Genomic DNA, 70,040 nt, shown 5'->3' on the forward strand with positions numbered 1-70,040 from the left:
AGCTGGGTCCCCGGGTTTCTCTCTCTGGGAAGGGGGTACTGCTGCCTGCAAAGCCACACCCCAGAACACCACCTGCACCACCCTGTGTGTTCTGTTGCAGGAATCGCGTTTAGAAGAATGGCTCAGCCATGTGGTCCGGGTAGTGTATGCACCAAAGCTTAACGGTATGGCAGCTTTTGCTCTCTTGGACACATGGAGTGTCCAAATTTGGGATTGTCTAGTCTGCTGCCTCTCTTTATGCTTCTGATGGGGGCACTGAGGCCAGAGAGAGGTCGATCCTCATTTGCAAGATGCAGATACTGAGGCACCAATTTTTCCATTTAAATAACATTGATTAGCACCTACATCATGCCAGCCTATGGGCTTCAAAGCTGATCTGACCTCAGTCCTGCCTTAAGCTCCCACAGTCTCGTAGGAAATAATCATATAAACAAAAGATTAGAATATAGATGACCCAGAATGTGTAAGGGATTGATGAAGCCTTTAGGAGGCTGGATACAGGGGCACCACTGACACAACACAGAATAGGGACATTTTTGTTTGGGTGTAGGAGGATAAGTAGGAGTTTGCCAATAAGAAGCTGATTCCCTGAGAAGAGAACTGGCTGGCTAGTGAAAGTGATGGAATAGGGTCAGCAGGGTCCAAGAGTCCCTAGAGTCCAAGACCTCCCCACCAACATACCTTTGTTTTCAACGATTCTCTCTTCACAGTGGCCCTGGATGTTGGAATTCCCCTGCCTAAGGTTCTTAACATCAGTTTTTCCAATTCAGTTCTGGAGGTCATAGAGGTGAGTCTTCTCTGCAGATATGGTGCAGATGGGCCTTAAGCTTGTCTCTGGAAAGCCCTACTTGAAACTCATGAGGGGAGTGCTTTGCTTCATCCTCTTGTCTGTCCCTGACGCATTTTCTAAATTTCTCAGTGAGTTACAAATTACCTAACTTAGGAGTGGCAAATATATGACGTGTGTGCTACCACTCCTCCATTACTTGCCCATGGCAGGCATCATCAATCAATCACGGAGTTCTTTCCCATTGGATTCAGACACATGTCTGGCCTCTAGAATGGAACCTAAGATTTACTCACAGAATCACAGTTCCCCTGGTCCAACAGCAACAAATACATATGCTGTCTCTCCCTTATCTTGTGTCTGCAGCAGATATGACCAGTGGATCATGACATTTTTTCTTGTGGAATATTGATATGGCCTCACAATCCTTTTCAAACCAGCACAACTCTGGGTGGTGGAATAGCTCTAGGAGGGGAGCAGAGCAGAGAGTTCTGTACCCATTTCTCAGATGAGGACCAAGGCTGAACTAGGTCAGATTTCTGGCCCAAGATCACACAGTAAATTAATAGCAGAAATGGCACTTAAACTTGAGTCTATTAAGTCCTCAAGTCAGAGCCTGTCCCACACTGGATGTCATTTGTTCATATTAATTTATTCATTTAATGAGTGCTTGCTGTGTTCCAGGTACAGAACCAATCCCAGGGCAGGGGGGTAAAGATGGCTGCAGGGATGGGGCATTGCAGAGACTCAGGGGCGTAACCAAGAGTGGTTCTTCCTTACAGAATGCTGTTGTGCTGACCGTAGCATCCTGAGGCTGAGACATGGCCACCAGCCCTCCCTGTTGACTACTAGAGACCACCTGTCCACTCTGCGTCAATTTCCCTCCCAGTCTCTAGCTGGTGTTGGTGACAGTAAAAATGCCCTCTGGCCCTGCAGCACTACTCCAAGTCTGGGGTAGAAACTGCCTGGGTAATCATAGAACTGCCTCAGAGAGAGCTCTGGGACCTCAGTATCAAGCCCTGAGCTTTCAATAAATGACTCCTCTATCTCGGTATCTCCTGGCTGGTTTATTCCCCAGTCACACAGGACTTGCCTTGGCCTTTGCCTCCAGTGCCCTCCTTAGCTCCAGGTAGGAGCTTCTAGGAGGTGAGGGGACTCAGGGCCTTCACATTGTAGCTTTGAGTCCCTAACTGACCTTGTTGGCCTGGACAGCCCCTGTGTCCTGTTCTGCCCTCCTCTCTGTGCCTTCCCTCCGGCCTCTATCTCTCTCTTTCTAAATGCTTTTACCTTTCTCTCTCTCTCTTTCTGAGTCTGCGTTTTTCTCTGTTTCTGACTTTGGGATGCTTATCAGAAGTGACATCGGAGCTGAATTTTGAAGGGAGAATAGGAGCTTTCCAGGGAGAAGAGGCACTAGCACCCCAGGAAGCAAGGATGAGTGAGACTTGTTCTTGCCCTGTGGTGTGTCGGGGGTGGGGGGGTCCCTACTGGCTGCACATCTGACATGGACACAGCTCAGAAAAGAGCTGTGCCAAACGCTCTTGGTACAGATGGGAAGACTGAAGCTAGAGCAGGGCTTGGCTGGCCCCGACCCACACACAGCAGAGTTGGGATGAGAGAATAAGGGTCCTGCCTCTAGGTCCTAGGCTTCTCCCCATTGCTCAAGATGGGCCCCTTTGGTGAAAAATGCCCCCAAGTTGGCACTTATGGATGGCCTGAGTGAAGAAGTGCCAACCAGGTTTCGATCACTGGCTCAGAGGATTTGAGGCTAGGTGATAGGCAGGGTAGACTTGGAGCTCATCTGAAGGTTTGTCCACCACTCGTTCATTCAGCCGACCAGCTAGCCATCCGTCCGTCCATCCATCCATCCATCCATCCATCCATCCATCCATCCATGCATGCATCCATCCATCTCCCCTCCCATCCAGCCTCCCATCCATCCATTTATCCATCTACCTTCCAATCCAACTGCTCCTCTATCCATCCATCCACTCACCTTCCCATTTAGCCTCCTATTCGTCCATCCATCCACCCTCCCATCTGACTTTTTACCCATCCATTATTCTATCCACCCACCCACCCATCCATCCTTTCATCCATCCGTCCATCCATCCATCCATCATCCATCCATCCATCCATCCATCCACTCATGCATCCATCCATCCATTCTCTCATCCATCCATCCATCCATCCATCCATCCATCCATCCATCTTCCCCCCTTCTTCCTTCCTTCCCTTCCTCCTTCCCTTCCTCTTTCCCTTTTCTCCTCCTTGCTTTTCATTCATCCACCCTACATTTATTGGTGCCTGCTACATGCCAGTGCCAGGTGACATGCTCGGGTTTATCTTCCTGTGTCTGATTTCCAGACACTTCCAGTGCTACTGATTCCCATCATGGTTAAATCAGTGGCTTGAGATAGCTGCCCATGTTCAAATCCCAACCTGGCTTCTGGTTAGCCATGTGGCTTCAGGCAAGTCATTTCATCTCCTTGAGCCTCAGTTTCTTCATCAGTAACTTGAGGATGTTCTATTATGGCTTTGAGGATTAAACCAGCACTCAGGATGGTGACCCATCCATAAGAAGCCCCCAGGTTCAGTTAGCTCTTATTACAGTTGCATTATTCTATCTCCTCTCCATGCACAGATCCAGCTGTCCCTCCTCATCTCTCACAAGGAACACCCTTCCCTGACTCCCACCCTTCTCTCTTCCATCCCATTCCTGTCCTGCCCATCCTTGACCTCCTCTGACCATCTCTCACTGTTACTGACAGCCCTGCAGTGGCTGGATTCTTGATGCCAACAGGAAAGTCTCCAAGCTCCGAGGCTTGGCATTTAAGGCTGCCTGTGACCTGACCTCAGCTGATTCCTCCTGGAGCATGCAGAGGGAACAGAGCTGTCTCTGTGCCTCAGGCTCCTCATCTGCGAAGTGGGACTGTTATAGTATTCACTCACGGGTCATCTGGGGATGAAACCAGACAATCCTTGTAAAGTTCTGAGAAGAGTGCCTGGCACCTGGAAAACAAGTAGCAATGTGCAGCCAGGTCTTTGCACGGCTCTTCCCTCTTCCTGGAACATTCGCTCTCCTCCAAATGTACCTGGCAAACCCGTGCCATCCTTCATACACAGGACAGCGCCTCCGCATGTGGCGGCAGGGCCCGGTACTGCATGGGCCACACTGGGCGCTGCCTCAGTCTCACTCTGCCACTTGCCCAAGAGCTCCTCAGGGTCAGGGACAGTGTCTGCTTCATCATGGTGAGTCCTGCAGCTGCAGAGAGTAGACGTGAGAGCAGTTAACCTCTGATGAGCGCTTACTGTGTGCTGGATGCTAGGTCAGATGCTTAGCATTCCTTAGTGCACTTAACTTCACAGCCCCCGGGATGGGTGGGTATTATCACCCTGTTCTACATATAAGGAAACTGAAGCTCAGAGAAATGGAATCAGCCAACTTCTAAGTGGCAGAAGCAGGATTTGAACCAGACCCCTCTGACTCAAGATGTCACTGCTATGCCAGAAAGTTCTTGCTGTATTTATTGCACGCTTACTAAGTGCCAGACGTTGTTCTAAGTGCTCTAGGTACGTCATGTCATCAGCTTCTTGAATCAGCCCTGCTTTTCAGGAACTGTCTTCACCTTCATTATACAGTTGAGGAAACTGAGGCATAGAGAAGTTAAGTGATATGCGCAAGGCCCCACAGCTAGGTAATGACAAGGTCAAAGTTTGAACCTAGTACCCACCCCTGCCTCTGGACCCCAGTCTCCGAACTCCGCCCTTACGGTGAGGAATCAAGCAAGACTGAAGGAAGCCCCTTGCAGCCCTGGAGGGCTGAGAGTGCATGGCAGGGGGGCAGGGGCGGAGTGGAGGGTTGGTGGTGGGTCTGGATCTGTTTTCTAATCTCAGTAGCCCAGTGTGACTCCCTCGCCCCTGTGTACCTTGGGGGTGAGTCACTTCCCAGGGAATCTGGATGTCCTTCCAGCCGTCCCCCACTATGTCCTTCCAGCTCCAGACAAAGGTGCCTTTTGGAAGCTAAGCCCAGGTGATCTCCCCGGCGCCAGGGCTGCCCTAATCCTCTCAAGGTGGCCAGGAAGGACCCAGGGGACAGGCTGGCCTGAGGACTGAGAATGGGCACAGAGCCTTGGGTGACTGGCACCACATTCATGTGTGCACCGCACTCTACAGTTTATAGTGTGCATTGGTTCTGTCCTCTTGGGAGTGGGGAAAGGCACAGTTGCCCTCTTTGCATTGTATTCCATTTAAAACGGTAATATATTTGTATCACAAACATTTTTATCACACTTACTAAGTGCCAGGCAATGGGGAACCACAAAGACTTTAAACAGGGAAGACCCAGGAGCTGAGTTACTCAGATGAGTAGCATCATTTTGAAATGTCCTTTCTAGTTTCCTCATTTTACAGGGGTGCAGACTGAGGCACAGAGAAGGAAAATCATTGTCACAAGTTTATGCTCCTAGCAGACCAGGCACAACTTACCCCTACTCAGTGCCTGCTTTCATCAAGGGGAAACGAAAGGGGGCTGCTGTTTACGGAAATCCGAGGCTCCAGGGACATTCCACGCATTTCCGATGTAATTCTCAAAACCCTCCTGGGAAAGTGTGATTGTGCCCCTTTTGCAGGTGGCCCAGCAGAGGCCAGGGAGAAGTGATTGCTGAGGCTGAAAGGGCAGGTGGATGTGGGAACGCAGGAGTGTGTGACTTTTGGAGTCCCTATTTCCCATTCCAGGAACCCCTCCAGCCTGCACAGGAGGTAATGAGGTGGTCTGGGCTGAAGCTACTTCCTCATGCCCTCATGGCCCTCCAGACTTGCTGCCATGTGGGACCCAGGATGGTAAGGATGCAAATGCCACTCGCTGAGCCCAGCTGTGTGCAAGACCCTGTTCCCAGAGCTCTGCAGGTCAGGCTGGTTCCAATCACCCTCTTACAACCAAGGAAACAGCGAGAACCGGCAGCAGAAGTCAAGCCCAGCAGCCAGCTCCAGAGCCTGTGCTCTTAATGGTTCCATCAGTGCACACACTGCAGATGGGGAAACTGAGTTCCAAGGCGGGGTTGGCCCAGTGGCACAGAAGAAGTGAGGGGTGACATTGGCCGAGCTTGGCAGGACCTATATCAAAGACGCCTGCTTCAGAGCCCCCACTGCCACCAGGGAGGAAGGAGGAGGCATCTCCTTGGGGAGTCAGGGGCGAAGCACGTTTATTCTCGGTTTGACTTGAAAGCAGGCCTTGGTGGAGAGAGAAATGTTTCCCTGCCTCTCAGAATTAGCAGACAGGCAGGGTTGGCGCAGGGAGGAGGTGGCATTGATTAAACATGGAGGTAGGGCCTGGGTGGGGGCTGTGGGGTGGGAAGCAAGGAGGCCTCAGGGAGCACTCAGTCCATTGGAGAGCAAAAGATGAGTTAATTCATTCATTCACTTGTTCATTTGTTACACTGGCATCTATGCCTATGCTGGCCTAGGAGTGGGGCCCATAGCTGGTTCGCCTGGAGAAAGAACACCTCACTATGGGCCCCAGGGGTCTCTGGATGGGCCAGAGGGAGTGTAGGGGCTGGGGGAAGCTTCCTACAACTGTTGACCTTTTGACCCTTAGAATCTGGAGAGGGTTTTGTAGACAGCAGAGATTGCACGTGCAAAGGCCCAGAGGCAGGGAAGCCAGGGGGTGATGAGGAGGGGATGGAAGGAATGAGCAGCTCTGTGTGAAGATGAGAAGCTGGCTGTGTGCTGGAGAGGCGGCAGGGAAGCCTTGGATGCCAAGTGAAGTGGTCTGGGCTGTGTCCCAGCAGGTTTTGGAGGGTGCAACTGGGAAAAGGCAGGCGGAACATTCTGGGGTAGTGGAAATGTTCTATATTGTGATAGGAGTGTGGGCTGCATAACGGTAAAAAATGGTCAAAACTCAGCAAATGAACATTTAAGTTTTGCGCATTTCACTGTATTTAAAGATATAAAGAAAGAATCCGAATGGCATGCAGGGTGAAGTGTTTAGTGGTAGTATACTGATGTCTGCAACTTTCAAATGCACAGAAAATAAAAGATGGACAAACGGATGCAAATGTGACAAGAATGTAAATGGTGGGTATCGTTGGTGGGAACAACGTGGCAACCATGTGTGTCCACTGTACAATTCCTTCAACTTTGCTGTAGGTGTGAACATTTCATGAGGAAATAGTTGGGAAAAACCTTGTTGTATCTCGTACATAGTAAATACTCAATAAACAGCAGCTATTGTTATTACTTTGGGACTATTATTTCAGACCCCTAAGAAATGAGTGAGGAATGTTTTTCTGATAAAAAAAAATGCGTATTCATGCACCAGTCCCAAGTTTGAGGAGCTGGATTCATATTCGTCTCCCTTAGTCCTAAAATCAGCCCTGTGAGGCTGGTATTAAACTCACTTACCAGATGGAAAGAATGTGATGCTCAGAGGAGGGAAGTGGCTGGCCCAAGGTCCTACAGTGAGTTGGGGGCTGAGCAGGGTTTGGACCTGGGTCATCCTGGTGCTGAGTCCAGCCTGGGCACCTCCTGTCTACCCAGATCATCTGGAATGGCTAGTGCCTGCTTAGAGTTAGAAACTAGATGCATCTGGGGGTGCTTCCAGTTTCCCAAGCTTGGGGCCTAGCTGGGGTCTCCGGGAACGTGTTCAGCCCAAGGGTTGATAAAACCCAGCTCATGTGACACCATCTGGGGCTGAGTGCAGGTCTTGGAACTAGCCACAAACCACAAACCCTTGTGGTTTTGGGGCTCAATGCCCAATTTGCAGAGCAAATCTGAATTCCGGTCTCTTGTAATTACATGGTATTTCCCTCTCTGGGGTCCGGGCTCAGGCTCAGGCTGCTATATAAGTCTGATCTGTGACCAGACTCAGCCAAAAGCAGAGGGGCTGGGGAACGGGACCTCTCAAGACTCAGCGGCAGGGACCTCCTGGGGGTAAGGAGGCGCCCCTTCTCTACTCAGTGTCCGGCAGGGGAGGCAGAGGCCTGGGAAGGTAATAAGGAGAGAGTCCCAGCCTGGAGATCCACCAGGATGGCCCCTCTCCAAGTTCAGGTGTCTTGTCTGTAGCATGGGCCTAGTCAGGAGAGTCTCTTGGGAATCAGCAGAAAGGCCTGGGTCATGCCAATTACATGCGTGAGCAGAGCTGCCTCCACCTTTCCCAGGGATAATGGGTACCGAGGGTCCTTGCTACCTCCTGGAGACTCCTCAGCTGTTTGCTGATGCCAGAAATCCTTCCATTGGTGCCTTCATAAAATATTTAAATTTAACACGTTGACACAGTCTCTAGAAAATGAGGTTGGGATGAGGTGAGGAAGCCAGAAAAAAAAATTCTTGCACATAACCTTTATATTCTAGTGTAAATGAATGCCTCTAATATTCTTCTGGGAGCAGATAGGAGTGGGGAAAGAATCTGGGGACTCTGTGAGGTCCAAGAGAAATGAAGACAGAAAAAAGAGGAGAAGGTACCTAAACAGAGGTGGCTGAAATCAACAATTTTTGGCTCAGATGAGAGGCCATGCCCTGTGCTGATTCTCTGAGGCTTGTGGGTGTGTAGCTGGGGCTGATGGAGTGAAAGAAGTGGGTGAGGGCATGAAAAGAGCAAAAGGAAGCTTCCCAGAGGCTATGCAGCTCATTCCAAAATGCATGTTTCACCTCACCAATCTCATAACATTCCTCACCCACTTCTTAGGTGTCTGAAATAATAGTCCCAAAGTAGTAACAATAGCTGCTTTTTATTGAGTGTCTACTATGTATGAGATACAGCTTGTTTGTGATTTGGGAGCAGAGGTTCAAAAAGGTAAAGTCTCTTTCCTAAGCATTAGGACCCAGATATCTCTGACTCAGAGTCGTTAATATTAACCACATGGTGTAGAACTGACTCCTCCAAAGAGATGGGAAGAGTGTTTGTTGGTGAGCTGGATGGGTGGAAGGGTGGCTAGATGAATGTGTTGATGAGTAGATAAACTGATGGAAAGATGAATGGATGGATGGGTGGATGGATGTTTGGATGGATGGATGGATGGATGGATGGATGGATGGGGGAGGATATATGGCTTGCCAGCTGTTTGGATGACAGATGGATGATAGATATATGGGAAGATGGATGGATGGTTGGATGGGTGGACGGATGAATAAATGGAGGGAGGAGAATGAGTAGATGAGTGAATGGATGGGTGGATGGATGGATGGATGGTTGGATGGGTGGACAGATGAATAAATGGAGGGAGGAGAATGAGTAGATAAGTGAATGGATGGGTGGATGGATGGATGGACGGATGGATGGTTGGATGGGTGGACGGATGAATAAATGGAGGGAGGAGAATGAGTAGACGAGTGAATGGATGGGTGGATGGATGGATGGGTGGTTGGATGGATGGTTGGTTGGATGGATGGATATATGGCTTGCTGGGTGTTTGCATGACAGATGGATAATAGACAGATGGAAAGATAGTAGGTTGAACATATGAATGGATAAAAGAATAACTAAGAAGGGGGAGAATGAATAGAGGAATAGATGAGTGAGCGAATAGATAGGTGGATGCCGGAGAGAGTTCCTCAGAGCCTACCTGCTCCCAGTTTGGTGTTTTGGTTGGAATCCCCATTACCCATCTACCTGATGCTCAATTTGTCAGTCCCATCGTGGGAGTTAATTAGACATCCATTCTCTGAAACAGTATGTTTAATGGGTCTGCTTTATGTCACAAGATTCATTTCCATCTGAAAAACTCAAAAGGTGGTATCTGGAATTCTGGACCATGCCTTACTGTGTGACTTTGGCTGGCTTCCCCCTTCTCTGGGTCCCAGGGTCCTGAGATAACTCTTGGCTAGGGCTGCCTAGTGCCACCTGCCAGCCAGGATGGTGGCGTCTAGCCACATCCGCATCTGCACTTTCTCCTCCTCAGGGAAGCAGTGCCAGCATGTGGACAGCGTGGTGTGTGGCTGCACTGTCTGTGGCGGCTGTGTGTGGCACCCGCCAAGAGACAAACACGGTCCTCAGGGTGACCAAAGATGTGCTGAGCAGTGGTGAGTCCAGCTCCGAAGGGGTGAGGGTTGGCACGGGGCAAGCAGGGCAGCTCTGCCAACTCTGAAATACCCAGGGATCTCCTCCTCCTGGCAGAGTCCACGTCGGGTGGCTGGGTGAATTCTACTCTCTGGGCCTTAGCTTCCCCTTTTTCTTTTGGCTACCATTTCCTGAGCACCTACTATGTGCCAAGCACCATACTGGTGACTTTATGCTTATTCTTTAGAGGCAATAGAGAACAGTGATTAAGGGCCCTGGATCAGCCTTTGTGGGGTTCAAATCCTGACTGTGTGACTTTAAGTTCGTAACTTGAGTTCCCTGAGCCTCAGTTTCTTTATCTGTAAAATAGGTGTAATTATGGTCTCTATCTCAGAGAGCTGATACGAGAATAAAATGAAATGACCTTTGAAAACTTAGCACAGCTCCTGGGACTTAGAAGTCCCTCAAAAGTAGGAGCTATGATTATTCCTGCTTCCAATTCTTAGGAGCTCGCTTTTGTCATCTGGCATGTGAGGACATACTTTCATACTTTCTCCCTCAACACTCATCCCAGGCTATCACGAGCTTTAAAAAATGAGATTATTTCCTATCTAAGTGATCTCTGAGCACCTCACAGGCCTCAGTCTTTCAGTCCACCAGATGGGGACACTTCTGGCCTTGGCTATTTCCCAGGAATCAGTTGCGATAATACATAAGAAAGTTTTTTGTTGTTGTTGTTGTTTTGTTTTTTGAGATGGGGTTTCACTCTTGTTGCCCAGGCTGGAGCGCAGTGGTACGATCTCGGCTCACTGCAACCTCTGCCTCCCTGCTTCAAGTGATTCTCCTACCTCAGCCTCCTGAATAGCTGGGATTACAGGTGCCCTCCACCACACCTGGCTAATTTTTGTATTTTTAGTAGAGATGGGGTTTCACCATCTTGGCCAGGCTGGTCTTGAACTCCTGACCTCATGATCCACCCGCCTCGATCTCTCAAAGTGCTGGGATTACAGGTATGAGCTGCTGCGCCTGGCCTGAAGTTGATTTTTTAAAGTTGTAAAGAGCAGAGCACTTAGAAGGGAGGGCGATGAAGAAAATCCATGAAGGGCTGGCTGGCTGATGTCCAGATCTAGTTAAAGTGAGACCAGACAAAACCCAGCAGAAAATGAGCTGGCCAGGATGCCAGGGCTAGATCAGCCTGGAGAAGTCTTCCTGTTCAGCCTCTGCACTTCGCTGGTGGGAAAAGTGAGGCCCACGGAACTGAGCAACACTGCGAGGTGCTGCCTGGGGGCTGGAAGTGGAAAGAAGGGAGGAACCCTGGACTGATGCCCTTGTCTCTCTGCAGCCATTTCGGGCACCCTGCAGCGAAGCAATACTCTCCACTCAGCCCTGAGAGAGGTGCCCTTGGGTAAAGCCCGTGGTGATGGTGATGGGCCTCTCCTGGGCGGTCTGCTTGGTGGAAGCAGAAGTGGAGGTGGTGGGGGAGGTGGTGTCCTGGGGGGACTGCTTGGTGGTGGGGGTGGAAGGGGTGGCAGTGGCAGCAGTGGTGGAGGGCTGCTGGGTGGTAGTGGTGGGGGGTTGCTGGGTGGCAGTGTTGGGGGGCTGTTGGGTGGCAGTGGTGGTGGTCTTCTGGGTGGTGGCCAACACCATTACAATGACTACAGACGCACTGAATTACCCCGAGGTGTTGGTGGTATTCCCTACAATGACTTCCCTGTCCAAGGACCCCCCCCAGTATATACCAACGGCAAACAGCTTGGTGATTATTACGAGTATGGTCACATTGGGACCAAAGACAACACTGCTCAGCTGGGGGTCCAATACCGATACGGTGAGATCCCTGAGACCGATGAAAGCATCAGGGACCTCCAAAAGAGCGGCTATCGCAGTGCCGAGAATGCATATGGCAGCCACAGGGGCCTCAGGCGATACAGGTCAGCTGAGGGGGCGGCACCTGTGGGCAGGCTTCACCGGCGAGAGCTGCGGCCTGGAGAAATCCCACCTGGAGTTGCCACTGGGGCGCTGGGCCCAGGTGGTTTGCTGGGCACTGGAGGCATGCTGGCAGCCGATGGCATCCTGGTAGGCCAAGGTGGCCTGCTCGGTGGAGGCAGTCTCCTTGGTGACGGAGGACTTCTTGGAGGAGGGGGTGTCCTGGGCGTGCTCGGCGAGGGTGGCATCCTCAGCACCGTGCAAGGCATCACAGGGTAAGGAGGGGACAGGTTCTCTCCAGAAAGCCCCCATGCACCTCCAAACGGGGATGATCACTCCCTGAACCTGGAGTTGTGGGAGGGAAGGTCTTCAGAGCCCCACACACTTCAGGGCTTGGCCTCAGGATTGGACGTCTTAAGAGCCCCAAGTTACATGGTTTGGGTCTTGGCATGAAACAGTCCTAAGTTTGAGACCCAGTTCAACTTTTCATGTTTGTGTGTCACTTTGGGCCATTGATATCATCTCTCTGAGTCTCAGTTTCCTCATCTGTAGAATGGTCATAGTAATACAGTGTAGTGGAAAAGACCCAGAGGATTTTAAAACTACACATATATATCATAAGTTCTGTTATGCTCAGCCTGCTCCTCATAGTCAACATTTAATTTAACAACTATTTAGAGCTCCTACTATGTGCAGGGTACTGTGTTGGCACTGGGGACATGACCCAATGGTAAACCAAGAAAAGATACATTCCCTGTCTCCATGGAGCTTTCAGGCTGATGGGGTACGTGGGCATTGATAAGAAGCCTAAAAATAAACATACAGTGTCGACAGTGGCAAGAAGTTCATGGAGAAATAAGAATCTCTATAACAGGGCAGCTCACCTACCTAGGGAGGTCAAGGGAGGCTTCCTGGAGGAAGAGGACCTTAAGTTGAAATCTGAAAAATGTATAGGAGGGAATTAAGCAAGAGGAACTTACATGTATAGAAGGGAACCAGGCAAGAGGGGCAGGGATGAGCAGAGGGAGGGAATGGCATCTTGACATGCAGAAAAGATTCCAAGGAAATATATGGAATGCACACAGCGGGCCTCTGGGCATTGGGATTACGGGTCGTGGCATTTTTGCCTTAATTTTTCTGTTTTCCACATTCTGTCCTTGAACTGCGGGTGTCTAGTGTCTTTAGAATCAGGAGGAACAGATGGGGAGCAGAGAAAAGGGGTGTAGGGGAGGGTGCTCGGTGAGCGGGTGGTAGTTCTTCTCACAGCTCTGTGTCCCGAGCAGGCTGCGAATCGTGGAGCTGACCCTCCCTAAAGTGTCTGTGCGGCTCCTGCCCGGCGTGGGTGTCTACCTGAGTTTGTACACCTGTGTGGCCATCAACGGGAAGAGGTGTGTGCCCTTAGCCCTAGAGGGGTCCCACCACTCTATGGCCCAGCCTCTGTATCCGTAACACAGAGGCTAGGAAGACCTAAACTTTTGCCGGCGCATGCCCACAGACTTGGACCAGAGGCCATCTGTCAGCTGTGAAAACAGCCTAGCGCAGTGGTTAAGATCTGGGAGGCTGGGCCAGGTGTGGTGGCTTATGCCTGTCATCCCAGCACTTTGGGAAGCTGAGGCAGGTGGATCACCTAAGGTCAGGAATTCGAGACCAGCCTGGCCAACATGGTGAAACCCCGTCTGTACTAAAAATACAAAAATGGGATGCGCATGGTGGCAGGTGCCCTGTAGTTGCAGCTACTTGGGCGGCTGAGGCAGGAGAATTGCTTGAATCCAGGAGGCGGAGGTTGCAGTGAGCCGAGACCTCGCCATTACACTCCAGCCTGGGCAAGAAGAGAGAAACTCCATCTCAAAATAACTAAATAAATAAGTAAATCTGGGAGGCTGGAGTCAGATGATAGCTTGGGTTCAAATCCTGACTCTCTCATAAGCTGTGTGACCTTGGGCCAGTTCCCCAGTGTCACCTCAGTGTCTTCACTGGCAATACGATAATGAGGTCACCCCCTTTTCCAGGTGACCGTGGCTGTAAGTGGGGAAAGGCAAGCAAAATGCCTCCTGGAATATGGCCTTCCATGCACTAGGTGCTGACTAGAGGACCTCAGAGGGTGGGCTTCTGTGTGGACTTATCCCTGTGGGATGAGGTCGTGTTCACCAAGCTAGGCGATTGGGGGTCACCTTGGAAACCAGAGTGTGTGCTGAGCCCCGTGCCCAGGCTTTGAAGCTCATGGGCTGAGGGGCAGATAGACTTGTTCACATGTGACTTGAGGGACCAGGGAAGACTTCTGGTTTGGGTTCCTTACAGATGAACAAGTTTCGTAACAGACGGCAGGAACAGCAAGGACAGGCCTGGGTACGGGAGGGCTCCTGGCGGCTTGGGGGTGACTCAAGGTCTCCCTGGCCCCTTGGCCTTCTCCAGTCTCATTGGCTTCCTGGACATCGCAGTGGAAGTGAACATCACGGCCAAGGTCCGGTTGACCATGGAACGCATGGGTTATCCTCGGCTGGTCATTGAGCGATGTGACACCCTCCTAGGGGGCATCAAAGTCAAGCTGCTGCGAGGGTGAGTGCCAGTCAGCAGTGGAGTGCCTTGGGGGTTGCTGGAGTGGTCTGTCTTTGGCACACAACATGCCATTCACCTACCCACAGGCACTGGGGTGGGCAGGACGATGTTGCTGTGGGGTGGTGAGTACTCACGCTGAGCCAGCTGCACGGTCACCTCTGTCCCTGACCTGGTACATGCCTGATGGGAATTCATGGGCTGCACCTCCAAACCCAGGATGGGGCCTTCGACCAGCCCGGAAAAGATGTCATTGCTGACACACATTCTTTCCAGCTTTGAAAAGGCTTCGATCTGAATGGTCAGGGGCATGCCCGAGACTCACACCTCAGTCCCACGGTTCCTTGCTTTGTGATTTTGGGTAGCTCTGTTGCCCTCTCTGAGCTCCAGTTTCTTCATCTGTGAAATGGGGTAATTCTTTTTCCTTCGGGAATTGAGATAATGAATGGAAAACAGTGCATCAGCTGGGGCCTCTTGAGAGCTGATGTACATACGTCCAACAGGGGTTGTGTGTGCATTGGTGCCCCAGATTGCAGGAGCATTTCCCTCTTGGTTCTGCCGAATTCAACCCTGGTGAGGGGATGAGAGTTTTCCTATGACACGCTCCTTACGAAATGTCCAAGTCTCCACCCTCTGGCAAAGTGGTGTCAAGTGTCCGTGTACTGGCCAGCATGCTGTCCCCCGGTGGTGGTCCTGGATGAGGACACCCTCAGAGCAGAGTCTCTTTCTCTCCACTCCCTGCCCTCTTCTTTGGCTTCTCTCTTGGAGGCCTCCGACCCCGCTTCTTCCTCTCCATTATTATCCATCTTCTGACCCAGTACCCCCAGCCCTTCAAACTCATTGTGCAACTTGAACCCCAAACCTTCTGATTCTTGTGGGCTTCTCGGAGGCTTTACTTCTGCTTCAGAGAGAATGAAGGCAAAGAAAATCAGTTCCCAGGGCCCAGGCAAGGAGAGGAGGGTGAGGGAAACCATGGAAACCTCACAGATTTTTAAATTCACATTTTCACTAGGAAGTATATACGTGGTAATACATGGTTCACAAACATAAAGTGACAAAAAGTACAGAGCACAGGGCTTCCTCCTATCCCGCCTCCTTCTGCCTGCCTCCCACCAAGCTCACCAGTTATTCATCTCTCAACTCTCCTTCCAATTTCTTTGTACACATGAAACAAATATGAACCTAGAGTCTCATCTCTCCCCCTCCTTTTATGCAAAGGGGCACATACTATAAATACTGTTTTATACTTGGCTTTTTTTCATTTACCCTATTGGGAGAATTTTCTGCATCTAAACGTTGAGAGCTTCCTTGTTTAACTTTTTACAACTGCGTAATATTCCATTGCCTGGATGAGCCATCGCTTATTTGGCCGGTCCTCTATTGTTGGATATAATTTGTCTAATCTTGTGCCCTGACAAGTAAGGTCAAAATGATTAACCTTTTACATATGTCATTTCACAGGAGGGTTGATGAACCTGTTGGATAATTTCCCGGAAGAGGAAAAGAGTTTGTGCCCTGAATGTACATAAAGCAAAGTCCAACTATCCCCTCGACACACACACACACACACACACACACAAAAGCACGCATGCATACACACACATATATATTCTTAAGGCCCCTATCATCTAAGGAGAGGTGGAACCAGGATAAGCCCCTCAAGGTGAATCCACTTAAAAGGGAGAAATGCATAATTAGCTTTGGGAGAAACATTCTAATTCGGGCTTTATCTCAAGAAATTCTTTGCTTTGCTGAATTGGCGCAGCACTGAACAATCAGCCACAACCTCAGAAGCGGGGACCCAGGCAGTGTTCGGAGGTGAGAGGCGGAAAGCAGTTCTCAAGAGGTTCAGCTGTCAGGGACACTTTGGTGTAGGATGGTCATGCTTCCTTCATCTCCTTATCACTGCAGGCCCCTGGAAACAAATTCTTAGACCAAAAATCTGTCTGTCCATCTATATGTCTTGTCTATCATTGATTTTCCTCCTTAACTAACAGCTTGGGAGGGTTAGTTAAGAGCTGGGCGCAGTTGTGTGCACCTGTAGTCCCAGATACTCAGGAGGCTGAGGCAGGAGGATTTCTCGAGCCCAGGAGTTCAAGGCTGCAGTGAGCAGAGATTCTACCACTACACTCCAGCCTGGGCAACAAACTGAGACTCTGTCTCAAAAAAAAAGAGAGCTGCGTGGGTTACTTCTGTGGACCTCGGCCTCCTTGTCTGTAAAATGGATCACCTCTCCCAATTTTTTTAGCACCAACTATCCATCCTCTCTTGTGGACCACATGAGTGCATTTTATTGGCCAGTATTTCTCCTTCCCTTCCTTCCATAAACATTTATTGAGCACCTACTATGTACTAGATACTGAGTTAGATGCTTACATAAATAAACACATTCATTTTCGCTTGGCGAGGACAATACAAGGTTGCAGCAAATGGCCCATTTGAAGGTCAGATCAGCAGGTGGGACTGACTTTTGCAGTTGAAAATCAGCAACATTACAGCCTGGGCCTGACCCATTGTAAAGGTCCAGACACTTCGTTTATCGAATGAATAAATGCATGAATTCATGAAAAGTCCAACGATTTGCCTGGGTGGCCTGTCTAGTCAGTCCAAGGTGAATGTACTCTGTCCTCCCAGCTTTCAGAACAATTTGCCAGCACTCCGAGGTTCTCACTGTTCAGAGCCTGGACGAGTGACCCGCAGGGTGGACAGCCTTGGTGAGGCCTGCATGGCTGCAAGCCTTGACCTCCTCCCGCTCCTGTCTCCTTAGGCTTCTCCCCAACCTCGTGGACAATTTAGTGAACCGAGTCCTGGCCGGCGTCCTCCCTGACTTGGTAAGAAGCTGTCCCAGGATGGGAGCAAGGGGCACAGGCTTTCCCCAGACCAAGGGGCCATAGTCCAGCCTCCATTCCTGGGGGCCTGCAGGTAACCCAGAGGGACAGAGAGAGCCAGGGCCTGGGGCATATTTTTGGAGGGTCTGGGAAAGACCCTGAGGAATACGAAGGGGCAGATTAGTGAAGGGCTAAGGAGAGGGAGCTTGAGAATTGCATCGTTCCAGGTTTGAATCCTGGCTTGGGCACTTCCTAACTGGGTGACACGTTGCATCACCTTTCTGAACCTCAATTTTCCCATCTGTAAGTGGGAATTAGAGACAGCCTTCCCCACAGGGCTGTGGCGAGGACAGTGCCTGGCACAGAGCAAGCAGTCGGTAAATTTTAGCTATCGTTACTCTTGCATCCCCAGCTCCCTTGCTCTGACTCCCTGCAATGTCACCAAGGCTTTGTGCTGTTTCTTCCCTGCAGCTCTGCCCCATCGTGGATGTGGTACTGGGTCTTGTCAACGACCAGCTGGGCCTCGTGGATTGTAAGTCATTCCTGCTTTGCTTCACTGGCCAACATCTACAAGTGCAGCCCTGGGGAAGGCACTAAGGACCGGGTCCTTTCTGGGAGGAGGGCTCAACATGGTGGGAGCCACAGACCTGCCCTTAGTTAGGCCCTGGAAGTGACATGTGGCTAATGCCACAAGGGAGGTGCCACCTGGCTTTCACTCTTGCTCCTAAACACCCCCCTGAGTACCAGAAAGAGGAGCTTCCACCGGGGTCTGGGAGGTAATGCTCTGTCCTGGGAGTCAGGAAGCTGGGTTTGAGCCCCAGCTCTGCCCCGGCCGCTGTGTGAACTTGGAGAGACTCTTCCCAGTTTTCTCATCTCTCAAATCTCTCAATTCACAGAGGGGTTGGAGAGTGACTAGTAGGAGACACACTGTGGAGACTGACCAGGGCCTTAGAACCAGGCTCCACCACCATCTCAGACTCTGGATTTCTGAGTCACATTCCTGAAAGCAAGCCCACCCTGTATGGCTGTGCCATTTGTGCAGTGCACCATTCCAGGGACCTCCTTTCACATGGATTACAGTGGAATGGCAGTGCCTTGAGTTGTGCAGTGCACAGCCTCCACAGCCACACAGGGCAGCCCTCTCTGATAGTGCTCCCATTTCTCTGGGACTCTAGGCAGTTTGAGAATGGCTTTCCAAGACAGGAAAATCTCCTTCCCTTTGTGGCCAGAGATGAGGAAGGAAAAGCCCAGAAGCTGGAACTGTTCATTACACAGTCAAGGAAATGACAGATTCAACTAAGCACTGCATTGTGGAACCCCTAAATTCCTTCCCTGGTGCACAGCACTTCAGAGTTTACAAAGCTTATCAACATCCAAGATATCATTGCACCCCCCTCCCCCTGCCAACATAGTCCCAGAGGTTACAGTAAACCCATTTTATAGAGGAGGCAACTGAGGTTCAAAGAAGTGCAATGACTTGCTTGGGTTCACACAGCAAGGAAGAGGCAGAACTGGGATTTAAACCCAGAATTTTTGCTCTTTTCATGGTGTCTGGAGCTGGAGCCTGGGCCTAACTTGTCCACCCCCAGCCCCAGTGTACAAAGAGGGAAGGCATCTGGATGGTGAGGGGACCTCCCAGTGACCCTCTCCTTTGCCCGCAGCTCTGATTCCTCTGGGGATATTGGGAAGCGTCCAATACACCTTCTCCAGCCTCCCGCTTGTGACCGGGGAATTCCTGGAGCTGGACCTCAACGTGAGTGTCTGGGGTTCAGGGCAAAGTGTGGTGGCCCTCCTCCCAAAGGCAGGAGTATCAGCGAGGCCCTCCCAGGGCTTCTGCTGAATGCCTGGGAAGCAACACTTGACAGGACCCTTTCTGATTAAAAGAAGGCCTTCTCAGAGCTGTGTTAGAAAACATAATCATAGCCAGCATTCCAAATGCTTACTGTGTGCCAGGCACGTTCTGCATGCTTTGTGACGATTAACTCAGCCTATCCTCACAGCAACCATATGAGGGAGGCACTTCTTATTGAGGAAACTGAGGCACAGAGAGGTTAAATCCCTTGCCCAAGGTCACACAGCTAATAAATGTGGACCTGGGATCTGAACCCAGGTAATCAAACTACTAGGTGCTAAAAGAGCTGCTGCTATGGGACTGGGTGTGCTGGAGGAATAAATGTGGCCAGAGGTATGCTAGTAAGCATTTAACCATCAGCTCTCCATGGTTTTTTAAAAAAAGTCCTGATTTGTAGCATTGCCCAGTTTCCATGGTATCAAAACTTCCACCATGGACAGCTTCAAGTTACCAACGTGATGTCAGTGAATGCAGAATTGGGAAGAGATGTGTGAAATCTGACCTTGTGAGCTGGTATAAGCTGGCTTCTCCAGCACTGGCCCGCATCCGGCCCCTAATTTTGTATGGGGCACACACACATATGTACTTTCCCTAGGCTTCACGGACACAGACGCCTCCATACTTGCTCCAGCAGATACAGAGATGCAGGTGCACGTCCGTGCCCCCGTGTATACAGGCGCACCTGTGCATGCATATATATTTCCAGCCCCTGTGCATGCACACCTAATATATTCATAAACATACATCTGTTCAAGAGAGATTCATTGGTCACCCACTGTATGCCAGCCTCTGAGCTGAGTGCTGGAGGTACAGTGATGAACAAGACAAAGTATCTGCCCTGATGGAGATTAGAATGTTTCAGAGAGGACAGACCATTAAAAAAAATCACTGAAACAAATATACAGTTCTAAATCATGAGCACAGTGATCAAGGATCCGAGGCTATCAGAGCTTAAAGCAGGGGATATGTGGTCCACCCAGGGAGGTCAAGGAGGGCTTCCTGGAGGAGGTGACATTTCAACTGAGAGCTGCCAGATGAGTGGAACTTAACAAGAGAAGAATGTGGGGAAGAAAATACCCTGTGGGAAGGCCCCATGGTTGGGGTGGTGGTGCTGCGGGGAGACTGACAAGGCCCTGGTGGCTGTACAGAGGGAAGGTGAGAGGTAGAGTGGCTTGGAGGCTGGAGAGGTCTCATGGAGCAGATCACCCAGCACCTTATAGGCTGTGGAGAGGAGTCTGGTCTTTGGAGGGTAGATATACATTGTGCAGATGCATACACATGCTAGTTCATCACTGCAGGGCTGAGTTTGGAGAGGATCTGTCATACCGTGGCTGTAATTGTAAGTGACCATGAAACAGGAACTGCAAAATGTTCCATTGCATCATAAACGGGAGGAGAGTTGGGACCATACATCAAAGAGCCACTCAGACTCAGTGGGTTTAACCAAAAATGGCTGCCTGGAGGCAGATTCAGGGCCTCACTCCAGCCTTCAGTTCCCTTCTTTCCATCTTCTCCCTCCGCATGACCCCTTTCTTCTCTTCTCCCCCAGACGCTGGTTGGGGAAGCTGGAGGAGGGCTCATCGACTACCCACTGGGGCGGCCAGCTGTGTCTCCCAAACCGATGCCAGAGCTGCCTCCCATGGGTGACAACACCAAGTCCCAGCTGGCCATGTCTGCCGACTTCCTGGGCTCAGTGCTGACTCTGCTGCAGAAGCAATGTGCTCTAGACCTGGACGTCACCAATGGCATGGTGAGTCACAGCCCCACCGGGGGGAGGTGGGTGGGGAGCACACAGCTGCCAGTGACCCTTCTCAATCCCCACACTTGGGGAATTTGCTGCGAAGTGAGAACTGTAGATGGTCCACCCCTTGACTCACCTCCAGCTCATGGGTGTGCATTAGTTATGTCAGTGCTGGCCAAAGTGTGGTGCTTGGGAGGATTTCAGGTGGTCCACAGACCAAATCTCACGATGAGAAAGTTGCTCCCTATTCAATTTTATTTAATTTTATTTCAATTGTTTTTTAAAAGCGTAACATATATTCACATATATGTACCTCAATATAAATGTTTAGAATGTTTTCATTTGCTAAACACTAATACATAAGTAACAAAATGATACATAACAAAATATCACCCTTAGGCATGCTCCAGAGTCATTTTCTTTCCAAACTTTCTCTTTCAAAAACTTTCAAGCTTTCAGAAAAGTTGCAAAATGCTACAACTGATGGACATATATCCTTCACTTAGATCCACTAGTTAAAATTTTGCCACAGTTGCTTCATATCTACCTATGTGTCCACTCACCCTCCTACCCACCCACTCCTCCATCCATCAACCCACCTATCCACCCACCCATTCATCCACCCATACTTCTATCTATTTATCCTTCCACCCACCCTTCCATTCATTCATATATCCATCTATGTATCCACCAATCCCTCTATCTATCCATCCATCCACCCACCCACCCATCCACCCATTCACCAATCAAACCACCCACCCATTCATGCACCAATTCATCCATCTATCCATCAATCTGTTTATCCATCCATCCACCTATCCACTCACTCACCCACCCATCCACCATCAATTCATTCATCCATCCACTCATCAACCCACCCATCCATCCATCAACCCATCCATCTATCATCTATCCACCTATCCACTCACACACCCACCCATTTACTCATCAACTCATCCATCCATCTACTCATCAATCCACCCATCCATCCATCAGCCCATCCATCTATCCATCCATCCACCTATCCACTCACACACCCACCCATTTACTCATCAACTCATCCATCCATCTACTCATCAATCCACCCACCTATCCATCAACCCATCCATCTATCCATCCATCCACCTATCCACTCATCCACCCACCCATCCACCATCAACCCATCCATCCATCTACTCTCAACCCACCCATCCATCCATCAACCCATCCATCTATCCATCCATCTACATGTCCACTCACCCACCCACCCATTTACCCATCAACCCACTCATCCATATTCACTAATCTATCCACCTATCTATCTATCCATTTATCTATCCATCCACCCAACCATCCGCCCATCTATCCACCCATTTATTCATTCCTTCATCCATTCATCTATCCATCCATCCATCCACCAATCCATCCATCCATTTATATATCCATCCACCCACTCACCCATTATCAATCTATCTGTCTGTCTTTCTCTCTGTCTGCCTGTCTGTCTGTCTACCCATCTATCCTATCTGTTGTTGAGCAATTTGAGTTTTCGGAGACATCATGACATTTCATTCCATAAACTTCACTGTGTATCTCCTAAGAAGAAGACATTCTCCACAAAACCATCATACAAATGATGCCAACATTTGCTTCCATTAAAAGAAAGTCTCCACTTGGTGTCCGTATATAGTTAGCCCTCTCTTGCACTTGTCATTGTCCCCTTTTTAACTAAGAGAGAACAGAGCTCATGCCCAAAGCTCTCCACAGACAATGATATCCATGCAGAAGGTAATGGTATTGTTTTGTTTTTATTGTATTTGGTTTTACAGTGGCCCTCTCTTTGTGTCAAGTGTACTGGCTTCCCATTTTGAGTATTTGAGGTCTTAAGAAGTAAGCCAATTTAAAGAAGATGCTAAGTAAATAATAGTACAGGTGGTTCAAGGATGTGGCAGAGGTCATGAATTCAGTGGACCCTGCGTTATGCAAATGGACTTGATGCTGCTCTCCTTGTTTTAATAAGGAATAATATATATTTTTTGAGACAGAGGCTTGCTCTGTCACCCAGGCTGTAGTGCAGTGTCGCAATGTCGGCTCACTGCAATCTCCATCTCCTGGGTTCAAGCAATTCTCCTGCCTCAGCCTCCTGAGTAGCTGGGATTCCAGGCATGTGCCATCATGCCCAGCTAACTTTTGTATTTTTAGTAGAGGTGGGGTTTTCACCATGTTGGCCAGGCTGGTCTCGAACTCCTGACCTCAAGTGATCCACCCACCTTGGCCTCCCAAAGTGCTGGGATTATAGGCATGAGCCACTGTTCTCAGCCAAGAATAACATTTTTAGAGGAGAAACATTCAGGTTTTGCCTGCTGTTCTTTGAGACACTCTTTGGTTAGCTTAAGTCAGCCCAGGCCACTTAATCACAAACCAGCTACGATGATCTATGTATGCGATGATGGCTGGATAGGCAGGACCTCCCCAAGGGTCTTTAAGAGAGAGAAGATGCCCTGCTCGGTGTCGTAAAGCAAGTAGGAGGAGTTTAATCACTGTATTAGCAATTTCTGTCTGTACCGATAGCCTCCAGGACTCACATGGCCCTTCTTCTTGTCCTGTAGTTTGAAGAGCTTCCTCCACTTACCACAGCCACACTGGGAGCCCTGATCCCCAAGGTATGTAAGGTGGGCAGTTCCCATTGCCTTCAGCCTCATTCTCTATCTTGTTGTTTGAGAAACTGGATTGGAAGGGAAGATGCTCAGTGCTTGGGAGTGCAGTGACAGTGATAAGGGCTTGCAGGCTAGACTACCATGGGTGGGGAGGGGGACACAGAGGGTTGAGGTGGAAAGACCCTGAATTCTATGGGTGGTGCAGCCTGCATAGGCCTAATCCTAGCCTGGCCACTTCCCTTGCTGTGTGACTTTGGGGAAGAGTATTAACATCTCTGAGCCTTAGCTTCCTCATCTGCCAAAAAAGGCTGCTGATACCTATTCCATAGGTTATCACAGGAAGGTAAATGAGATAATGCATATAAAGGTGTCAACACGGGCCAGGCACACTCAGGTGCACAGTAACTTAGAGGGAAGAGCCAGCCCTTTGGAACAGGCAGACATGAGTCAGCACATCCCAGTCATATGACCTTAGGCACACAATTCCTCTCTCTGAACCTCAGTTTTCTCATCTGGAAAAACAAGGTAAACATGTTCACTTCAGAGGGTGGCTGTGGACCTGGAGTCTGCACCAAGGCAAGGAACAGGCATTTGATCAACATGAACTATTATTACTGTTGTTAATAATTACAAATTATTTCTTCTAAAAAAAGAGCAAGTGTGCTTTTGTCTAATTAGTGACCATATAGAGTTGGAACAAAGGCCTTTCCCACCCCAGTTCTGGTCCCATGTCTGGTTCTGGGCCTATTACCTTGCACCTGGAAGCAAAGTGCTCTGTACCTAATAAGTGTCATGCAGGTGCGAAGGACAGCTGCAATCTATAGCCTTTTTAGACGTTTTTCACCTCTTTTCTGCCTGCCCTGTTTAGTCCTGGGTGGAATTCAAAGGCTCTAGGGGAAGACCAAACTCAACACGTGCTCACTATTGCCCTCATGTGGCTGCAAATTGAACACCAGACACATCATTCTCTAAGGTGGTAACAGTGGCAGCTCCAGCTAGCGGGTGGACCCCTCAATCCACTGGACCTTTTACTCAATGGGTCACTTCCTATGTGCACTGCACTTTACAGCTTATGAAATTGTTTTTTAGAGTATACGTTTTCTTTCTTTTTTTGAGACAGAGTCTTGTTGTGTTGCCCAGGCTGGAATGCAGTGGCACAATCTTGGCTCTCTGCAAACTCCGCCTCCTGGGTTCAAGCAATTCCCCTGCCTCAGCCTCCTGAGTAGCTGGGATTACAGGTGCTCACCATCATGCCTGGCTAATTTTGCATTTTGAGTAGAGACAGGGTTTTGCCATGTTGGCCAGGCTGGTCTCGAACTCCTGACCTCAAGTGATCTGCCCACCTCAGCCTCCCAAAGTGCTGGGAGTACAGGCATGAGCCACAGCGCCCAGTCAGAATATACTTCTTCATTTGGTTCTAATTGTTCCCTCTATCCACAGGACCAGAGAGGAGGAGCACACCATTTACAGATGGGGAAACAGAGGCTCAGAGGGGTCACATGATGAGGCGGTAGCAGAGCTGGGGTAGAAGAGGGACTCAGTCCTCAGTGGTGCTGGGCCTGCAGCAGGGGGAATTCAGGCTGGACAGAGCAATGTGTCCTGGAGACCTGGGCTGCACAGAGTCACCAGGGGAGGGGACTTCTTTCTATTTCTTTTGAAAGCAATATTGTGGTTTTGCCCATTTCTCTATGGTCAGTTAACATATTTAAGAAGTGTATTCCTTGAAGTATGTATTTTTGATAAGTCAACTATTTGGCAAATGTGGCAAACTGCCATTTTGTGAATTGTCCCTTTAGTAAATTAGTTTTCAGGGAATCAAACTGCAGCAAACAAGCTCAAGTCCCTCCAGCAGTCTAGGCCCAGGGGCAGCCAGTCCCTTGCCTGGGACCTCCCTGTGGGATTCCCCAGGCGTGGACTCCTCATTTCAGGAACAGTGTTCAGAGGCAGTGGGAGGGCCTGGGCTCCGAGCCCACAGACGTGCACTGGAATCTTCACTTTCCTCCTGGCCTTGGACAATTTCCTTGGCATTTCCCTCTGAGGCCCCATTTTCTCATCTGTAATGTGGAGGAAAAAAATTACCCCATGGGTTGTTGCAATAACTGAATGAAATTAAGAATGTCCATTCAGCACCTGGCCGGCATCCCTGGGAGACCCCATTTCACTCAGTACCAAGTTTGGAGCATTTCCAGGTGTGAGGCATTGAGCCTGAATTTTGCCGGCATGATCACAGTTATTTCTCATAGTGACCCCATGTGCAAGGCTCAGAGAGGGCAGTTCCTTGTCCAGTTCTCACAGTGGCTTGGCCTGTGGTTTGTTCGCTGAACCCAAGCAACATGAGACCCTGGTGCTCTGTGTTTAGAGGTTGGCTGATAACCCCCTGGGTACCTCCTATGCTAAGGGCCCCGCCCACCTGGCCTGGTGCCTGCCCACAGGTGTTCCAGCAGTACCCCGAGTCCTGCCCACTTATCATCAGGATCCAGGTGCCGAACCCACCATCTGTGACGCTGCAGAAGGACAAGGCGCTGGTGAAGGTGCTGGCCACTGCCGAGGTCATGGTCTCCCTGCCCAGCGACGTGGAGACTACCATCTGCCTCATTGACGTGGTGAGTGTCTGGAGGTACTGGTGGCCCCAAACTGGGCCTCAAGACAGGACCACATGGTCTCCCGGAGCCCAAAGACCCCTTCAAATCCCCTCTATTTCCACCTTTATGACTATGGGCCCAACTTTGGGGCCAGAGGCGCTAACCCAAATCTAGCCTTTACCACTTCCAGCTATGTGACTTTGGGCAAGTCACTCTCTGTCTCTGGACTGGAATCTTAACTCTCTTGCCAGCCTTGCACAATTTCCTTGCCATTTCCCTCTGAGCCCCAGTTTTCTCATTTGTAACATGGAGAAAAAATACCACATGATGATTGAATGAAATTAAGACTGATTTTCTCCTCTGCCACAGAGGGATGGCAGTAAGGCCATCTGAGTAAGATGCTCAGAGCAGTGCCTGACATACCTGAAAGGCTGCCAAAGTGTTAGCTCATATTATTCTCACAGGTTATATATACCCCAGTGTGTGGCCAAGCCAGTCTTGGTCATTCATTCGGCAATATTTATTGAGCACCTACTATGTGTTATGCTTTCTACTTGACGCTGGGGAAAGGGTAAACGAGACATATGGTGCCTTCTCTCTTGTCCCTGGTACCTAGCAGGGGACAGATACAAATACAACAATTTTCACAATTATTTCATAGAAAGGGATCCTCTTAAAATGTGAACCATGGCTGGGCATAGTGGCTCACACTTGTAAACCCAGCTCTTTCAGAGGCTGAGGTGGGTGGATCACTTGAGGCCAGGAGTTTGAGACCAGCCTGTCAACATGGTGAAACTCTGTCTCTACTAAAAATACAAAAATTAGCTGGACCATGGTGGCACACGCCTGTAATCCTGGCTACTCAGGAGGTTGAGGTAGGAAAATCACTTGAACACGGGAGGCGGAGGCTGCAGTGAGCCGAGACTGCACCACTGTGCTCCAGCCTGGACGACAGAGCAAGACTCCATCTCAAAAAAAAAAAAAAAAAAAAGTGAACCATGTTTCTCCTCTGCATTCCTTCAATTCTGAAATAAAAGCCCATCTCCTGACAATGGCCCACAAAGTCCTCACGACCACCCCCTCATCACCTCTGAGCTCCTCAGTGTTCCTTCAGCATGTCAGGCACTGTCTGACCTCAGGACTTTTGCACATGCTGTTTCCTCTGCCTAGGATGCTCTTCCCCCAGGTATCAGGTATCTGCATGGTCACTCCCTTACTTCCTTATTTTGTTTTTTTCTCTTTGAGGCAGAGTCTCACTCTGTGGTGAGACCCTAGGCTGCAGTCTAGCTTAAGGCCTAGCACATAGTAGATGCTCAGTAAACACTGCTCAGAGGAATGTGTTAAGCTGTGTTAAATGCCATTTCCCCCTCCATAGTTAACGCTTCAGGCTTCAGACTCAGACACTTGGGACTTTGGTCCCACCTGCTGTCTTTCTGCTAGTCCCTCCTACTCCCAGAGCTCGAGACCAAATGAGCCACCTCTAGTTGGGAACCAGGTGCTCCAGGCTGGAGCATGCCAAGCCACAGAGTGTGGGGGTTCTTGTCTGGGCCTTATAAGACAGGAGGTTTAAAAGGTCGATTCTAGCCCATGAGTGGGAATGACTGTCCCAATCTATCCTCCATCCATCAGCCTCTACTGTGTGGAGATTTTCCATCAGCAGCCCAGAGGTTTGTATGAGCCAGCCCGGCACCCTGCAGTGACTCCTGCTGTCCCAGGGATGCGGCCCTGACTTCTCCCCAGTCCACAGCTCTGCCTGGTTTGGCCCCATTTCACTGCAGCCTCACGAACCCTTTTACCTCCTTGCTCTCTGGCCTCTTGTCTGCCTCTCTAATGCCAACCTCTTCCCTGCTTCCGGGCCTTTGCCCATGCCCTCCCCACTGCCTGGATTACTCTCCCACCCTCTTTCCATCTGTCCAAGTCCTACATGCCCTTCAGTCCTCAGTTCAAAACACCATTTCCCACACCAGCTTACACCCCTGCCATGTGCACCCAGAGCCCCCAGTTCTTCATCAGGCCAATCATTGTGGTCTTTGTTATCTAATAACATCACCTGAATCTGTTGGAAGCTTACTGTTTTCTCATGAAGCCAACTTTTAAATTCAATTTATTTTGGGTGGGAGACAGGGAAGGAAAAAGGGATTTTCCTACAAAAAGGCCTCTACTTGGAGAGAGAGAGAGAGATGAGCCTGAGCCTTTTATGTCCTCTCCTGGGGGATGAGACAGTTATGATTGGCAGTGGTGATGCCCAATCTCATCATCTAAAGTGAGTTTCATAGGCTACGAGCCACTCCCCACCCACTCTGAGGAGTGAGCCACTCCCCACTCTCTGTTTACCAGAGACACCTGGTAAACACCCCCTATAAATCATGGGGATCCTGTAACATTTGCCTTACTGAGAAGTGTTCACTCAGCCCTTACTGTGACTCACTTGCAAATGATAGTTAATGTTGGCAACTTATTATTCCAAACTCCTTCCCTCCAGAGGGGGTGCAAATCCATTACATGGTGAGTGTTAGCCAGGAGTCTCATGCTTATAAAAGGAGGTCTGACCCAGGCCTCGGGGAACAACCTGCCATCATGCTCAGGATTAACGAAGCCCTAGCTAGCACAGAGCACACAGTGAGCCCTCCGCAAGCACTGGCCAAGACATGATGGCAGTGACGTCTTTCTCCTTTCCTTTCCCTCCAGGACACAGAACTCTTGGCCTCATTTTCCGTAGAAGGAGATAAACTCATGATTCATGCCAAGCTGAACAAGTAAGGGGCTATGCTGCCTTGGGGTCCTGGTGGTGCTGGTGCTGCTCACGGAGGAGCCACCAGGGAGTGGGTAGAGGTCTCCTGTGTGGCCATCAGGGCTGGGTAAACCCAAGGAGCGGCAAAGGTAACAATGGCTCATGCCTGTCAAGACCGTTGTCACAAGCCAGGCAAGATGGGTGAAGCCATGAACTTAGAAAGAAACTACTGCCAAAATCAACAATGTCAGTAATAATAATGATGCTAGGGGGTGGGCACAGTAGCTCATGCCTGTAGTCTCAGTGCTGTGGGAGGCCGAGGCTGGAGGATTGACTGAGGCCAGGAGTTTGAGACTAGACTGAGAAACACAGCAAGACAACATCTCTACAAAAATAGAAAAATTAGCTGGGCATAGGTGCACACCTGTTGCCCTAGAAAAAATTCGCCGGGCGTAGTATCATGTGCCTGTAATCCCAGCTAGTCAGGAGGCTAAGGCAGGAGCTCAGGAGCTCAGGGGCTCAAGGTTGTGGTGAGCTATAATGGTGCCACTGCACTCCAGCCTGGGCAACAGAGCAAGACCCTGTCTCTAAGTAACAATGATGACGAGGAGGAGGAGGACGGGGAGGAGGAGGGTGCTGGTGATGAGGACGTACCAGGCTCTGCTCTATGTACTGGAAGTGTATGTATTATCTTGTTTCTCCCCTCCGATGGTCCCAGTGGAAGTCAGGGCTATTATTCTCCCTTTGTAGGGAAAAAACTAAGGCTGGACACAGTGGATTTACTGACCCAGGGCCACCCAGCAAGTACATAGAGGTGCTGCGAGCCAACACAGTTTCGTGTGACCTGCTGCATTGGCTGGGTACCATCATGTGCTTTGGAGCCAAGCAATATGGGTTCAAATCCTGACGTGACCACTAACGGGCTGTGTGATATTGGCCAACCAACTCCACCTGTGAGCCTCAGCTTTCTCATCTGCAAATGGGGATAATAGTCACTACCTCATAAGAGTCATAAAAAGAATAGTTATTATTCATTGGATGCTTTCTGTGTGCCAGGTATTTGGCTAAGTCCTAGGTGTGTCTTCATTTAATTCTTTCTTTTTCTTTTCTTTTGAGCCGGGGGCTCACTCTGTTGCCCAGGCTAGTGTGCAGTCACAGCTCACTGCAGCCTTGACCTCCCCAGCTCAAGCGATCCTCCTACCTCAGCCTCCCAAGTAGCTGGGCTTACAGGCATGCGCCACCACACCCCACTAATTTTTGTATTTCTAGTAGAGACAGGGTTTCACCCTGTTGGCCAGCCTGGTCTTGAACTTCTGGGCTCAAGTGATCTGCCCGCCTCAGCCTTCCAAAGTTTTGGGATTATGGGCATGAGCCACTGCACCCAGCCTTCTTTTAATTCTTGATACCAGCCTATGGAAATAAGTACTATCATTATTTCCATTTCAAGATGAAATGAGGTCATATGTAAAATTTTTAGCATGTGACTAGATCATTGTAAGCTTTTCTTTTACAACCAATATTTCTTAAGCCCACAAATGGCAGTTACTCATGATTAAAATAGTGCACATCCGAGACATCCAGGAGTTCCCAAGGAGGCAAGAATCAGCCTGCGGCCTGGATAAGGAGTAGGAGCCAGCTGTGTAAGAGTTGGGGGTTTCCTGCAGAGACAGCAGCACAGGCAAGCTTTGCAGAGAGGAAAAGGGCACAGATACTGTGGGGTGCAGTGCCTGAGGGGGAGAGAGGGCTGGGTGATGAGGTCAGGAAGAAGAAAACATGTCTAAAGTGGAGAGTCTTCTTTCCTTAGAAGGTGCCTTTATTTCCCTCCTGCTGGATACTGAGCTGATGCTTCTGAAAAGCCCCGAAAGATTTCCGCCCCATGGGCAAGCCTGGTCTGGCCTCTCTCACGTAGGACTGTCAGTTGCAGCAAGATTCAGGTGCAGCAAGACGGTGACCCTTACAGAGCAGAGCAAGACCTCAAACCCCGGCCTCAGCCCCCCGTCTCAGAACAGCACAATAGCGAGAGTGCAGGTTCAGGGTGCGTGGCCTGGGCTATCCCTCCTGGCTCTGTGGCTGCAGTAAGCTACCCTGGAGCCTCAGGCTCCTGCTCCACTGGATGGCTGGAAGGATTACACGAGGTGGTGGCGATCACTCATGAGCATATGGCAGGGCCTCTGGAGCAGCGCTTTACAGGAATGTCCCCTTTAGTCCTAGCAGCTACCCACTTTGCAGGTGAAGAAACTGAGGCAAAGAAAGGTAAAGTACTTTGACTAAGGTCACAAAGCTAGTAGGTGGCAAAGCTATGATTTGAGCCTTCTCTGTGTGGTGCATGAAGCCCTGAGCATGGTGTCTGATGTGTAGTTAGCGCTCAGCATGTAAGAGCCAGCATTGTTCTTATTAAATCGCTGCAGATGGAGAGTGATCGTGAGGTTAGGGGAGGGGTTCTCACGATTTGTTGCAATGCAAGAGCCTTATGATTTTCAGGCAATCTCTGCTTCTCACAGGCTGTTTTCTTCATCTACAGGACCAGCCTCAACCTCAGAACCTCAAGTGTGGGCAACTTTGATGTAAGTACCATGCTCAGGTCCCAGGGCGAGATCTTCTGGGAAGGAGCCCAGGACCGGCGTTCTGGGAATGGTGTTCCCGTGAGGCTGGCGGGGCACAGGGAGTTTGTTCATTCCAAAGGGCTCCCGTCTACACTATCAGCCCTCATTATGCAAATGGACAGATGGAGAAACTGAGGCCCACAAGGCAAGGAGGGGTAGAGGACAGACTGCAGCTCCTTCTACTCTGCCTCGGGTGCTGTCCCATGTTAACTGGCTGCCCCATGGGGGGCCGGTTGGCCCAAATCGCTCCACTTCAGGGTGGGGAGGCACAGAGGCAGGCTTGTCCTACAGGACCCCTTTCCTCCTGGAGTTAGGAGCCCACGGACTCCTGTGTGACCTTGAGCGGTATCAACCCACTCTGCGCTTCCGTTTCCCCATCTACAAAATGAATAAAAGCTGAGTTCATTCCTAACCTCCCTTCTTCCCTTCTTGGCCCTGGGTTGTGGAATTCTGCTTTTCCAAGGGTCCAGGAATCGGAGAGGCTCACATTCTCGGTTGGGTCCTGTTTTATCTGTTTGTTTACTCTTGGGTGCCCCACCCCCACCTAAGGCTTCAGAAACACTCCTTCTCCCCCACGGCTCACCTCTGCTTTTTATAGACAGCTAAGCATCTGCTAGCTTTCTGGGACAAGCTTGGATGAGATTTCCACATGTGCAGAAAAAGTCAAACCCATTCATTGTGTTGCTTATTTTATAGATTTCTAACCCAAAAAGCTGCAGCCTGTGAAGCTGGTCTTGCCAGCTTCATTTTATAGGGAGAAACCGCCCAAGGCTTCCCAGCTGGTTGGGGAAGAGTTGGGACTAGAACTGAAATCTCTGGACTCCAAGCGAAGAAAGGGGCTGACGGTGTGAAATTAATGAATATGAAGCTATCAAGATGTGCCCTAGGCACTGAGTTATGCTTTTTTCTCTTTTAATGAGGCTTTCTCATTTAATCCTTACCACCTTATTATGATTTTGGTATTATTATTATACCCATTCTTGCAAATAAGGAAGGTAAGTTCAAGTGACTTGCCCAAGGCAACAGAGCTAAGAAAAGGCACTGCTGGAAAGTGAGTCCATGCCCTCACCATGTGCAGATTGGAATGTCCAGCATTTTACATATAGGGGCTTAAGTCTGATTTTTATAACCACCCTATGAGGCAAGGGTTACTCACTCCCGTTTTCAGATGTGGAAACCAAGGCTTAGAGAAGTTAAGGGAGATAACATATGAAAAGGCTCGAGGCCAGGAGTTTTACGTGATCTACTCACCATCCTCACCTCATCCTTGCAAACTCAGCTCACTGACCCATTTTACAGCTGAGGAAGCTGAGGGTTAGAGGGTGAAGGAGCCTGCCCAGAGGCCCATGGAGGCTGAGCTGGGATGGGAACCCGCGGTGTTGGCCCAGGGCCATTGGGCCTTCCGTGATGCCATGATGGTACCATCGGGGCCAGGCCACCCTGAACCCTGTGCTCTGTGCCTCCCAGGGGAGGAACTAGGCCTCCCTCAATGCCTGCTTCATAGGGGCCTTGGACCAGCGCCCACGCTGGGCCTCAGTCTGCCCATCTGCACAATGTGCAAGTGGACGGGGGGCACCTTAAGTCTGCCCATGAGAAATTCTGGGGTCCCAGGGGTTCTGACTGCCAGAACCTAGACTTTCCCAGAGCAGCTCTGTGTCTCCACCTTGAGCCAGGGGAGCAGACCCAAGGGGCCCTCTGGAGCTGAGCAAAGCCCTTGCCCAGGCTCAGTCCTCCTTCTTCCTCTGCAGATTGGCCTCATGGAGGTGCTGGTGGAGAAGATTTTTGACCTGGCATTCATGCCCACAATGAACGGTGAGAGTGGATGCCTGCACCTCTGGGAGCTTGTGGCTTGGGTACTGGGGGATACTGGCTTGTTGGGCATGCTGGATGTGCATCTATCCTACCTCAATAGTATTTCTGAGCACTTCCTTTGAAGTGTGTTGATGAAAGCCTCCAGATCCAAATGAGGCCCCCAAAGTTCCAGCACATTCCTTATTTGTGTCTTTCTTGTTTGGCTGATTGTTTTATTTTTCTGATTACTTATGAAAATTCCGATTATGTATGGACATTGTATGTGTGCAAATTTTAGAAAGTATAAAACAATTTAAAAAACTCACCTCACAGAGGCAATGAATCTCAACATCTGAGTATATTTCCTTCTAAACTCTTTTTTCTCCATTTTTTCCCATGTGATTGAGATATTTTCTGACTCACATTAAAAACTTATTTATTTTTAATTATAAAGGAACTACAGGAATACATTCTCATTTTGAAAAGTTCCATTGGCACAGATAAAGCTAAAGTTGCTCTCACCGACATCCCCAACCTCCTTCCTAGTCCCGAATCTGCCCCGCTAGGTGGCCATATCAAGTTAGGAGGTTTTCTTGCCCAACTTTATAAGCAGAGTAGACTGAGCTTGCTTTGCTCTCTGTGGTGTCTCAGGAATGTTACTGGGAAGGCTGCTTGTTGAACTATGGGGGTCATCGGCTACTCACATTCTGGGACTGGGAAACTGCCCAATCCCTCAGGCCACTGGGCCCCAGACTCTCTCCCACTCCTGCTTCCTGGATGAGAAGACAAGGAGGGCTGGCACGTCCCAGCTGATGTCATCAGCTACACCAAAGGGGGTTCTTTTGGAGCCATCTTGATGTCAAACTAACCCTTGTTCTGGGCCCTGTGGCCAGAGGACGCTGAGTCTCACTGGTGGGGAAAGTGGTGGTTCCTCCGTGAGAGACGACGGGGTCAGGAGCTGGGCTGGGCTGACCTGGAAGGGAAGAGATGGAGCCTCTTACATGGCTTAATCACTAAGAGTGGTGTGAACTTGGGGGTGAATCTTTTAATCATACTGAAATGCAATTCACCATTTTCAAAATGAGATCTTAGACTAGGTCCATAGTCCCCAAAGTGAGCTCCGTAAAGCAGTCCCACAAAATACCCTGCAAGAAGGATTCCATGGCCAACCTAATTTGGGAAGTGCTGAAGATACTCCTGCAGGGTAGATTCACAATGTCTTTAGCTTTTTGAAAAGTCCTGCTGGAATAGGGAAGTCTATTAAATTTCACTTAATTTACTTCCCCATCCACTCTTTCCTATCCCACTTCTTTTTCTCTCTTCCTGCTCTCTTTCCAGAACAGTAATTAGCAGGTTTACTTAGGCTCTGACAATCTGAAAACAAACAGCACATCTCATGGCAGAGTCAATGGTTGGGGCTCCACGTGCACCTTTCCATTACTTCACTCGGCAAACATTTGCTGTCTCCTCTATGACCAGGCAGACCAGGCAGAGAGCTGGGTGATGCTGGGGACACAGTTCTTTTTTATTTATTTATTTATTTATTTATTTATTTATTTATTTATTTATTTATTTTTTGAGATGGAGTCTCACTCTGTGGCCCAGGCTACGGTGCAGTGGCGTGATCTCAGCTCACTGCAATCTCTGCCTCCCGAGTTTAAGAGATTCTCCTGCCTTAGCCTCCTGAGCAGCTGGGATTACAACTGTGCACCACCACGCCGAGCTAATTTTTGTATTTTTAGTAGAGACGGGTTTTTGCCATGTTGACCAGGCTGGTCTCAAACTCCTGACCTCAAGTGATCCATCCACCTCAGCCTCCCAAGGAATCACAGTTCTTGCCTTCAAGGAACTCACAATGTGGTGGGAGTGACAGATACAGAAACAGAGAATTAATATTTTATGGTTTCTCTAACAGAGAAGTTCAGAGTTGGGATGGGGGTGCTGCAGGAGCCTAGAGTCGTTTGGGGTCCAGAAGGCCTTGCAGAGGAGGTAACATCTGAACAGTCTCAGAGAGGGCTCAGAACTCACCACGGATGCTAGGGTGAGAGAATGTGCGCCAGGCAGGAGGAACTGCAAGGACAAAGGCCTAGAGGCATAAAAGAAATTGCCAGGGCCAGGAGCAGTACCTCACACCTGTAATCCCAAGACTTTGGGAGGCCGAGGCGAGTGGATCACGAGGTCAGGAGTTCAAGACCAGCCTGACCAATATGGTGAAACCCCATCTCTACTAAAAACACAAAAATCAGCCAGGTGTGGTGGCGCATGCCTGTAGTCCCAGCTACTTGGGAGGCTGAGGTAGCAGAATCACTTGAACCCGGGAGGTGGATGTTGCAGTGAGCTGAGATCACGCCACTGCACTCCAGCCTGGACGACAGAGCAAGACTCAGTCTCAAATAAATAAATAAATAAATAAATAAATAAATAAATAAATGAAAGAAAGAAAGAATTGCCAGGCGTGGGCGCCATGGCTCATGCCTGTAATCTCAGCACTTTGGGAGGCTGAGGTGAGGGCAGATCACGTGAGGTCAGGAGTTCAAGATCAACCTGGCCTACGTAGTGAAACCTTGTCCCTACTGAAAAAAAAAAAAAAAAAGAGCAAAAATTAGATGTGTTGGCGTGTGCCTATAATCCCAGCTACTTGGGAGGCTGAGGCAGGAGAATCTCTTGAATTTGGGAGGTGGAGGTGGCAGTGAGCTGAGATTATGCCATTGCACTCCAGCCTGGGCAACAGAGCGAGACTCTGTCTCTAAAAAAGAAAAAAGAAATTGCCAATCTTCTTACAAATACTGCCAGCTTCTGGTGAGACCACCACCTCTTGGACCACTGACGATGTCTGACTGTTTTTTATTTTACAGCTCTGCTGGGTTCCGGCATCCCTCTCCCCAAAATCCTCAACATTGACTTTACCAATGCAGACATTGACGTGTTGGAGGTAAGAGGAGATGGAGCTCCATTCTGCTTTCCCTCCCTGCCCTTTGCTCATCACCTTTGACCACTGCATTCAGGCTAGGAACTGGGAAGAGGAAAAGAAGAGGAGGGAAGGAGAGGAAACAGGGCCCTCTTCCTTCCGAGTATGGGGCTGAGGGAACAAGAAACGGAGCTGTCAAGGATCCTTAAAGACACTCTCACATTCACAGTCTCATTTAGCCCTCACCACAGGCATCACTGTTGCCGTCTTACAGATGGGAGAACTGAGGCTCACGGCAGTAAAGGGTTTGCCCAAAATTGAATGTGATGTAGTTTCTTGGAGCAACTTTTATTGAGCACCTACTGTCTGCCAGGCACTGTGCAGGAGGCTGGGGATCCAGCAGTGAACAAGGACAACCCTGGCCCTTGCAAAGCTCTCTCAGTCCAGTGGGGAGATGGCCTTTGAGTAATATTCCTGAAGTAATTGGCTAATTATAATCATGGCAGGTGCTTTGAAGTTCACATGCAGGGGCTCTTGTTTCCACAATAAAAACCACCTGTGGTCAATATCTAAAATTTGGAAAATATGGAAAAGATTAAACAAACATGTATGCATCTATATATATATATATATATATTCCAGCAATTACTCTTGAGAACATTTTGCTGCTTTTCATTCCAGTCTTTCTGAAGTTTTATTTTTAAACATGGCTTTGCTCAGGGAATCAGTAGCATTGGGGTTAAAGAACGAGGGCTTGGAACCCAGTGACCCGGGTTCAAATCCTAACTCTGCCAGTTTCCAGCTGGGTAACCTCTCCAAGCCCCCATTTATTTCCTCTATAAAAAGGGGCTAATCCTAGTACCTACCCATAAGGGTAGGAGAAAATGAGATTCTGTGTGTAACGTGCCTTGCACAGGCCTGGCAGATAATAAGCATTTCTGGAAATGTCCACCATTATAAATACCATCACTATGATAAAGGATGCTGCAGTGAACATCTCAATGCACAAACTGTTTCTTGATTCTAGATTCAGTTCCTTGGAACAAACTCTCAGAAAGGGAATGAATGGGGCCTTTGCACCAAATTGACAATTTCTTTGCCAAAGGAAATTGCCCCTCACATTTGTCCCTCACGTTCGTGACAGGCTCAGACTCAGGGAACAGCCCCCTTCCCACATTGCGGGGGCAGTCAAGGGAGGTGGACAATGACCTTTGGTGGGCAGTGTGGGCAGGGGTCAGATGCTGGCTCTGGGACAGTCCCCTGCCCTGACCCCGTCTCTTGAGATCCTACAGGACCTCAGCATTGCTTTGAGTCTCAGTTTTCTCATCCGAAAATGGGGAACAATAATGGCCACCTCATACAGTTTGTGGTGATAAATTAAATGAGATACAGCATTTTATTATAAAATGTTATTATTCACTTCAACAAAGGGGTTAGGAAACACAAACAGGATTGGCACAGGTTTACCTTCATCATCATCATCATCTCTACTATTTACTGAGATATTCAGTGCCCCATGCATAGTTTTTCATGGATTTGGCCTTATCACAGCTCTGGTTGATGTTTGCCCTCACTTAATAGATGAATGACTTGAGTATCAGAGAGGGTAGGCCACTTGCTCAAGGTCACCCAGCTGGTGAGAATTAGAGTTTCCACGGAAACAGTGTGAAGCAGCTCAAACCAATGGCTCTTGGTGGGGCTGTACTGCACCCTCCCTGGCCCCCAGGGCCTTTTTGAAATTGATGGGGATGAATGTTTCTTTCCTGAATGTGTGCATATTTTCATATCAAAATACATAGTATTTTATTATAAATGACTTACCTTTTTTATCCTTTATATTCTGGTAAAGGAATTATACTGGTTTTTGAAATACATGTATACACAGGTTATAGAATCTGTGAACCTTATTCCAGAATAGTAAGATAGCACAAATGCCTGTAATAAATGCGTAATGGGTATTGTGTTTGAAAGGTTTAAAGAAAACCTCAGTCCCAGGCTTGGCCCTGTAGGCTCCCCTGTAAGTGGCAGCTGCTATTATGATTATGATTATGATTATGATTATGATTATATAGGTCTTAGCCATTTATTTTGACTTTTTATTTTGAAATAATTTTAGGCACACAGAAAAGTTGCAAACATAGTACAGAGAGTTCCAGAGTACCCTTCTCCCAGCTTCCCCTAATGTTAACATCTTACATAACCAGAATACCATAATCAAAACCCAGAAATTAACATTGGTACAAAGTGGTGAAGAATCTGCAGATGTATTCGCCAGTTTCCTTTCTATTGCCTTTGGTCTGGTTCAGGGTCTAGCCGAGGACCCCCTCTTACATTCAGTTGTCACGTCTCTGTAGAGTCCTCCAAGGCGGGACAGTTCCTCACCTTTTCCTTGTGTTTCATGACCTTGACATTTCCGATGAGTCTGGCCTGTTTTGTGCAATGTGCCCTGGAATTGATGGACACTTTTTTCACGATTGGATTGAAGTTTTATATTTTTTGGCAAGGGCACCACAGAAGTGACACAGTCCCCAGTGCATCCTTTCAGCGGGTACCGATGTCCATGTGACTTATTCCTGGAGGTGTTCACTGTGGGTGCTTGCTTAAGGTGTTTCTTCACTGTAAAATTACTATTTTTCCCTTCGTAACTAATCAATCCCTTGTGAGGAGGTACCTGGAGACCATGCGAATATCCTGTTTCTCGTTAGACTTTCTCCCACTAATTTTTGCCATTCAATGTTCATGGTTTTGCCTGCAACTGTCATGACTGTGGTGTGTGCCTAATGGTGATATTCTGCTTCTCTAGTTCCTTTGACATGTGTCAGTTGGAATTCTACCAAGGAAGAGCTGTCCCTTCTCCTCCATGTATTTATGTATTCGTTTAATTATTTATTTCTGTCGCTAGAGACTCATGAATAATTCTTTTGGTCTATGGGTTATCATCTCTTACTTGTATTACCTATATTATTGAAGTTTTTTTTTTTTGAAATGGAGTTTTGCTCTTGTCGCCCAGGCTAGAGTGCAGTGGCGTGATCTCGGCTCGCTGTAACCTCCACCTCCCGGGTTCAGGCGATTCTCATGTCTCAGCCTCCCAAGTAGCTGGGATTACAGGTGTGCGCCACCGTGCCGGGCTAATTTTTGTATTTTTAGTAGAGATGGGGTTTCACCACATTGGCTAGGCTGGTCTCGAACTCCTGACCTCAGGTGATCCGCCCGCCTCAGTCTCCCAAAGTGTTGGGATTACAGGCCTGAGTCACCACACTTGGCCAAAGAATTTTTTTTTTTTTTGATTATGAAAACTGGATCTTGGAAGACTGTGAAGAGGAACTCAGGCCTACTTCTCTTATTTTGGGGAATAAGGGGATGGAAACTGTCTTTCCCAAGGTCCTCTGTACAGGGCCGGATAATGACACAGCCGGGTGCTCCTGGGGCCTGCATGACCCCTTTATCTCCGCTGTTCAGAGTTACTGCTTCCTGGAAACATGGCCGGCCAGATCCGTAGGCAGGTAAGTAGCAAGGCTCTAGCCAGAGCCACCCCACCCATCACCAGCTACTCTGTTCTGCCATCCAAGGACCTTCTGGTGCTGAACGCATGAGTGACAGAGGCAGAGATGCTGCTGCAGCTGGAAGAAGCCGGAACCAGTCCCAGAGAGGCTCAGCCTGGAAACAGACCCCTGCCCAGAGTCCCCTCAGCCTCCATGACAGGTCCCTCCCTGGACCCCCAACCCTCTTCCTCCCTTGCCCCAACCCTGAGAAATCGTCCAGCAACTACCCTGTTGGCAAAGATTCCCTTCCATAGTCAGCCTGCCAGGAGGAGGAGAGTCACCTTAGGGCTGGAGGCCTCTCAGACCCCATCCCGACAGCAGGTTGAATATTCCCACTCTCAATAAAAGACTCCACTTTCCCTGCACTTGTGACGAGTTTCCATGAAGGACCCTCCCTCAGGGTCTGGGTGGTTTGGGGACTTTTCCCTCTTTGGCTGCGCCTGGGCACTTGGCAGTTGTAGCTACAACTGGGGGGAGGATGGTCCCTCTGAGGACAGCAGGGGAACCAGCCTGTCTCTTCACATTAAAACAACCACACAGCATTCTACAGAGAGGGTCCCCTGAAGGACAGCTTCATACCTCACTACTCTCAACTCTGGCATCAGGAGGTCATTAAAGTGCAGGAATTTTGGAGTAGGGAGGATGAGGTTCAAATCCCAACTCTGTCACTTGGTTGTGTGACTTGATGAGGTCCTTAGCCTTCCTGAATCTCAATTTTCCCATCTGTAAAATGGATAATAGTAATAATTATTATGCTCCAAAATGAGTGTGAGGATATTAAATAAGGTCAGGTATTTCTGAGGTGCTTAACACTGAGGCTGACACGCAGTAGGTGCTCAATAAAATAAAGTGTGAGCATGTGGAACCCCTTGGTCTAGTCAGAGGTAAACTGAGGACAAGGAGAAGTCCTTGGCATGTCTCCTGATGAAGACAGTGCCCAGGGGCCCCCTCCTAGGGACAGTGCCACATCTCCCTGTAGAGCCATAGGGCACATTCAGGGCAGTTTAGGAGAGTTATTTGATCCCAGCCTTGAGGGCGTGCAGAAATACTGAAGTCCCTTTTACATAATTAAGGATTTTTTTTCCTCCTAGTGATTTTTAAAAAGACTCTTTTTTCATATCTCATTTGTTTTCTTTTACTTAAATATCAGGAATCTAAGCTACTGGGCTGTAGGGTTCAATATTAGATTTCTGGCTTCATCATCCATCCAGTCTTGAATTCACTGACTGTCTAGCAATTGTTTAGGGACTGGGATTTCTACACTTGACAAGGGACACAGGGTTTCTGTCCTCATGAAGGTTAGTTTCTAATCCATGAGACAGACATTAAGTAATTACAACCTAAGTAAACAATAATAAGTAAATCAATAAACAGAGGCCATTTGAGATTGTCATAAGAGCTGTAAAGGGAATAAACAGGGACTCATATCGGGGAGGGAAGGGGACGGGAGGTGGCACCACTGGGTGGTCAGGGAAGGCATCTCTGAGGAGGAAACAGGAGGAAACACATCATCAGAGACCCCTCTGAGGGCCTTCACAGCCCACCATCCTTCCCTCCGCAGCTTCCTGGGTCTAGGTCCCTCCTGGTCTCCTTGGTAATGCCCAAACCCTAACTAACCCCTTGGAGGAGGAAGGGGCTCAGAGAGAAGTAAGGTGGGACTTCCTGCCCAGGGAAGTGCTAAAGGGGAGGAAGTCCTGACTTAGTGGGTGGTGCTTGGGAAGGAGGCTGCTCCATTCCTGTCATGGCTGACCTCTTTCTCCTTCTGCTGTGTTAGAACCACCTGCTATAAATCCTCATGAATTCATCCATTTGTTTCCATCTCTGCACCACCCTGGTTTCACTCCCATCATCTCTCCCCTGGGCCGCTGCTCCAGCCTCCCCACTGCTCCCCTATCTTCCACTTCTGCCCTGACTGATACAGGGCAGGTGAGCCCCAGAATTGAGGCTTATCCCAGGAGGGTTCTTGGCTTCTTCCAGGAAAGAATTCAAGGGCAAGCTGGTGGTGTTAGACAGCAGCTTTTATTGAAGCAGCAGTGCACAGCAGCAGCAGAGGTACTGCTCCTTGAAGAGCAGGGCTTCCCCACAGGCAGTGTGCCCAGAGGAGCAGCGGTTGGGCTGTTGGCAGCTGTATGTCTACCCACTTTTAATTATAGGCTAGTTAAGAGGTGGGTTATTTGGAACTTTCTGGGAAAAGAGCTGGAAGTTTCTGGAACCAATTAAGGTAACTTCTGAGTTGGTGCCATGGCCCATTGCCATGTCATTTGTAAACTGTCATGGCCTTGTGGGAGTGTCCTTATGCTAATGAGCAGTGAGGGCAACTAGAGTGGCTTTCGTGGCCGTCTGCTGGTTTTCCCTGGCTTCCCCACTGCACCCTGTTTTGATCAAATCCTGCTCTGATTAGCAGGGTCATGACCAAGGTTATGACCAGTGCTTGGAAAACAAGTCCTGGTGATCTCCTACCTCTCTACCATCCATTTGCCACTCAGCTGTAACAGGGCTGGATTTTTAAAACTGCGGATTCAATCACCTTCCTCCCCAGGTTTTCCTTCCATGAGCTTTTCATGGGCCCAGAGCAAAATCTAGACCCTCACCACTGCCTACAAGGTCCTACAGGGTCTTCCCCCATCTCCCCAGCCCACCTCTCCCTAGTCCTCTGCTGAGGAAGGGAAAGTGAAGCCCTCCACGGGGCCCTCCTACCCTAAAAAAAAGTTTTGGCATTATAAGTAACTCATTTCAGCCAGGCACGGTGGCTCGTGCCTGTAATCCCAGCACTTTGGGAGACCAAGCTGGGTGGATCGCCTGAGGTCAGTTTAAGACCAGCCTGCCCAACATGGCGAAACCCTGTCTCTACTAAAAATACAAAAATTAGCCAGGTGTGGTGGCATGCCCCTGTAATCCCAGCTACTTGAGAGGCTGAGGCAGGAGAATTGCTTGAACCCGAGAGGCAGAGGTTGCAATGAGTCAAGATCGTGCCACTGCACTCTAGACTGGAGGAGAGTGTGAGACACCATCTCAAAATAGATAGATAGATAGATAGATAGATAGATAGATAGATAGATAGATAGAGAAATAAATTAAATAACCGATTTCATTTTCCATTGGGTCTGATTTCTCAAAAGTCAAATGACATGCTCATGTGTTCTTGTAATGTGAAAAAATGGAAGGATTTGGGAGACTAGGGAAGGAGGAAGAGACTGGATTGGGCCAGATGAGAATTTGGGCAGAGCAGCATGGGGCTGAGTGCCCAGATGACGGTGGATGGTCAGCAAGGCTCGGAATTCTGGGGAAGAGGGGTGAAGCAGGATGTGATTAGTGCTGCTGACTCAGGAGAGGGGCCTTAACACCCAGCCTGATGGTCCGGGGCTCAGACCACACTGCTCCATTCTACTGCTCGTGACAGTGGATCAAACTATCACTGCACCCTGCATTGACCATGACAAAACCAAGTGAATGGTTGTTTTAAATTTAAACACAAGAAAAGCCTCACTGAGCATCTGCACCAGTTTGGGATGATACTGAGGTTTCACTGATAACCAGAGATGCTCCTTAAAATGTCAGGATTCCCCTGTCTGCCTGCGAGTGTTCTGGGCTCCCGGAAGCCTTGTGCGGCAGCAGATTTCATGCCAGAATATGCCATGTATCTCCGCTAATGTCTTAATTCAGTTGTAGATGACATAACAAACTTGAACAGCCTCCTAAAGACTTCACTTAGTAGATGTTTCTGCTATTAATCCTGAGTAACAAACCATCTCAAAATTTAATAACACAAAATACATTTTTAGCTTCCTCACAGCTTCTGTGGGTCAGAACAGCTCACCTCTGCTCCAAGATGTCTGAGGGCCTCAGCTGGGAAGACTCAGACTACTGGGGTTAATTTGACAGCTGGGGCTGGAATCATTTCGAGGTTTCTTCACTCACCTGCCTGCTGGTTCCTGGTTGATGTTGGCTGTCAGCCGGGACACCTGCACATGGCCCCTCTGTGTACTGGGTTCCAAGAGCAAGTATCCCAAGGGAGCAAAATGAAAGCCACATGGTACTTTTGTGATCTGTTTTTGGAAGTCACGTGTCATTTCTGCTTATACATAGTTAGTCGAGGTGGTCACAAGAGCCCTTCCAGGTTCATCAAAGTGGCCACTTCATCAGTCTTATCACAATGGCATAGAACCCTGATGATACCGGTGGGCTGGGGAAGGTCCCCAAATGCCAGTGGGACCTTGACTCCAGCCAGCATCCAGGCTCTTGACACCATTGCAAGAAGGAATTCAAGGATGAGTCAGAAAATAGTGGAAGTATGGAGATTCATTGCAAAGTGAAAAGTACGCACTCGAAAAAAAGGGAGTGCAGGTGCCCTTAAGAGAGTCATGTGAGGGGGTTTGAGGCTGCTACCTGTGTGGGTTTCTTTAATCAAGGGGTGGAATATTCATAAATATTCCTGAAAAAAGGTGGATGTTTCTTGAAACTGTGGTGCCATTCATTTTTACACCAAATATGGGTGTTCCTGGAACTGTCATGGTGCTGGAGGGTGTGTAATTTCGTATGTTAATGAGCATATAATGAGGGCCTAGGTGAAACCTAGGTCAAATCCAGCGCCATGTTTGGTTCAGTTGGTCTTAGCCAGCTTGGTGCACACCATTTTTCATCATCTTATCAGCCCATACCCTCCGCAGCTATTTCAACAGTTTGATTTCACCAGTCGTGTGAAATTGCTGCCTGGAATTTTCCATTCTCTTGCAACCACCCAGTATTATTCATATCTCATTTTCAGTGACCCTAGCATCTCTGAAGTGGTTCACTTTGTTTCTTCTCAGCTTCGCCACCCTGACCTTCAATCCCACACCAGTAGTCTTAGTTGTACGCTGACTACTAGAAAGAGTACTATGCTACTCCTGTCCTCCTATTTCTGAGATGAGGCAAGTGAGGTTCAGAAGACAAAGAGCATCCCCCAGAAGCAGCAGGCTGGTGATTCCCAGGAAATACTTGGTTTCTTATGTACTACTGCATCACAAGCCACCTCGATATTCAGTAGCTTAACAAACCTAACTCTTTATTATTTTGCATGCTTCTGTGGTTTAACCAAGCAGTTCTAAGTGTGGCGTTGGCTGGGGCACTGGGATAGCTGAACAGTCCAAATGACCTCACTCACACAGCTGGTAGTTTTGTCAGCCACTGGTTAGGAGCTCAGCTGGGACTCTTGGCTAGGGAGCCTCTGTTCTCCTCCATATAACTGCTTAAGTTTCCTCTTAATATGGTGGCTGGGTTCAAAACAAAGACATTCCAGAATGGCGAAGGTGAAAGCTACAGATTTCTTAAGGCCTAGGCTTGGAAATTATACAATGTCGCTTCTACTATTATTTTTGTCAAAACAGCCCATGAGTCAGCCCAGATTCAAGGAGACAGGAAGTGGACTCCACCCAGCAATGGAATGGGTGGCAAAGAATGTGTGATCATCTTTAATTCACCACAGGCTCTCTAGTTGATAGTGAGTGAACCAGGTGAACAAAGTTGAAAGCCCAGGGTGTCAATCCCAGAGTGGTTCGTAAACATGAAGAACAACTAATGCACAACAGGAGGAGGATAGTTAGAATAATTATGTTCAATGTATGCGGTGGAGTACTCTATCACTGTTAACAAAAGACACAGAAACGTATTGGTAATACATTGGTACATGAAAAAAGAGTTTATAAAAACACTGCGCAGGGCATAATCCCATTTTTATTTAGGGAAAATTTTACCCAAGTTTACCTGTATGTGCACGGAAAAGCTTCTGGAAGAACATACACCATCATTCTTGTGATGGTTATCTCAGAGGGTGATGTTGATTTCTTTTCTTTTTTTCTTTTAGCAAATTTGTATTTTCTTTAAAAAATTACCACAGAAATTGATTTTTTTTTTAATAAAAAAGAAATTCCCAAAGGGCACCAAAACAACCCAGTTATTCCCTCTGGGGATTGCAGCCAGGCACTGCGCTGAGGCCTTCCCTTCAGTGTAGCCCTCACTAGTGTCAGTGCGGCCCCAGCTCAAGAGAGCCTCTCTGAGTAAAGACTTTCCAAGACCTCTTCTGCCCTGTGCTCCCAGCCAGGATCCTCTCCCAGTGACTTGGGAATCCTGGACAAGGCAGCACCCACAGCTCCACCTAGGGGCTGCTCGGGTGAGAAAATCCTTGTGCCTTCTGGTGTTAGTGGGTTAGTCTTTGGATTAGGTGAAGTGACCTCTTGAGTGTAAATTCACAGACACAGGTCAGGTGTGACAGAGAGGATAAATGGGAAGGAGCTAGTGTTTATTAATTGCCTGGCAAGTACAACAGCAGTGCCAGGCATTGCCCATTGATATGGTTTGGCTGTGTCCCCCCCACAATTTCAACTTGAATTGCATCTCCCAGAATTCCCACATGTTGTGGAAGGGACCCAAAGGGAGGTAATTGAATCATGGGGGCCGGTCTTTCCTGTGCTATTCCCATAATAGTGAATAAGTCTCACGAGATTTAATGGGTTTTTCAGGGGTTTCTGCTTTTGCTGTTTCCTCATTCTCTCTTGCCACTGCCATGTAAGCAGTGCCTTTCACCTTCCACCATGATTCTGAGGCCTCCCCAGCCCCAGCCATGTGGAACTCTAAGTTCGATTAAACCTCTTTTTCTTCCCAGTCTCAAGTATGTCTTTATCAGCAGTGTGAAAACAGACTAATACAGTAAATTGGTACCTACAGAGTGGTGTGTTGCTGAAAGGTTTTCAAAAATGTGGAAGCAACTTTGCGACTGGGTAATAGGCAGAGGTTGCAATAGTTTGGAGGGCTCAGAGGAAGACAGGAAAATGTGGGAAAGTCTGGAACTTTCTAGAGACTTGTTGAATGGCTTTGCCCAAAATGCTGGTAGCAATGTGGACAATAAGGTCCAGGCTGAGGTGGTTTCAGGTGGAGATGAGGAACTTGTTGGGAATTGAAGTAAAGGTAACTCTTGTTATGTTTTAGCAAAGAGACTGGCAGTATTTTGCCCCTGCCCCCAGAGATTTGTGGCACTTTGAACTTGAGAAAGATGATTTAGGGTATCTGGAGGAAGAAATTTCTAAGAAGCACAGCATTTAAGAGGTGACTTGGGTACTGCTAAAGGCATTCAGATTTATAAGGGAAGCAGAGCATAAAAGTTTGGAAAATTTGCAGCTTGATTATGTGATAGAAAAGAAAAACCCATTTTCTGGGGAGAAATTCAAGCTGATTGCAGAAATTTGTATAAGTAGCAAGGAGCCTAATGTTAATCCCAAGACCATGGGGAAAATGTCTCCAGGTCATGTCAGAGAACTTCATGGCAGCCCCTTCCATCACAGCCCAGAGTCTCAGGAGGAAAAAATGGTTTCGTGGGCTGGGCCCAGGGTCCCCGTGCTGTGTGCAGCCTGGGGACTTGGTGTCTTTTTTTTTTTTTTTTTGAGACAGAGTCTCGCTCTGCCGCCCAGGCTGGAGTGCTGTGGCTGGATCTCAGCTCACTGCAAGCTCCGCCTCCCAGGTTCAGGCCATTCTCCTGCCTCAGCCTCCCGAGTAGCTGGGACTACAGGCGCCCGCCACCTTGGCCGGCTAATTTTTTTGTATTTTTTAGTAGAGACGGGGTTTCACCGTGTTAGCCAGGATGGTCTCGATCTCCTGACCTCGTGATCCACCCGTCTCAGCCTCCCAAAGTGCTGGGACTACAGGCTTGAGCCACTGCGCGCGGCCGGGACTTGGTGTCTTATGCCCCAGCCACTCCAGCTGTGGCTGAAAGGGGCCAACATACAGCTTGGCCTGTGGCTTCAGAGGGTGGGAACCCAACCCTTGGCAGCTTCCACATGGTGTTGAGCCTGCACAGAAGTCAAGAATTGAGGTTTCAGAACCTCCGCCTAGATTTCAGATGTATGGAAATGCCTGGATGCTCAGGCAAAAGTTTGCTGTAGGGGCAGTGCCCTCATGGAGAACCTCTGCTAGGGCAGTGCAGAAGGGAAATGTGGGGTCACTGCCCCCACACAGAGTCTTTACTGTGGCACTGCCTAGTGGAGCTGTGAGAAGAGGGCCACCGTCCTCCAAACCCCAGAATGGTAGATCCACTGACAGCTTGCATCATGCACCTCGAAAAGCCACAGACACTCAATGCCAGCCCATGAAAGCAACTGGGAGGGAGGCTGTACCCTGCAAAGCCACAGGGGCAGAGCTGCCCAAGACCATGGGAACCCACTTCTTCCATCAATGTGACCTGGATGCGAGATATGGAGTCAAAGGAGATCATTTTGGAGCTTTGAAATTTGACTTCACCACTGGATTTCAGACCTACATGGACCGTGCAACCCCTTTGTCTTGGCCAATTTCTCCCATTCGGGATGGCTGTATTCACCCAATGCCTGTGTCCCCATTGCATCTAGGAAGTAACTAGCTTGCTTTTGATTTTACAGGCTCATAGGCAGAAGAGACTTGCCTTGTCTCAGATGAGACTTTGGACTGTGAACTTTTGGGTTAAGGCTGAAATGAGTTAAGACTTTGCGGGACTGTTGGGATGGCATGGTTGGTTTTGAAATGTGAGGACATGAGATTTGGAGGGGCCAGGGGCTGAATGATACAGTTTGAATGTGTCCCCACCACAATCTCAACTTGAATTGTATCTCCCAGAATTCCTATGTGTTGTGGGAGGGATCCGGGGGGAGGTAATTGAATCATGGGGTCTGGTCTTTCCCATGCTATTCTCATGATAGTGAATAAGTCTCATGAGGTCTGATGGGTTTATCAAGGGTTTCCACTTTTGCTTCTTCCTCATTCTCTCTTGCCGCCACCATGTAAGAATTGCCTTTCACCTTCTACCATGATTCTGAGGTGGATTCCATGTGGAGCTGTAAGTCCAATTAAACCTCTTTTTCTTCCCAGTCTTGGGTATGTCTTTATCAGCAACATGAAAACAGACTAATATACCCATTGATTATTTTGCAAAACTCTCACAGCCATCCTGGGCAATAAGGAGTCTTATCCTCACTTCAGATGAGGATGTGAGGCTCAGAGAGCTTAAGCGACCAGCTCAGGTTCATCCAGCTAGCAAGCAAGTGGAGCAGCTGGGACATGGCCCTGAGTATGACCCTAGAACCTGTTCTCTTTCACTGCCTCATAGCGAGTAGAGGCACAGAAGTAGGAAAAACAAGAGGGTTTGGGGAAAAAAAGGACTAGTCTCATAACAACATGTGAGCAACAGGAGATGGGAATAATAAATTGGTGCCAGATCATGGATGCATGGATGCCTGGAAGGCTGGCTGAATAGTTTGGAATTTTTTCTGCAGGAGATGGGTATAGTAAATTGGTGCCAGATCATGGATGAATGGATGCCTGGAAGGCTGGCTGAAGAGTTTGGATTATTTCCTGCAGGAGATGGGTATAGTAAATTGGTGCCAGATCATGGATGCATGGATACTTGGAAGACTGGCTGAAGAGTTTGGGTTTTCTCCTGAAGACAGTGGGGAGCTACGGAAGTTTCTTGGGGAGGAGAGGAGGCTGATGTTGGTATTGGATATGCTGAGATGGACAAAGTAGACTGGAGTGAGAAAGGCTGGAGTCAGGGCCTCGGAGGACGAGGGGAGACACCTGGGGGGAGGGCAGGGGGTCTGATCAAGTGGACATTGGCATTTCATTTTATAAGACCTCCTTGAGTGAAATGAGTGCTACTGCCTGGATCCCTGAGGTGTCCCCACTGCCAAACCCCAAGCTACCACCTTCTTTCTGCCATGCCTGAGGTTCTCTGACTGGATGCAGGCACCCTGCCAATGTCACCAATGCTTGCTCTTAAATGATTAAACTTTCCATTTTGCACATGATTCTGGAGCAGAGCGGGTGTCTGTGGTTCACTGACACCATCAGCTTAGAAGTCCCCAGCATGGAGGGCTGGGCATCTGGATGGCGCTCAAGAAATGCAAGTCCCTTCCTGCTTCCCCCCAGAACACCTTTAATTTTTGCCTTTTCTATTTTAGAGATGTGGAAACTGAGGCCCAGGACATCAAAGGGCCACATACCAGGATTAGTATGGCAGGGTCAGGACCAAGACTCTGAGTCATCATCAAAGTTTCTCTCACTTCATCATAGAAGCCCAGGGAAGCAGGTAAAAAAATTGCAGATCCCCAGGGCCCCACTCCCCAGATCTTCTGCCTCAGTAGTTCCAGAATGGGGAACTGGAATCCAAGTTTAATAAGCTGCATAGGTGGGTCTGATGCAGCTGGGTTGGGAGAGACAGTTGGAGAAACATTGCTTTAGTCCACTCTTGCCTTTAGGCAGTCAGGGAAATTGAGGCTTGGAGAAGGCAAGAGGCACACAGCAAGCAGGTGATGGAGTTGATTGTAGAACCAGGAATTTGATGCCCACCTCTAAGTCCAGGGTGTTCCACGGGATCCCCCAAACCCCAAGAGTCTGTCTCTCTCCCCTGCTGAAGGTATGAGCCAAGTGTGACAGTCAGCTCAGCTGTTAACTCCCAGCCCGGCCACTTTCCAGGCAAAAGGTGACTCAGAAAAGGGTGAATACAGAAACTGGCATGGCCTGGGTTTGATAAAAACAAGCCAGGCATTTGCCCAAAGGGAGCCACAGGGGCCCAGCTCTAAGGAACACTTGTGCTGAGCCCTGAGCTGACTCCAGACCTGCCTCCCTCCCCGCCCCACCTGAATGCTAACATCTCACCTGTTGTCCTCACCAGATGCCATGTATCTGCCCCCTGGGGGATTCTGCACCTCCCTCCCAGTCACTCAGGCCACCCTGCCATGGCCCTGTCCGTCCTCCTCCACTTTCTCTTGTCCTCACCCAGACTTGCCACAGCGCCCTCCACTTCAAGTTGCTGGGACCCTTTTGTTGTCACTGTTCTGGTTCTGGACCTTTTTTCCTGGTTTCTGGACCCGAAAAGACTCCCAGCTCCTGTCTTTGCCCAGATCTGCCCTGTCATGGGTCACAGATCTGAGCATCTGATACTTCATCCAATGAGCATTTATTGAGCAAGTACTATATGCCAGGTTACGTGGTTACGTGGACAGCCTCCCTTCCCTATTGTCCTCTGAATTTAGGCAACTCTACTATTTTGGGGGCCAAGTGTAGACCTGGAAATCTTTGCCAAGGCTGTGATTGCCCCCCACCTCCAGCCACTAACCCCTGGGGGTCTATTATTTCTCCAGGGTACTGCCAGGGATCCAGGAGTAGGTTCCCACGCTCCTCCCCAGACTTGGGCAGTCCCCTGCCCCACAGAAGGGTTATAAAGCATGTTGTGGTTGCAATCTCATTTGACCTTCATCTGGGAACTGAGAGAGAAAGCAGAGATTCGAATTCCCATTTCTCAAGTGGGAGAACTGAAGCATGGGAAGGTGACCTGGTGGGGAAAGGATGGGTGTTGGGAGGGTGATTCAGGCCTCCTGATCTCGCCTGCAGGGCTCTTTCCTCTGATCATTACAGCAACAATGGATTGCGTCTACTCGGTGCCCAGCTTAGTGATAAGCTCCTGGCATACTTTCATTTAGCCATCACAACAGCTCCTCAAAGCAGGAACAACCATTACCTCTACTTTACAGATGAGGAAATTAAGGCACAGAGAGGGGACCTGAGGTCACCTGGTGCATGATGAGCAGAGCTAAGTTTTGAATGCAGGTTGTCCTGATGTCAGAGTGCCAGATCCTAACCTAAGCCACAGAGATTATGGGGGGAAATTTAAATCCAGCCATAGGTGGGGTCCTGGAAAGTGGCCAGAGGAGGTGGGGGTGAGGTTAGGAGTCCGTCCATGTTGCACTATCAGCATTGAAACTGACACTTGAATAATCCTGTACTCAAACCCATGGACAGTTTTCTTGTATCCCTGCTGCAATTCACCTAATATAAGACACAGCATAGCCGCAGCTTCAGATGGGGGTTGCTGGGCTCCCTGATAGAAAAACAAATGAAGGTGGAACTGCTTGGGTAGCAGGAGGGTGGGGCGTGGAAGCCCTGCCCCTCAGACCCTTTTGCCTCCAAGACTGCCCCTACTTAATGAGGATAAGGCGGCAACCATGGTGATAGCACCCTACTAAAGGAAGATGGACGGGATGATCACAGTCGCAGCCCAAATGTTCCGAGCACTTGCCATGTGCTGGGTGCCATGTGGCCAAGCCCTATATTTCCCTATTTCTTTACTTTTTTATTCTTGTCCTCATTTTACAGGTGAGAAATTGAGGTTTAGTCAAGTTAGTTGACCATTTCAAGAGCACACTGCTCATAAACGGGAGACTCAGGATTTAAACCCAGTGTCCATAGATGCCTTGACCATCTTTAATCCAGAAGATTGGAGCAGGGATACAAGAAAACTGTCCACGGATTGGAATATAGGATTATTTAAATGAATCCATTTCCACAGTGTCAGCATTCTTGTGTTCTCTTTTCCAAGAATCTTCCTTTTAAGAGTGGCTTCTCTTTTCCCATCTTTCTTTCCACAAACATTCTTTCTCCAGTTTTTTCTTTTAAGTACAGGGATAATTCCAACATTTTGGAAGGCTGAGGTGGGCAGATCACTTGAGCTCAGGAGTTTGAGACCAGCCTGGGCATCATGGCGAAACCCCATCTTTACCAAAAATACAAAACTTAGCTGGGCGTTGGTGATGCACACCTGTGGTACCAGCTACTCAGGAGGTTGAGGTGGGAGGATCGCTGGAGCCCGGGAAGTCAGGGCCACAGTGAGCTGAGATCATGCCACTGCACTCCAGCCTGGGTGACAGAGTGAGACCGTGTCTCAAAAATAAATAAATAAATAAATTTAAATACAGGAACTCGCTCTGACACTTGGACTGGAGTGCAGTGGTGTGATCATAAATCACTGCAGAGTTGAACTCGTGGGCTCCAGCAATCCTCCCACCTCAGCCTCCTCAGTAGCTGGGATTATAGGCATGAGCCACCACATCCAGCTAATATATTTTTTCTAGAGATAGGGTCTCACTGTGTTGTCCAGGCAGCCTGCCCACTCCTGGCCTTAAGCGATTCTTCCACCTAGGCCTCCCGAAGTGCTGGGATTACAGATACAAGCTACCACTGAAACTTTCTCCTTCTTAACATTTCTGTCTTTGTCCCCAGCCCCTACTCAAGTGCATGGCCTGGGGGCTCAACCTCCAGGGCTGGCCAGGAAGCAAGCCAGGTGGTTTTCAATTTGCTTTCAACAAAAGAGGAGTGTTGTTGCTGCTGCTAGTATCAATCTGCCGGAATTGTTGCAAAACAGTTTTTGATAAAACATCATCACATGATTTTTGGCATTTACACTGAAAGCAGTTCAAAGAATTGAGCAACACTGTTTTACCAAAACTCTGTTCATTCTTATCTGATTACCCGTATTTGCTAAACAAATAAGCAGATGTTTTTTAAGAGCGCTTAGGTCTCTAAAAATGAACTTTAGGTCTCTGACGATTGCTAAACACTGCCTTCTTCTAGCAATAAGCAAATTATAAATTTGTTAAAAGAACTGATTGGAAAAAAGCCCAATCCATTCCCTTAACACAACCATTTCCAAATCAATATTACTTTGTGTTTAATTATTATTAAAATTTGTTTTGATAAATTGTATATCCCTATTAATAGTAACAATCTAAAAGATTATTTTAAATACATAATATCCACTGGTCAAAAGATATTTGAAAAAAATTTAGTCAAGATACATATTTTTTAATTTTTTTTTTTTATTTTTGTATTTCCATAGGTTTTAGGGGAATGGCATTTAGTTACAAGAGTAAGTTCTTTAGTGGTGATTTGTGAGATTTTGGTGCACCCATCACCCAAACAGTATACATTGGACCTGATTTGTAGTCTTTTTTTTTTTTTTTTTTTTTTTTTTTTTGCTCTGTTGCACAGGCTGGAGTGCAATGGTACAATCTTGGCTCACTGCAACCTCCGCTTCCCGGGGTCAAGCAGTTTTCCGGCTTCAGCCTCCCACTTAGCTGAGACTACAGGCAAGCACCGCCAACGCCCGGCTAATTTTTGTATTTTTAGTAGAGATGGGGTTTCACGATGTTGGCCAGGATGGTCTCAATCTCCTGACCTCATGATCTGCCCGCCTAGGCCACCCAAAGTGCTGGGATTACAGGCATGACCACCGCACCCGGCCACCAAAGTCATTCTTATGCCTTTGCATCCTCATAGTTTAGCTCCCACTTATAAGTGAGAACATACAATGTTTGGTTTTCCATTCCTGAGTAACTTTACTTAGAATAATAATCTCCAATCCCTTCTAGGTTGCTGTGAATGCTATTAATTCACTCCTTTCGATGGCTGAGTAGTATTCCATCGTGTATATATATATGTGTGTATATATATACATACACCACAGTTTCTTTATTCACTCATTGATTGATGGGCATTTGGGTTGGTTCCACATTTTTTGCAATTGTGAATTGTGCTGCTATAGACATGCATGTGCAAGTGTCTTTACACATAATGACTTATCTTCCTCTGGGTACATACCCAGTAGTGGGATTGCTGGATCAAATGGTAGTTCAACTTTTAGTCCTTTAAGGAATCTCTATGCTGTTTTCCTTAGTGGTTGTACTGTTTACATTCCCACCAGCAGTGTAGAAGTGTTCTCTGTTCACCGCATCCACACCAACAAAGATACATATTTCTGATGCAGAAAATTACACCTCTCTCTTTCCCTGTCCAACCTCATTCTCTGTTCTTTTTCCATTTGTGAGCTTCACATCAGCTTTGCTGGCCTCCTAACTATTCCTGTAATGCACCAGCACCTTCCCCACCCCAGGGCCTTTGCATGTACTGTCCCTCTGCCTGGACTGGTCAACCTTAGATAGAATCATGGCTGCCTCTCTCACCCTCTGCAGTCTTCACTCTAAGTCACCTTCTCAGGGAGGCCTTCTCTGACCTCTGTATCTAAAGTTTCTCCCACTTTCCCTCAACTCTTTTCTCCTGCCCTGCCTTCCTCCCCCTCACTCCACCAATAACTGTTATACTTATTTGTTTTGTTTATACATCAACTAAAATGTCAGTTATATGAGAACAGGAACTTTGGTCTGTTATGTTCACCTGGTGTCCCCAGTACAGAGCCTGGCTTGTAGCAGACGTTCAATACACTGTAGTTAGATGAATGGAGGAATGAGCAAATGAAGGAATGGATGAATGAGTTTAATCAACATCAGACTTTCAAGCATAAACATTTATTACATTAGACTAACACTCTGTGGAGAACAGCGTTTTTTGTGCAATGCAAATACAAATTCAAGGAGAAAAAGAAATGCTACAAAATTTCGGACTGTTAAAGAACTTGTTCACATGTTTTTGTTGTTGTTGTTTTGGTTTTCTTCTTATTTGAGATGGAGTCTCACTCTGTCACCCAGGCTGGAGTGCAGTGGCACGATCTTGGCTTACTGCAACCTCCGTCTCCCGGGTTCAAGTGATTCTCCTGCCTCAGCCTCACAAGTAGCTGGGACTACAGGCATGCACCACCACACCCAGCTAAAGTTTTGTATTTTTAGTAGAGATGGGGTTTCACCATGTTGGCAAGGCTGGTCTCGAACTCCTGACCTTGGGTGATCCGCCCACCTTGGCCTCCCAAAGTGCTGGGATTACAGGCGTGAGCCACCATGCCCTACCAGTTCACATGTTTTTAAATGGATGAAGGTGGAACTCAAACCACTGTGGAATTTGTAGTCCATTGGATACATGTATAAATGTATATAAAGAAATATAAATGTATTCCTTTTAAATGTCAATATTTGCTATCCCCTGAAAATAAAATTGGCAACTACTTAAACTCATGCTGAAAATTTGAGATGTCAACTTGCAAACGGGTGAGGGTCATGTGATACCACCAGAATGGCTAAAGTGTAAAAGATGGGAAATGCCAAGTGCTGGTGATCAGAACTTGCCTTCATTGCTGGTGAGAGTGTCAGACGGTGTATGTGGAAAACTGCTTGGCAGTGTCTACTGGAACTGAATACTCACAACCGCAGGATCCAACCATTCTACTCCTGGGTACACACACAACAGCAATATGCACACACATTCACCAAAAGGCACCAGAAGCTTTGCAGCAGCACTGTACATAAGCCCCAAACTGGAAACTGCCCAAACACCCATCAACAGTAGACGGAATAATGACATTGTGGTAACTTACACAATGGAGCACACTCAGGCATTTAATATGAACAAACAAGGCCTGCACACAACCATACAGATGAATCACACAACAGTGATGCTGAGTGAAAGAACCAGGCACAAAAAGGCACGTTCTGCACGATTCCATTTACGTAACATTCAGAGCCCAGCCAAATGAATCTGCAGTGTGGGACGTGAGAATGGTACTGGAGTTACCTTTAGGGGAGAGTTAGAGACTGGGAGGGGCCTAAGTGGGACTCTGGGGATGTGGACGATGCCATATGTTTTGCTTGGATGCTGGTTGCATGGCATGTTAGCCTGCTCAGGCTGCAATAACAAACTACTCCAGACTGGGTGGCTTAAACAATAGGTGTTTATTTTTCTCATTGTTTTGAAGGCTAGAAATCCAGGCTCCAGGTGTTGGCAGGGCCGGTTTCATTCCAAGGCCTCTCTCCCTGGCTCTTCGCTCTGTCTTCCCATGGCCTTTCCTCTGTGTGTGTCTGTGTCCTCATCTCTTCTTGTAAAGACACCAGTCATACTGGACTAGGCCCCACCTCATGAGCTCGTTTTAAATGGATTAATTACCCCGTTAAAGACACTATCTCTGAAATCAGTCACATTCTGAAATATGGGGGATTAGGACTTCAACATACAAATTTGGGGTGCTGGCGGGGGGGGGGGGAAGATTAGTCCCTAACCCCTAGGAAGTTTCACTTTGCACAAATCCCTGCAGCCCTCTGCCTATGGCATGGGCCCTTTATGTATGCCTGTCCTGCTTCAATAAAAATGGTGTGAGGGGCACATGGTTTTAAGGAAGTCTGAACAAAACACAGAGGTTGCTCTCACCGTAAAGCATGGTGTTTCCTCCAAAGGCTGTAGAAATATGCCTGGCATAAATCACAGAAGGCTATGAACAGCCAGAGAAATGGAGCGTCCACCAGGACTCTGCATCAAACTCCAGGGAAGAGCTCCCTGGAGGTGGGGGCGCTGGCCGGGACAGCCTGCCCCATCCCCAGCAGACCACCCTCTGGCCAGCCCTCCCACAGGGAGCTCTCCAGCCGCCAGATGCCTGCTTTTCCGCTGGTGCAAACCAAGCTTCAAGCATGGGAAGGCCTGGCTCCTTGGCCGTGAGCACTCTCTCCCTGATTCACCCTGGCCCTGCTGTCCTGTCCCTCAGGCCTAGCATCACCCCACCCTGGTGGGGCTGTTTTTCTTTCTCCTGCTGAATAAAGTATGAAACAGCTGAAAAGCCTGCAGGCAGACAGGAGGCCAGCCAGCCATCCCCGGGCAATGTCCCAGCCACCTTGTGGCTGACTCCCGTTCCCATACTAGTGGCACTCAGAGGGCACTGGATAGAGCCAGGGTACCTGAGAGGGATGGCAGGGGGGATCAGGAGAGGCCCACTGGGGTCAGTGCTGTGTGATGTGGCTGAGCCTCTCGGCCTCTCTGGGCTGCAGCCTCCTCCTGCTCTCACGTTCCTCAAACCCCCAAGAGGGTTCCAGGAAGAGTCACGCTGAGGTTGTGAATGGTGACAGAAAGACCAACAGCCCCTTCAATGGGTACCGCCCTTCACAGGTTGCAAGTTGCTTTCCTTGTCCCTCAGGGAGCAGGTGCTAAGGCCAGCGCTGAGGGGAAATCTGAGACAGAGAAGAGTCAGTCCCACGACTGGTCAATGGCAGAGCTGGGACCTGCCCTGAAGCCCCGGTGCAGATTCCAGATCCAGCCTGGGATGCTCCGAGGACTCTGGGTGCCCTGCGGGAAGGGAGAATTCTGGTGCAATGATTGGCATTTCCAGAGAAATGGTGACACTTCTCTCAGCCAGCACCAGGATTCCCTCAGGAAAACTGGGATCCCTTAGGAACATTGCCAATTCCCTAGAATTCCATATATCTCCAGAAGGATGCGTGAAAACCACTGGTTGGGTAAGCATAGACACAGAACACACAAAGAAAGAGGGAAGGAAAGAAAGAGAGAAGGAAAGAAAGAGGAGGGAAGGAAGGAAGGAAGGAAGGAAGGAAGGAAGGAAGGAAGGAAGGAAGGAAGGAAGGAAGGAAGGAAGGAAGGAAGAAAAGCATTGGTGAGGTGTGTGATCACAACAGGGTTGCTGGGCGGCTGGGAGACATTGGTGGAGGCAGGCTTTTCATCGTACATTTTTCCGTCTTCTGAATTTTAAACCACAACAATGTATTCCATATTCAAAAACAAACTAAAGCATTTCGTTAACTCACTTTCTATATGCAGTCAAAAATAAATCAAGGCTGGATGTGGTGGCTCATGCCTATAATTCCAGGACTTTGGGAGGCCAAGGTGGGAGGATCCCTTGAGCCCAGGAGTTTGAGAGCAGTCTGGGCAGCATGGTGAAACCCCGTTTCTACATAAAATTTAAAAATTAGCCGGGCGTGATGGTGGGCACCCATAGTCCCAACTACTCGGGAGGCTGAGGTGGGAGAATTGCTTGAGCCCAGAAGATCAAGGCTGCAGTGAGACGTGATCACACTGCTGCACTCCAGCCTGGGCAACAGAGCAAGACTCTGTCAATAAATAAATAAATATAAAAATACATACTGAACAGCAGGCATCATTTAAAAATTTTTGTATATGGGCCACCTCTCTCACCCACAAATGCCAATACCTGTTTCTGAGTTTGAGAAAAGCCTTTAGAACATCTCCAGACACCTGCTCTGGGAGGAGAGTGTTGCTTACATAACAGAGGTGGAGAAGAAGAGCCCAGTGATTTGTCCTGGAACTCTGGGTGCACCCCGGCAGGTGACATCCCAGGCCATTCTTGCTGGGCCCTCCCTCTGGTGGGTCTCTGGGCTCAGCTCAGCCAGCCCTCCTGCTGTGTGCACAGGTTGCTTGGCTTCCTCAGTGGCTCCACAGTGGACATGAACATCATGGCTCCCTTTGTGCTCTCCCAGACCAAGCTGGGCCAAATCTCTCTTGACTTGCAGAACTGCCAGCCAGTCTTCACTAGGATCCACATGGGAGCAGGGTAGGTACAGTGCAGGGAGAGCTGAGTGCCCTGCAGGGTGCAGTGCGGGGACAGTGCCATGCTGTAGTGATCACCAGGCTTACTGGGGCCAGAATTCCAGAAAACTATGCCACCAGAATACCTCTTTTCTTATTTCAGAGTCCTCTCTCCTGCCCGGGTTTCTCTACCAGGGAGGTTAGATTTCTAAGCAGGAGGAATACCTTCTTTCTGAAAGCACACGCCTTCCTTGATAGTGCCCCTGCCTATAGGGAATCTGGCATGCTCACTTTTTTGCGCTTACATAGAGAGATCCTGGACAGGATCACTGTCAAATCACTTCCCACTCTGTGTTGTAATTGTCTGCATATGCCTGCATGAGCTCTATAGGAGCAGAGGCTGCCTTAGACTCATCATTTATTTATTCAACAAATATGGAGCCAGGTAGACACTGTGTTGTTCCTGGAGAACAAGACGGAGAAAGATGGGTGGATGGTTAAATGAATAAATGAATGAAAGTGCGGATAGGAGGAGGGGTGGCTGGGAGGATGGATGGATAGACAGATGGATGGATGGATGGTGGCTGGATGGATGAATGAAGGATGGATGAGTAGATAAATGGATGGAGGCAAGGATGGATAGAGGGATGGACTGAAGTATAAACAGAACAAATGATGGACTTTAGTAGACTTTAGTAGACTACCCTGAAAACTTTAGTAGACTACCCTGAAAAGACTTTAGTAGACTACCTTGAAAACCTAAGTTTGGCTCACGAGATGAGGTCTAAAAACACATGCTTACTTAATTTAAGAGCCGTGAGCTCAGGGTTAACCAGGTTCTGTAGCACTCTATTTCAAACAGATCATTCTCTAAAAAAGCGTCCAGAGGCTGGGCTGGGGACCCAGTCACCATGATGATTTCTAAGGTCATTATTTCGTGGTTGAGAAGGATGCGATAAGCCTCAGGGAGGTGCTGTGAATCAGGAGTGCTACAGTTCAGTTTCATCATGGGTTTAACAAGGTAGGCAGGCTAGCCTGAGAGTTCATCTGCATGATCTCTGAGATCCTTTCTAACTCCCAGATTCTGAATTCAATGCCTTAGAACATGCGTCACATGCTCAAATGCCTATTAGGGGTAGGAAGGTAGCATAAATTAGTAAGCGGGGTCCAGTTTAAAGAAATACAACATTTGAGTTCAATTTCAATTTTTGGGATGCAATAGAGAGTGGTAGGGACTGTAGCAAGTTGGACAGCACATGTCTCATCTGAAGCAGGTAGCCCCTCCTTGGCTCCAGTTGACCATGGCCATATGTGAAGGCTGGCCCAGTCTTGCCAGTTTTCTGTATTTTGAAGAGACTGGAAAGTAAATTCTGAAACCTCACTGTAAAAATTTAAAAGACTATTTTTGCAAAAGAAAACACACCTATGGGCCTCGTGTGGCCTGCAGCCTGCCATTCTACAGTCTCTATTTTAGAATCTGATTTCTAAGGAGAAGTGCCCTCTAAGTGCCTTAGGTCAAGTCACAAAGAATATGAGACACCCCTTGTTTAAGAGAAGGCAGGTACCCTGTGGTGATGGGTTGAATGCCCTCCAGCCAATTTCTTTCACTCATTTAGTCTTCACAACAACCGTATTTTACATTTTATATATAAGAGGCACAGAGAGGTTATATAAATTGGACAAGGTCATACAGTCAGGAAATAGTGACGCTGGGATTCAAGCAATCTGTGTTTTTAACTATGCAGGCAGTTTGAGTTAACATATGCCATGAACTTAGACTACTCCCTAGAGCAAAGGAAACCTTTTGTAACCTTTAGCTATAATTGTTATTATTTCTAATGTTCCTACTCCCCAGCCTGCTCTCTGCAGTGATGGAGACCACGTTGAAATGGATCCTGGATACCTCCCTACCCAACATGGTAAATTTGAAAAGGGAAACTACGCAGACCCTTTGCAGCTGAAGTATGGAGGGGTAGCCAAGGTGGGAGAGGCAGCCATGCCAGGTTTATTCCTGGGCTCTCTAGCCTCCCAGAGTTTTGCTTTCCTGTCCTTTTTATGGGTTCCTGATGCTGGGCAAGGGGGAGAGAAAGGGACATATCATGAGGGACAACTATATACCAAGTAGTTTACACCTGTGGAAGACAGAGATTTGCATTGTGTTACAAAGGAATCTGATAGAATCATTTAATCTCATCTGATAAATTTATTCTCCAAAGAGAAAGGCATACAGATATTTTCTTATCAAGAGAATTCAGCGTCTGTTTACTGGTTACAATTTGATCAATGAGATATCCACCAGCAAGTTCATTATTACAAGGTTGGTAAACAATCAACTTCTTCTGGCAAACATGGGTTTACAACTTAAACGAACGATCGCAATTCCCTACAACAGTCTGTCTAATAAACGCAGTGTCTCCATCACAAATATGCTTGGATTAAGGGTATACGTTGTAGTGCTTGCAAAATAACTTAAGAAATTTTTTTGAAAAAGAGCACTGTGTCCTACTGACCAGGTTTGGATTCCTTCAGGAGCAGACACTGAAACAAGGGTTTGAATGCAAGCAGTTTATTTGGGAGGTCGTCCCAGGAAGCACAAGTATGCGAGTGAAGATGAGAGACAGGGAAGAGGAGGCAGCTCTTATGGTGTGATATCAAGCCAGTTACCATTATGAGCACTGGAGCTTAGTCTCCTTGGGAAAGCCTGGTTCAGTGCATAGAACATGCCTTAGAATTACCCCACCCAAGGGTGAGGGAGCTGGGGTATTTATACACCAACTAACCATCAGTCTTTGGCTGAGGGCTGCTCCTGGGAGCATTGATTCCATGGTATTTCCGGCCTATGCACAGGCAGGAAAAGCCGGTTTTGGAGGCTCCAATAGACAGATGCAAGTGGAAGCTGGACTCCAGTGGCAAAGGAAGGGAATATGAGGAGGTATGAACAATGTTTTCCTGACCTTCTTAGCAACCCAGCCAGAAATCCAATTTTATGATGACAAGCTAGAGAATAAATATAAATTTCGCCTAAAGCATTTACCCCAACTGAATAAAGCTATTTATCCTTAGTTCTCTTACACTAACTATTATGTGAATCTCCAACTTACTCCCTTATCTTTTAACTAAAGGTAATAATTAGCTCTTAGGATGCACTCACAAAAGGATTTTGTCAAGTCTTTTTCTTAAAAATTTCTCATTAAAATGCCATCACATCTACTGATTTGTGCTTCTGTTCTTTAATTTTGTCAAACATTGAATTAATGCATTTGAGGCTTATAAGAATATGCTATAATTGGCTGGGTGCCATGGCTCACGCCTGTAATCCCAACACTTTGGGATGCCAAAAAGGGCAGATCACTTGAGGTCAGGAGTTCAAGACCAGCCTGGCCAACATGGTCAAACCCCGTCTCTACTGAAAATATAAAAATGAGCCTGGCATTGTGATGGGTGCCTGTCATTCCAGCTACTCAGGAGGGCGAGGCAGGAGAATCACTTGAACTAGGGAGGTGGAGATTGAAGTGACCTGAGATCGTGCCACTGCACTCCAGCCTGGGCGATAGAGCGAGACCCCATCTCAAAAAAAAAAAAAAAAAAAAAAAAGAGAGTGCTATAATAATTAAATATTTGAGACTTATAATTTTGTCCCCCATATGGCCATGTTATGAGGTGTAGACTATAATTCCCTCCATTTTTGAGATGAGAAAAAAGGCTCAGAGAGGTGGAGTGACTTGCCCAAGGACACTATATAAGTGTTAGCTGTTATCATTGTTATATAGTTCATTGCTGAGTGGAACTCAAACTGATTAAAACATTGGTTCTCAGTTCAAGGTATGTTTGCATGCCAAGGGATGTTGGCAGTGTCTGGAGACATTTTTGGTTGTCACAACTAGGGGAGTGCTCCTGGCATCTAGTGGGTAGAAGCCAGGGATGCTAGTTAACATCCTACAGGGCACAGGACAGCCACGCATGACAGAGAATGATCTGGTCCAAAATGTCAATAGTGCCAACACTGAGAAACCCTGAATGAAATGGTTAATGTTGATGGTGGTAACATGATGATATTTCTATCATGTAGAAAATGGCAGAGCTCAGACTGGATTAGGTTGATTTAGTCCCTTGATGGGGACCTGGAGGCCCATGGAGGGATGGGATCTATCTAGGGTCACACAGCCAGGCAGAAGCAGCTGGGCTGGAAGGGTGGCCCAAGGCTCCTCTCACCGAGACCTCTGTTCGTCTGTATTTCAGCTGTGCCCAGTGGTTCTGGTTCTACATCATCAATCAACAGTTGAACCTTCTGAAAAGTGAGTTGTGCCAATGGTTTGAGACCAAATCTGTTTAGACCATTGCATACCCTCTTCACCCACTCCTGCTTTCTCCCCTTCGTGGCTGCCAGAGAAATTTTTCTGGATCAACCTCTGATCAAAATCTTCTGCAGATGAGCAGGAGGATCAAAGGCACACCCCCAAGGCTGGCAGTTGAGGTCTCTCCTGCAACTGCTCCATCCAGCCTTAGTCTTGACTTTCCTCTTGCTGTTCCAGCTGGTTGGCCTCAGTCACCCCCACATATGCCAGCCCCTTTTGAGACACAATGACTTTGCTCTTGGAGACTTCCTACAGCCTCTTTCTGTGCCTGGAAAACTCTTTTACCCCTTCAAGGTGTGACTCCAATGATCTGTGCTTCCAAAGCCTTTGCAGATCTCTCCAGGCAGAAGGACTCCCTCCTAAGGACTTCTGCAGGACCGTGCACACCCATCTGTTACTCATCATATAGCATAGTAACTCTCTGTTTCTTGGCTGTGTCTTTATCTAGACCAGAAGCTTGTTAAGGGTGGAGACTTTGTTGTACTCTCTCGTATTTGTCTCAGTCCTTCTTGGGCGCAGAGTAGACCCACCATGTCAATTTTGTTGGCATATGAACTGGAGATGAAAGGAAGAAATGTGGATGGACAGAAGTATGAATGAATGATAAAATAGAAAAATGAAAAGATGAATGGAAGAATGCATGGATAGAAGGGTGGATGAGTGATAGTCAAATAGAAGGAAGGAAGTATGGACATGAAATGATGGATGGAGAACAAAGGAAGGGAGGGGAGAGAGGGAGGGAGGGAGAGAGGAAGAAAAAGGAAGGAAGGAAGGAAGGCAACTTAGATGGATAAAAGATGAAGAATATGTGGATGGATGGATGAGAGAAGCAAAGGGAGAAAGCTGGATAAAAGTATGAAAGGAAAGAAAGAAGCGGCCGGGCGCGGTGGCTCACGCCTGTAATCCTAGCACTTTGGGAGGCCGAGGCGGGCAAATCACGAGGTCAGGAGATCGAGACCATCCTGGCTAACATGGTGAAACCCCATCTCTATTAAAAATACAAAAAATTAGCCGGGCGTGGTGGCGGGCGCCTGTAGTTCCAGCTACTCAGAGGCTGAGGCAGGAGAATGGCGTGAACCCGGGAGGCGGAGCTTGCAGTGAGCCGAGATCGGCCACCGCACTCCAGCCTGGACAACAAAGCTAGACTCCGTCTCAAAAAGAAAAAAAAAGAAAAAAGAAAGAAGGAAAGAAGGAAGGATGAATAGGAGGATGAATGGATTAAAGTGTACATAAATGGTGGATGGATAGGTGAGTGAATGAATGAAGTAAAGATTTATTACTGGATGTGTGGGAAGATGAATGATGGCTAGGTGGATGGATAAATAATAGACAGATTAATGAATGGGTGAAGGAAAAAAGCTATAGAGATGGATGAATGAAAAGGAAAGAAGGAAGAAAAAAGGAAAATTTGGTGGCTGCGTGGATGGATGGGAAGATGTGTAGAAAGACGTTGATTAGGCAGGCAGTAAGGAGAGCTTTGTGGCTGGACAAGGAAGAGAGACGGATTACAACATGCCAAGTTGAGAACGCTCCACTGTCTGTGTCAGAAGACAGTGGGCCTTCTAGCTGCAATGTAACAGTTTGGGAATCATCTCCCTCTCCTGCATAAATCTATGGATGACAGGGGAAATGAATGAGCTTTATAAGTCTCCAACTCAGTTGACTTATCTCTTATGTTTCTCTTGTCCACCCTTCCCGTCGCCCCCTGTCTCCCTCTGTCTCCACCAGATGTCCACTCACTGGGATTATTTGGGGACCACCTCTCCTCTCTCCCAAATACCCCTGTTGTCTCAGCAGTATTACCGCCTGGACTTTCATGTAGGACCAGCTGCTTCTCTCCTGAGGAATGTTCTGGGATTTGCCTCTGAGATTTTCTTCACATCTGAGACTAGCAATGGTGCCCCTTCACTCACTTGAGTCTCCCAGGCAAATGTGCCCGCAGCTGTCCCCTTAAAAGAGGGAGTATGTGCCACGGCTTCAGATCCAGGCAGGCTCTGCTTCTGCTTGACTGTGCAACCCTGGGCAAATCCCCTCACTTTTCTAAGCCTCGGTTTCTTCCTCCATCAGCTGAGGATGATTAGCATTCCCCACACAAAGCTAACATAGTTCATCACTTGCAAGACACGCATTTCCCTTACATTGTAAATTTCTTAAATTGGAATGCTTTGTATATTCAATGGCATTTCATAATTTAATTGGCAATTTAAAAATTTCTTAGTGGCACATTAAATAACACATATCTTAATCAATGGTATTCTAGTGTGTGTGGAATATAATATGATGATTAGATGAGAAAATGCATGGTTATTTATCTAGAACAGACTAGGAGCTCAAACACTAGTGGTTTATTCCTCTTTGCCCTTATTTTATTATTTTATTTTTAGTATTTATTAATTTTTGAGATGGAGTCTCACTCTGTCACCCAGGCTGGAGCGGTGCAATCAAGGCTCACTGCACCTCTACCTCCCGGGTTCAAGTGATTTTCCTGCCTTAGCCTCCCAAATAGCTGGAATTACAGGCACCCACCACCACGCCCAGCTAATTTTTGTATTTTTAGTAGAGTCAGGGTTTCACCGTGTTGGCCAGGCTGGTCTCGAACTCCTGACCTCAGGTGATCCCCCTGCCTCAGCTTCCCGAAGTGCTGGGATTACAGGCTTGAGCCACCATGCCCAGCCTGCCCTTAGTTTAAAATGTTAAATTAAGTGAGTTACTTGGCATCATAATATGCGGGGGTTTTAGGTCCATGGTGGGCCTGCTTCCCTTCCTTCTCAGCTTCTCCCAAGCCTTAGCATAATCCTGCCAGCCCCTCTAACTCATGAGAATTCTTGAATTACAGATAATGTGTTTTGTTCCACAAAGTGGAACCTTCAGGGATCTTGGGGCAGAGCCATCTGTGAGTCTTCTTTCCTTGTCCATAATTCTTATATCGCAAGGTTGTTGTGAGGATTAAATGAGAGGCACAGAGTCTAGCATACAATAGGTGCTCAACTAATGTGGGTTATCTGGTTTTTTTCCCAGGACAAATACTTCCCCGGCTCTTTCATTAACTGGCTGCTTGAAAGTAAGTTTTATTTTCTCATATATGCCTCACTGTCCCCCAGTCCTGCCTCCCTCTTCAGGGCAGAACAGTCCTTTCTCAAATGTTGGTGTAAAATCGTAGGGCCACAGAGAACCTACCTGACACAGAATTTGTGCCTTGATCAATAGCACCAAAGCGCGGTTTCTGAATAGTCAATTACATGGTGATCAGGGTTGCGGTGTGGTTCCTGAGATAGCCCACACCACGGTGATTACTGTTACAATGCATTCTAGGGCCATCCTATTCCATTCTTGTTATTGAGGGATCTCTGCAGTATCCATCCCATAGTGGCCAGTGTTAGGTTCATGGGATAGCCCACTCCACAGTGACCAGTGTTAGGTTCATGGGATAGCCCACTCCACAGTGATCAGTGTTAGGGTGGGTCTCCTGAACTGACCTACTGTGCAGTGAAGGGCTTTATCATTAGCTTCCCGTGATCATGCACTCCAGGGTGACTAGTCTTCTAGTGAAATTGCTGAAATTTCCCACTCCATAACAATCAGTGCTGTGGGAAGACTATTATAGTAAAATTCCTAAAATATTTCACTACTGTGGTCTGTTATTGAAATAACGCCTCCATAATGAAGGCGTTACCATCGGGCTCAGGACTGGCCCCTTCCCTTGGTGTTAAAGTGAAACGTTGTGGTTATCATGGTTTTGGTATTACGGCTACGTTCCTGGGCTATGCCACTTTTTAGTGAAGAATACAGGGCTGGAATTCCTGGGATAGCCCACTGCTCTATTGTGAGAAGCTTTCCAGAACTGATTTCTGAGTCTGGAGGAATTCTTTAAAAATCATTGTGCTTCCATGTCATTTCCCACATCCCCTATGCTTACTGTTGGGGTAAGAGCAGAGGGACGTAGGCAAAGAAGGAGAGTTGTCCTGGACCAAACTTCTGGACTAACTGCCATTATAGGGTGCCTTGCACCACTTCTCAGTTTCTCACTGAGGCTGAGTCCCAGGCAGGAGGCAGGGGAAAAGATGGGACACCCCTCTCCTCCAAGCAGGCGGGGAAGCCTATTGTTCCCCTGGGGAACCAGGGAAGGTCTTAAGCCCTCTTGCTGTTTCTCTGGGACTTCTCCAACATTATGGTGAAAGCCAGAAAAGGTGAGCAGAAGGAGCCCTAAGCCGGGGATCCTGAGACCTAGGTTCAAGACCCGGTTCAGACACTAACTCTCTGGGAGAAATTATGCCAGCCCCACCCTCTCTGGGCCTCTCTCCTCTCATCTGTAAAGTGTGCCCAGTCTCCAAAGGCCTTTCCTTCAATAATGAGTGTTGGGAAGGTGGAAAGCAGGGCAAAACCTTGGCCACAACAGGTCCTTCTCATGGTGGCATCTTCTAATGTCTTCTGTGCTGTCAATTGCAATGACCCAGCAGTCTTCCTATTTCTAGGATGAGCCTGGGACCCTCCCAGGACTATGGTAAGGATGTTCAAACACTGGAGCATCACTGTGGGACTCTCTGACCCCATCTAGGTGGCTGTGACCTTAATCTACCCACCAATGATTTCCCACAGTCAAACTACAAATAGTTCTTTCATTAGAGCTTACGTTTGGATATGCCCAAAGCTGATAAGCTGGGAAACTTCCCAAGGGAAGGTAATTCAGCATGGAGCTGATGGAGGTAGAAGAGCCTCTAAGAATCAGACTAAAGGAACGGTGACTGACAGGGGAAGGACCGACAGTGAATGCCCCTCCCACGTCAGACAGATGATCGGATTTATAGCTTAGGGTTTGAGTGTTCTTGAGGACCATCTGAAGCTGATGAGACGTTCCATCCAGCAGGACAATGGCAGTGCAGTAAGATGTATGAAGCCAGGTTGCAAGCCTGACTCTAAGTCTTTTAGAACTAAAGGAAATAGAGGCCAGGCACAGTGGCTCCTGCCTGTAACCACAGCACTTCAGGAGACTGAGGCAGGAGGATCACTTGAGCCCAAGAGTTTGAGGCCAGCCTGGGCAACATGGCAACATCTTATCTCTACAGAAAACACAAAAATTAGCTGGGTGTGGTGGTATGTGCCTGTAGTCCCAGCTACTTACTTGGGAGGCTGAGGTGGGAGGATGGCCTGAGCCCAGGGAGTCAAGGCTGCAGTGAGCCACGATTGCACCACTGCACTGCAGCTTGGGTGACAGAGCAAGAGTCTGTCTCAAAAAAAAAAAAAAAAAAAAAAACCTGAAGGAAATTGGTACTAAATGTAAGGTTACCTGAAACCCTTGGATTCTCTGCATTTCCAGTTAACCACATCTCTGTGCTCTGCTTTCCTCTCCTGCATAAACAAGGTACTCCCAAGCCACTTTCTCGATGAGTGAGGTTCACTTCAGGACCTGCCAAGGGAAATAAAGAAAAGTACACATTTAGAATTTCGGAAGGTCAGAATCCTGGCCTTAGAGGTCCTGGGAACTCCGAGACCTTGGCAATGGGTGGGAATGAGCAGAGGTGCTGAGCCTGCGGGTCCACAGGATTGAAGCACTGAATCCTTTAATTGCATGAAACTCCCATGATGCAGTTGTGTGCTGGGAAGTAGGTGACCCCTGTCGTGGCTCTTTGGTGTGGCAGTGAAAGGGACAGGCTTAAGGGTCAGGTAAACCTGAGTTCAAATTCTACCCTTCCAATGACTAGGAATCTCAGGTTCCTCTTCCACAAAATGGGAATGAGAATGGCACCGATTTATAGGAAAATTGTGAGAAAATGCATGAAGAAAGCCTACGCTCAGAGCCTGGGTGACAGAGTGAGACCTTGTCTCAAAAAAAGAAAAGAAAAAGAAAAAGAATGAAAGGAAATGACCGCTAAATGTAAAGTTACCTGGAACCATTGGGCCTTGCATTTCCAATTAACCACATCTCTGCACTCTATCTTTCCTCCAGAGAACCAGAGGGTGGTAAAGCAGCTCCATTTCAAACACCCCAATCCCTGTGGTACCAGTGGGGGAAACTGAGACCAGAAGGGCTTGTAAGACTCAGCCAAGACACCGTAGGGTGCCCCCTGCCTGAGGCTCTGGTCACCTACCCCCTCCTGCAGCTCCTGCCCGCTGTCAGAGGACCTGGGTGTGAAGCTCAGCTCTCTGTACTTCCAGCTGTGCAGAAGTGGGCCAGGCAGCTCACCTCACTGGCCTCAGTTTCCTGGACTGTTAAATGAATATGAGCACTGGTGGATTGTCTACATACTACCAGGCAGAGGGAACAGGCAGCTTGAGCTAAGGTGTGGAGGGGGGACTTGCAAGGAAGGGGCTGTGAGAACCCGCAGTCACACTCTCTGCCTCTCCCTGTTCCCTGTAGACAAGCACAGTCACAGAGGCTGGACACTGCGTGGTCTTCCGTGTCTCTCCCCCGCTTCTGGCCACACACAGGGAGCAGCAGGAATGGCCTGGGCACAGGCAGGGCTCCCGGGCAGATGGATGGGGGTGAGGGCAGGCACAGGTCTCAGATTTTGCCACAAGGTGGAGTTGTGACCATGCTAATCCATGTTTCTCACACTTGTTAGACTTGAAGGATATTTGCATAAAGCAGCATTTGATTTTGATTTTGATTTTTTATGCCAGGCGCTGTGCTGGGCATCTGGCTTTCAGGATCGCATGTGATTTTCACAGCGACCTCTCAAGGTCAGCAGTATCATTATCTCTATTTTAGACATGAGGAGACTGAGGTTCAAAGTGGTGATGGGACTGCATGGATGGACAGGGGAGTCAGAATCAGAACAGGCTCAAATCCCAGCTCTTCGGCCTACCAGGGCACACAACCTCTCTGTGCCTCAGGCTCCAAAGGGGAAAAATGGGGCCAATGATAGCAATAATATTTTGAATAGACCTTAGCTCTTTGTGGATTGTTTATCCTGTGCCCAGCCATGGATCATTTCATTCAGCCCTTTACTCACCCTAAGAAGCAGCTGTTCAAACATATTCATTTTGCAGATGAGGAAACTGAGGCTCAGTGAGGTTAACTGCTGCCTAGCCCACTTCCGCACAGATGGAAGGAGGCAGAGCTGGGCTTCACACCCAGGTCCTCTGGCAGCGAGTAGGCGCTGCAGGAGGTGGTGGGTGTCTGGAGCTGGGAGCAGGGGGGACCCTACTATGTCTTGGCTGAGTCTCCCATG

General features: G+C 48.2%; 1 protein-coding gene across 1 annotated transcript; it reads left to right on the plus strand.

Annotated features, from left to right (window-relative positions):
* The first annotated feature begins 9,687 nt into the window (after window positions 1-9,687).
* Window positions 9,688-39,837, plus strand: BPIFB4 (BPI fold containing family B member 4). The gene is made up of 16 exons (XM_010360603.2): window positions 9,688-9,802; window positions 11,122-11,184; window positions 11,461-11,980; window positions 12,989-13,093; window positions 14,118-14,261; window positions 17,026-17,089; window positions 17,558-17,618; window positions 18,748-18,839; window positions 20,488-20,688; window positions 23,268-23,321; window positions 25,748-25,918; window positions 28,586-28,653; window positions 31,150-31,192; window positions 32,980-33,043; window positions 35,878-35,954; window positions 39,500-39,837. Exons 1-16 carry the CDS (start codon window positions 9,697-9,699, stop codon window positions 39,521-39,523), a joined length of 1,857 nt encoding a protein of 618 aa, XP_010358905.2. The 5' UTR covers window positions 9,688-9,696; the 3' UTR covers window positions 39,524-39,837.
* The last annotated feature ends 30,203 nt before the right edge of the window (window positions 39,838-70,040 follow it).

The sequence above is a fragment of the Rhinopithecus roxellana genome, chromosome 13 (assembly GCF_007565055.1).
Source record: "Rhinopithecus roxellana isolate Shanxi Qingling chromosome 13, ASM756505v1, whole genome shotgun sequence".
NCBI lineage: Eukaryota > Metazoa > Chordata > Mammalia > Primates > Cercopithecidae > Rhinopithecus > Rhinopithecus roxellana.

Bases quoted from the DNA above. Each gene is read 5' to 3' on its own strand.
- BPIFB4 (XM_010360603.2), top strand. From the start codon at position 9,697: ATGTGGACAGCGTGGTGTGTGGCTGCACTGTCTGTGGCGGCTGTGTGT. The intron at 11,981-12,988 runs GTAAGGAGGGGA...TGTCCCGAGCAG, and splicing joins ACCGTGCAAGGCATCACAGG to GCTGCGAATCGTGGAGCTGA. The intron at 14,262-17,025 runs GTGAGTGCCAGT...CTGTCTCCTTAG, and splicing joins AAAGTCAAGCTGCTGCGAGG to GCTTCTCCCCAACCTCGTGG.